Here is a 72,089-nt window from a genome sequence, read left to right on the forward strand (position 1 = left end):
GAGTGTTCCTGATTCCAAGCTCAATACTCTATCCATCTAATCCTTTTAATTATTTCCTGTTTATCCTGCACATAACTTGTTTCCCATCTATTTGTATGGTGTCTCCCTCCTTAGATTATAAATTCCTTGAGGACTGGGGTTATCTTTTGCTTCTATTTGTATCCTTATGTGGTACATAGCAGGTGCTTAATATATATTTATTGATTGATTGAAATGTGCAGAGGCAGGACATGGAATATTGCATTTCAGGAACAAAGCTGCCTAGTTTGACAAGAATTCAGATGGCATGAAGGGGAGTCAAGTGAAATAATGGTGAAAAGACAGGCTAAAGCTAGACACTGGAGGACGTTAAATGACAGGTTGAGAAATGTATATTTTATACTAGAGGCCACAAAAGAATTTCAAGGAAGGACAGATGTGTCTGGTCAATTCAGAAAATTATTTTGCAGCTGTGCAGAGGATGGGTTGAAGAGAAAATATACTGGGAAAAGAGATTCCAATTAGGAGATTCTCCCAGTAGCCTCAGTGGGGAAAGCCTAGACTATGCTTTTGTCCATGGAAGTGGAAAGAAGGGGTCAGTTCCTTTACTGGACCTGCATGAGCAGAATGGCCCAAGGGAGCTGTCATGAGCCTAATCAGAAGAGAAGGCAAATGACAAGTCAACAAGAATTTCCTAACTGTCTATACTGGGCCAAACTTTGGTTGAAGTGTAAGATGGGGAAGGGTGTTGGGAAAGCAGAAGTGATAAATATTGGCAATTGATTGATATAGGACAATGGGAATTGAGTGAAGGAGAGAGAAGAGTCAAGGATGGCTCTGAAGGGAAAAAGTTTGGGGAGTAGGGAGGAATGGAGTTAGGGAGAAAGATAATGAGTTCCATTTGGAAACAATGATTTTAAGATGTCTAGAGGACATGCAGAAGGGGACATCCAGCAGCACTTGGTGATACAAGATTTGAATTCAAAGAAGGAATTAGATAACAGAAAAAAAAAGATTTGCAATCGTCTGTACAGAAGTGATCTTTGGATCAGTGGGATCTGATGAGAAATAACAAGAGAAGGCTTAGGACTTAAGCCTGGGAGACCCAGCTAATCAGCTCTGCCTATACTGAGGAGAAAGTGGCATCCATGGATTCACTTAAATACTTTCCTTGAGTATCTTCCATACTTTAAAAAAATTTTGCAAGGCAATTAGATTAAGTGACTTGCCTAAGATCACACAGCTAGGTAATTATTAAGTGTCTGAGGCTAAATTTGAACTCATGTCCTTCTCACTTCAGGGCTGGTGTTCTACCCACTGTGCCACTTAGCTGCCCCTCTTCCACACTTTCTATAGTCACTTGTGGAAGTTCAAAAATTGAGTGAGTCCTCCATTTTGAGGCTTCTCTGGAGTGGTCTTTCAATCATCTTTAATTTCTTGCCTCTTTCTGGAGCAGATTCTACTGTTAGAACTAGAAGGGATACTGAAACGTAGGGTGTTAGGGCTGAAATATACTTCAAAGTTGGAGGTGACCCAGATCCTGAGGCCCACTCCAGCTCTGACATTCTTTGTTCTAAAGCCCCTTTCAGCTATGATAGTCTGTTTTCTTAGACACTATTTAGTTCAATTCCATTTTATTCATTCTGTGTTTGTGTTTGTGTTTGTGTGTGTGTGTATGTGTGTGTCTGTCTGTCTGTCTGCCTTCTGCTTTCCCATCTCTGTAGTTAGGAATTTGTATTTACTGAAAGGAACATCAGTCAAATGTGACTGCTGTTGAGAGGATGTTCAGTTTAGATAGCATTTTAAGATGCTTGAAATTCTTTTCTGTTGACTCACTGTAGTGTGTAGGTGATTCCCAAATTCACAAAAGTTTTGTCATTGGATTATATGCTTCTTCCTAAGTAGGAAGTATGGGCCATAGAGCTGTACCTGTCATTCAAGGAACACAGGTTAATGAAGTGTTCCGCTACACGAACACGTAAAGGCTATTTATTAAATAGTAGGAGTTTGAAATCTGCATTGGTGGGGGGAGTACCAATGAGAATAAAATCACAGGTCCTATTGAAGTTTGCAAAATAGGAAAAAAGACAAGAGGTGGTCCTGATCCCTATTCTGTAGTGAGCCATTTCCCATCTCTACAAATCACCTGTGAGGAAAAATTCATCTGTATTTCAAAGCTTGGGAGAGGGGTTCAGTGGCCACAGTACAACAGCCAAGTTTAGTAGGATGATATCTGGAGTTGTGTCTGATTTTGTCCTCTAATTTGAGAATAAGTCAACAGTTTTAAGAGCTAATGTGACCCAATGCTGCATTACATGGGCTATTATATAGGCATGATGCCACTTAAATAGAGGCAGAATATTCAAAACAATGGAGGCAACTGGCCCAATGTCCTTTCTTAGAGCACAACCAGTGTATTGGGAGGCATGATCGTGACAAATTAGAGCATATTCAGGGAAAAGGGATTAGATAGGTGAGGTGGTCAGGGGCCAAAAGTCAGTATTCAGGAAAGAAAATTTAAGCATATGTCTTAGGGAAAACTCAAGCTAGTTGTTTGCAAGTGATGAAGGATAAGAATCTAGTGTACTTGGATTTAGAGGGCAGAATTTAGGTAGGATTATAATGAAGTGGAAGTTGCAAGGGAAGATTTTATTCTGTAAAAGAAAAACTTCCTAAACCCTGGAGTTGTCCAAAAGTGGAATGGGTTGTTTTAGGGAGTAGTGAGATTTCCTTTTCTGGGGGTCTTTGACCAAAGGTCATCTGACCATTTTTCTGGGATTTTATAGTGGATATGGGGTTGGAATATGTGATCTATGAGATCTCTTCCAACTCTGAGATTAAGTGTGTTTGTGTGTGTGTGTGTGTGTGTGTGTGTGTGTGTGTGTGTGTGTGTGTGTGTTTTCTGAGATCCTTTGGGGCTTCATTGAAAGGAAATAACTAACTGGATAGTTCACACCCAGAGTCCAAAAATCAACAAGTTCACTTCTCTATGGGGATGGAAACCAGTCCAGATTGACCCAAAGAATATTATTCATTAATGAAGTTCCTGAGCATTTTAACTACTTCAAAGCCTCCAAAGTTTGAAGATAGTCATTGTGGTTAGCAGATTTAAGGAGCTGGATGTGATATGGGGGAAAGCCCTTCTTATATTGTTGGTTCAGAGGGAGTAAGGGTGATTTATGGAGATTTACTAGCAAAGCTTTATTGGAAGCAAAACAAATGCAGTTAGCTGGTTTTCTGTAGACATTTCTCCCAAAGTACTCCATGATACCGATCTCAGTTTTTGCTTTATTGGCATGGCAAACCTCATAGAAGTGAGTACTTTGCTCTCTCACATGGTATCTGTCATCAGGGAGATGATGGTTCCTTCATTATCAGAATGACCATGTTTTTCACATAATCCCAGGTAATAGTTGGAAGAGATCTTAAAGATTGTCTTGATCTGATCAACCACAGTTGGACACACTGTACCTTGATCCCCACATAGTGATGTCATTTTGGTCCTCTGTGAGCACCAAAGGACAAATATTAGTCCATCCCCTTCATTTTACAAAAGAAGAAATTGAGGCCCAGAGAAGTGACTTTTTCACATTCATAAGTTGTGAAGAGCAGAGGCAAAATTTGGGTCTAAATCCAGGTTTTTTTCTTTACTATATTCCACTGCTTCTCCGGAATTGTGGATAAATGTAGGATGAGGAGTATGATTATACTGTTATTTTTCTACAACTTCCAAATTCAAGTGAATTCAACAAGCCGTTTTGAGTATCTGTTATGTGCAAGATATTAAAAAGTGGCTATACCTCTTCTTATAGTTTCAGGTGACCCTGGAAATTCGGATCTTTCCCTGAAAGGGACTGGTTTCTGCCACCCAAATGAAAAGGATTTTATTGATCCCTTGTTTGAGAACTTGGTCTTCTGTGCCAATTGTGGTTGGAGTCTGACAACTATTGTCCTTCCCAGCCCCCAGTCATTGGTGACTTTAATATACTAAGTCCTGACTGGGCTCAGTGCCATAGAGCTCGGCTAACATTTTGAACCTAGGCCCCCAGTCATTCAAAAAGTCATAGTCAACATCTGAATCTGAGGAGTCTGTCACAAGACTGCTGAGTGACTCTGCAATGGACTCAGCTCCTTCGTAACCATAGATATGGAGGGTGTCATATGGGGGTCCACCATCATCGTGATCTGCCTCATCCTTCTTCACCTCAATCATGACAGCCATCTCTCCAGTGACAGCCTGGGGGTGCGTAGGCCTTGGGGGTTTCTGGATTTGAGCATAGGGAGAAGGATGTGTATCTAGGGCAGGCCTAGGTGGCTTCCCTCCTGGTGGCTTCCCACTGCCCTTACAGGCTGAGTGGAGCACAGATACATCATAGCTGTTGGTATCCATCTCTCCACCTCCTTCTTCATCATAGGTGACCAGCTGCTCATGAATTTCTGCTACATTCTTGCCTTGGACTCTGTCCTGCTTTCTCAACTGCCGGCGGAGGATGATTAGCACTGTGATCACTGTAAGTGAAACATATTTATGTCAAACCTTCCTGAGCATACAATCGGTCAGTTAATCAAGAAATATGTATAAAGTACCTACCAAATGCCAAGACATAAAAAAGTGCCTTCCTTCAAGGAGCTAACAATCTAATGCACATTCATACAGATCACACAATGTCAGAACAAAGAATATGTCAGCATTCTAAGACGTGTTTTAAGAGTCCTAGTTCTAACATCCTATGCCAGCTCTAATAATAATAATAATAATAATAACATTTATGTAGAACTTTAAGTTTTACAACAAATTCTAGAATTGGCAGCAACCTTAGTGATATTCTAGGTCAACCTCCTCATTTTACAGATGAGGAAACTGAGATCCAGAGAAATGACTTGTCAGAACTTTAATAATAAGTCAGTGGCAAAACTTGGCCTAGAACCAACATTTCATACTCTATCTCAACCTGATGTTCTTTCTATTATGCAATGACACCTGGCTCTGTTGGATTGCCTTGTCAGTCCTCTTAAAGAGAGAGCTAAGGATTAGTCAAAACACCACTGCACTGACTATCTCCCCTCAGACAGTAAGGAGACAAGTCAGCACCCAGGATGGAAGAGCTTTGGGAATAGCAATAATCCACAGTCCTCTGCCTACACTCTCTGCCATCATAGGCAACCTTTGGCAGCTGGTCCCACAGATGCTGCAACCATTGCTGCTGAAAACCCAGAAAAAGGTTCTTGTCATTAAAGTCGTTAATGGTGTCAAATGGAATAGAAAGAAAGACAAAAGGTGCCTCAAGGAGCTCACAGTCTGATGGGAAAGGTAATATGTAAACAACAATGTTCAAATAAGCTATATCTATATATCTATATATCTATATATATACACACACACACAAGATAAATAGGAAATAATTATCAAAGAGAAGACATCAGATTTAAGAGGAATTGGGAAAGGCTTTCTTTAGAAGGTGGAGTTTTTGTTGGAACTTGAAGGAAGACAAGAGGCAGAGATGAGGAGGGAGGGAGTTTTAAGAATGAAGGAAACCCAACAAAAGTCCCCAGAGCTGCCATTTTGAATTTTGTTTGTTACATTGACTGGCAGTTAGACAACCTAGTTTTCAATCCTTCCTCTGGCATTTGCAAGCTCTATGACTTCAGACAAATCACTTTAGGTCCCTAGTCCTTATTTCTCTCTTTTGGATAATGGACATAATAATCCCTGCTTCTTGGTGGTATATTGGAAAGAACACTGGACTAAGCCTGTCACACCACTGAGAATGAAGAATGTTAGATGTGGAATTGACTTTTGAGATCATGTAATTTGACTGTCTCATTTTAAAGATGAGAGAATTAAAGACCAGGGAGGGGAAATAAATAAATTATGAAAACTCAAGAAGTAAGTTAGTGGCAAAGTCAGGTCTCTTGATTCCCAAAATAAGACTTTAAAAATCATGTCATGTAGTTCTACTTGGTTTCTCAAAATCCTTCTCCTCCCCACCTTCTAACCCAAATAAAACCCTGCTCTACAAGGTCAATACTCTTATACTTACCAACAATGGTGAGGATGCACAGAAAGATGGCCACAAGGGCCTGGATGCTCACTCCAACCTGCTTGGCTGGCTCTTCACAGAATGTGGGCTCTCCATGATCATTACATTTGCAGACTGTGATGACAAGGGTGCTGGTGCCTGTAAGACTGGGTTTTCCATTGTCGGCAATGACCACAGGAAGGTAGTGAACCTTGGCTTTCTCCCGATCAAACTGACCATATTTCACTGTGATGTTGGCTGAATTGTCTGAAAAGGAAAGAACATCTGGGTAAGGTCACTGGACCAGACACATCTGCTGATATCTTGGGAATCTGTGGGCTCATCACATCATATACAGAGTTCTTAGAGAAGTTAGGGATTATCTTGTCCAACCCCTTATTTTTATAGAGGAGGAAATAGACCTAGAGAATCTCATTCACTTACCTAAAGTTATACAGGTAATAAATGGAAGAACTGGGAGATAATATTTGTAAAGTGCTAAGCATATAGTAGGTTCTTAATAAGTGCTTATTTTCTTCCCTTCCCTTTTCTTCCCTTCCTTTTCTCTCCTTCCCTTCCCTTCTTTTTCTTTTTCTTCCTGTTCATTCTCTTCCCTTCCCTTCTCTTCCCTATCCTTGCCTTCTCTAGGCTCCCCCCCCCTTTTTGTTTTTGTTTTTGTAAAGCAAGGAGAATCAAGTTACTTGCTCAAAGTCACATAGCTAGGTAATTATTAAGTGTATATGGTCACATTTGAACTCAGGTCCTGCTGACTCCAGGGTTGGTGCTCTAGCTACTGTGCCACCTAGTTATCTCTAGATTTCCCTTTCTTACCCTTTCCTATCATTTGTCTTTTCCTGACTTTCTCTATTTACCTAGTGTTCTCTTCTTTTTTCCATTCCTATCCTTCCTTTCCCTCCCCAAACCCAAATCTTTCTATTATAGATTCAGCATTCCTTCAATTATACTTTATGTACCTGGGTTATCATATCAGTTTTCTAACTATAGGTAATTGATTTTCCCCATTTTAAATGAGGGAAATGGACTAAATGATCTCTAAGTGTTCTGAAAAACCTGAGTTCAAATCCTATCTCAGACACTAGCTGTGTAACCCTGGATAAGTCACCTAGCCTCTCCTCATTTGTGATAGACAGAATCAATTAGAGATAATCAGCAGAAGGAATACATTGGCATGAAGAAGTAGCAGGAAGGGAGAACTCTAGTTGGGGCTGGAAGCCAAGGGAACTGAGAGGTGGAGATGAGGAGAAACAGACTTCCAGGCATGGGGGACAGGTGGTGAAAATACCCAGAACTAGCAGACGGGATGTGTTATGCAAGGACCGCCAAGGTGGTCAGTGTTACCATATGGAGAAGAGTAAGTTGAAAGAAGATGGGAGAGGTAGGAAGGGGTGGATTATGGAAGCCTTTAAATGACAGAGTATTTTATATTTGGTCTTAGAGATAATAGAGAGCCCTTGGAATGCTTTAAATAGGAAAGTGACATGATCCTACCGGTGTTTTGGGAAGATCAATTTGGTTGCTGAGTGGCGTAAGGACAGACTTTGAGGCAGCAAGATCAGCCAGAAAGAGAGTTGATGGAATTGTTGGAAGGGATGGGAAATTCTTCATAGATTTTAAGATACTGTAGAAGGGTGATATTATTATAAGCATTGTTAGAGGAAGAATTGCTGTAGAGATACAATACCTCGATTTTCCGTTAGGGTGAAATTGCTGTCCTCTTTATTTAGGTAGTATCTGAATTTCACATTCCGTGGTGTTATATCCTTGTCTGTGGCCAAGATCCTTGTGACTAACTGTAGTGATTGAAAAGAAGGAAATGGGGAGTAAGTCCTGCATCCAACAGGGCAGTGAACTGAGTGAAGAAACGTTGTTTCTCAGTAGTGGGCAATAATAATCCATGAACAACAAATTTAGTTATTGGAATAGGCTAGAATAGCCACATCCATATGATACCATGTGTCTCTCTGGGAACTCCTGTGCAAAGGAGTTTGCCCCCAGGCAAATTTTAGGATTTGTTGTTGTTTGGTCATGTCTATTTTTTGTGATCCTATTTGGAGGTTTCTTGGCAGAGATACTGAAGTGGTTGTCATTTTCTTCTCCAACTCATTTTACAAATGGGAAACTGAGGCAAACAGCATTAAATGACTTGCCCAGGGTCATACAATGAAAGTTTTGGGGGCCAAAACTGAACTCAGATCTTCCTGACTCCAGACCTGTTACTCTCTCCACTGGACCATTGCACTGCCCTAGATTTAGGATTATAAATTCCATTTGGAGGAAAGTGGCTTTCTTAAGGGAAGGACAGATAATAAAACAGTTCTAGTAGCTCTTCAAAGCACTGAGGGAGCCTCTATCCTGGAAATCCTATATTCAGAGAAAGTCTTCCATTTTACCCATAACCCCCCCTGCACATAAACAAATTTAAAGATTAGGTTATATGGCCAGAGCAGGCATTTCATGGGTCGGTGTGGCAAATTCTGAAGGAAGGAGGAAGTTCTTAATTGAGTTCCTTTAGGTATTCCCTTAAAGGCCTATAAACTTCTATACCTTGAGAGGAACTTTGAGACAAAACCAATCACCACACTCATTCAGAGTTGAACAATTTACAGTGAGAGAGAACAGTGGTGTTGCCTCTGGGCTTTTTTTTTTTCAGATTTCTTAGCTTTTTAATAAATGCCAATTTTGTACCTGAGCCTGGTGGCTACTTTAGTAATAGAAGTAATTCTGGATGCCCTGAAAATAAATATGTCACAAAAGCAAATAAAGGGTGAAAACAATCAGGAGCCATCTAGTCTTCTGAACTGTAGCCAAAAGTGCCATGTGTCTTGGTTAGGTAGACATGGGACTGTCCACTGTCCATTCACTTCAGTGCATGGGACTGGGAGAGGCCAGAATTCAGAGAGAGTTTAGAGAGGTTCCAATCAATTTGCTCTTGAATGAATAATAAGAATTTACTATGTATGGGCTTGGTACTGTGTGGAGTGCTGGGGACACAAATACAAAAGTAAGATAGTTGCTGCCCTGAAGGGGCTTACATTCTAATGGATGAAGACTACACATCAGAGTTTTGACTGGGGAAGAGCGTTATTATCTTTGAAATCACAAAGGACCAAGAAAACCGCCTCTTTCCAGAGACAATGATAATGGAGCTCTCTAACTGTACTCACAGAAAGAAGTAGAAAATGTGTGTGTGAGGTAGGGGATTTGAGTGGAAATGGGGAATAAAATGGGGGATAAAATGATCAGGGTAAAACGGAGGATTCAGGGGTCCCAGAGAGAATGTTCAGTTGAGTGACTGAGTTTTTCTTAGGTATGGTTTCTGGAAGGGATCTAGAATTTCGAGTCAGAAAGGACCTCAAAACTTAGAATGTTAAAACATACATGATAGAATATTAAAGTTGGAACCTTACTCTCAGAGCTGGAAAGGACTTTAAGGACATAGAATATTAGACCTGGAAAGGACTTCAGAGACCCTCTAGTCTAGCTTTCATTTTGTATGTAATATTGGGATGATTGAGATTGACAAACTGGAACAAGTATGGCATTCTAGCACATCCTCAAGGAATAAAGCTAGTGGCAGAAGAAGGGAAATAATAAGGAGTCTCTACAGACATGAAACTCAGAGAAACTCTGAGGAAGTTCCAATAAAAGACTTTATCTGTTCCCAACCTTTCTTATTTTTTATTTAAAGCGATGAGGTTAAGTGACTTGCCCAAGGTCACACAGCTAGGCAATTATTAAATGCCTGAGGCCAGATTTGAACTTGGGAACTCCTGGCTCCAGGGGAGGTGCTGTATCCACTATGCCACCTAGCTGCCTCCCCAATCCTTCTTTCTGGTGTAGATCTGATAATTAATATAACATTACATAATATAATTATAATACAATATAATGCAATATAATATAAAATAATGTAATATAATAATACAACACAACATAATGTAACATAATATACAATAAATATGACATGATGTGATTTGACAAGATACTATTTTTCAAGTTATGAATATGATTATGTTATGCTGTTGCTTTGTTGCATTACATTAATTGTAGATGTTATGTTATATTTTATTAATTATTATATTATATCTACTCTAATCTAATATTCCTACAATATAACCTCATGTTTCATTACTTAATTGTTTCTAGTAAATTGAAGTTTACCTTGACCACAAAAATTCCGGGGATTCAATAGACATAGATATAGATGTAAATGTAGGTAGAAAATCCAACTTCTTCCTAAATGCTAGGAATTTTCTTAAGTAGGATGATTGTAGTTGAACTCATAACATTTATCTAAAATAAAAATCTTAAAACTGAAGCGAAGGAACCTGTATGGACCTTATGTAATCCCCTAGGTAAAAAACAAGCTAATTATTCCAGCAGGGGTTAATATATGGATAAGAAAATGGAATCCTATAATCACAAAACACTGGATTGAAGTTGGGAAACCTGGATTTTGAGCCTCCTTCTGTTGCTAACTGTCTGTGTGGTCTGGGCCAAGTCTTTGACTTTCTCTGGGCATCAGTATGCTTATCTGTATATTGAAAGAATTAGAAGAGATAGACTCAGATATTCTTTTAAATTTGCATCTTGTGTGATGGGATCCTACATCCTGATTCTAGTGTAAACATTCTCAGTTGAGTGTCTCCCACCCACCAATCCTGTGGCTCCTTGGGATAACAATGGCCAAGAACACAGTGTTTTCAGGGTACTCACTGTTCCAGAGGCAGCATTCTCACACACTCTGGCATCATTGGGTTGTGCAATCTCTGGGGCATTGTCATTCTCATCCAAGATCTCGATGTGAACTTGTACAATGGACTCTTGGCCGGTAGGAACCCCTGGGGATGGGAAATGATGATATCATTCTTAATCACACCTCCTTCTTTGGTACTTGTGACTATATGACTCAAAGGAGTCAGTCCCAGGGAATGACAAAGTCCCTGAGAATATCATCCATCATAAAACTTCTAGCTTTGTAAGGATGGTTGGTGTCACAAAGATCTGAGATCCATTGGCAGAAGAGCCCATGACTCAACCCTTCTATCATCACCAGGGCAAAATAGGGTAGAATTGTGAAAGAGTCCTGGTCTGAGAAACCAGGAGACCTCCTTTCTAGCCCTAATTCTACCATTAACCAGCTTTGTGACCATTCACAAGTTAATTCCTCTTGTGAGGTCTCACTTGCCTCATTTGCAATTTCTCATTTGAAAGTAAGCTTAGAGAGATATAATTTCTTGTCCACTGTCATACAGTTAGTATGTACTGCATCTAGGTCTTAAACCCAGGTCTTGTGACACCATGTCTAAGATCATTCAATAAATACTTGGTTGTATATTGGTAGCGTCTTGTTTTTCTGTATTTTCCTCAACTTTGGTGGACTTCTCTCCTTACCCAAAAGACATATGAATGTTTTCTTAAGTCTTCCCTCCCAGCCTTTGTCAGAAAGAGGTAAACAGAAATAAGGGGGGTGCCCCAGAAGGGATAAAAGAGGGAGGCCCAGAGGGAATGTATCCCATTAGCAGCTTACCACGAAGATCCAGCTCTTTGGCCTCTATAGTCAGGTTATACCAAGGGTAGATTTCACGGTCCAGTTCCTTAGTATTGGAAATGGAGCCCGTAGAGGAGATTCTGAAAAATTGTCCTCTATCACTGGTCTTCCGGATGAAATATCTATATTATAGGAGAAGAAACATCTTCTGACATAACTTTCCCACACCTGTTCCATGTTTTCACTGGATTGGATGCTTTGTAGAGGAGGAAACTGAGGCTAAAATGAAGGTAAGTGACTTTTTCAAGATCACATAACTACTAATTAAGCAGGGATAAGTCAGGTTGACCTTGGATGCTAATGACATTCAAGATTATGAACTTGTGTAGGGTCTATAATTATTCTGATTATGAGGGGAAAATAGTATTAGAAAGAATTCTAGGCTGTGGTTTGCAAGATTTATTATAGTACTAACTCTCTGTGACTTTGGACACATCTTTCCTCCATTCTGGGTCTCAATTCTCTTTTTGTTTGAATAGTATGATTGTGATCAAACCCATATCTTTTCATCTAAAATAAATGTCTTAAAATTGAAGAGAAAGGAACTGTACGAGGTACAATTACTTCCAGAGATGAGCTTTCTTAGTCTCTGTTGATTACTCTGTAAAATAGGAATTATTAATACTTATAGTACCCAATTCCTAGGCTTTGCTTGAGAAAAACACTTTGTAAACCTTGTTGTTCAGAAATGTCTGGCTCTTTATGACCCCATTTGGATATTTTTGGTGGAGATATTGGACTGGGTTGCCATTTACTTCTCCAGCTCATTTTATAAATGAGGAAACTCAGAAGAGCAGTCTTCCTGATTCCAAGCCCAGCAGCACTATGAGTGTGATTAGGAGTGTTCTTATAAGTGTTTAATAAATATCCCCTTGGGAAAGAAGAATATGAACTATGCACCTTTATGTTTAATCTTGAGTCTAGGAAATCATATCAAGCACAATTTGTAGTTTTCTAATTACTGAAGTAAGCGCACTCACTGAAAATTTAACAATCCCCTTAAGAACTGGATCCAGCACACTCCTGAGTGTGAGTTATCACTATTATTTATTCTTGAAGGGTAGGGATATGGGGAGAAAGTGGCAGCACATGGTCTGTCTGTTGTGTGGAGAAAACAGTTAAGGGTTCTGAGACATGAGGAGGGAGCCTGAGGCCTCTAGGAGATGAAAGTTAGGATATCATAAGGTCAGAAAGAAAGGGAAAATGGATCAAAGGAGGGAACATTAGATTTGAAATCAGATCTAAGTTTGATTTCTAGCCCCACCACTGATGACTTAGGGAGCCTCAGTTTCCCCATCTGTAAAATGATTAGCTTGTATCAGATGGTCTCTAGGATCTTTCTTAGTTCCAACAGAACATGTTTTATTTTTCTGTTTTACCATCTGACTTCTAGCTTATCTTTCTGGGCTTATACAATATTGCCCCTCACATGCTTTAAGTTCCAGCCAATCTGGTCTTCTTACTGCTTTTTGGATGACATATTCAATTTTCTGCTTCCACTGCACAGTCTGTGTTCCATGCCCAGGAATGCTCCCCTTTCTCAATTCCACCTTCTGGGAACCTCTTGATCTTTGCAAGGCTCAGCAAAAGATTCATTTCCTTCAGGAGATCTTTCTTAATTTCTTAAGTTATTAGTGCCACTCTTCCACCTTTCCTTGTCACCATGTAGTTATTTTGACATCCTGAATTTGCTTCTTTGTGAACATATTTTACCTCTCTGGAGGAAGGTAAGCTTCTTGAAGGCAGGAACTATCTTATTTTAGTCTTTATATTTTCTAACACAATGTCTGGCAACAAGTTACTACTTAAGACATCTTTGGTGGATCTATTCATTGAACATCCCTTCCACCTTTAACATCCTGTGAGTCTGTTGGAAGGAGGCATGCAAGGGACTGGATGTGAGTATCTCACCCCCCAACCAAGCCATAGAAACTAATTTCCTCTTACCCAATAGCCCGTTGAGTTGCATCAGGATCCTTGGCAAACACTGTGCCAATTAAGGGTTTCTTTAGGTTTTCCATCAGTTCGAAGTGGTAGAAACGTTGGGAGAAGACTGGTGGCTCATCTACATCAGTGACATTAATGTGAACAAGGGCAAGGTTCTTTGAGGGAACATGATCCAAGTACCGGAGGTTAATTGTTGGGTCTGTTGCCTCAATGGTGAAGCTGTATTCTTTGATGTGCTCATAGTCCAGGGGCTAGGAAAGAGAAGGGAACATTTGAAATCAGCCATGAACTTAGATTTGGGGGAATCTGGATTGTAGCCAGGGGACTGGTTGTTTTTTTTTTTTTTAGGTTTTTGCAAGGCAAATGGGGTTAAGTGGCTTGCTCAAGACCACACAACTAGGTAATATTAAGTGTCTGAGGCTGGATTTGAACTCAGGTACTCCTGACTCCAGGGCTGGTGCTCTATCCACTGCACCACCTAGCCACTCCTGGACTGGTTGTTTTTAAAATTTTATAATCCCTCCTCTGCCTACCTCTGTAAGCAAAGAATCTACTAAGTGTTAGGAGACAATTATTGTTATGTATATGAAATTCATTCAAATGGATTTGAATTTTCATTGATCTGTAGTTAGGTCAATGCAGTCCGAAATGCTTGCATAAAACAGGAGGAGTCTCTTCCTTTCCCTCTCTTTTGGTCATATTTACTTATGCTCTATGAATCAACTCATTCCTCCAAACTTGTCCATATTCTGCCTCCTGCAGGAAACCTTCCTGGACTACTCAAGCTCAGACATCACTTTCCCAAAAAAGCAAGTTGCTATACCCCACATAAGCATTTGCCTCTACTGCTTTGTATTGTTAGTCAGGAAGGATAGGATCTATCCACACTTAGAAGGGGAATGAAGAGTATTCTTGGCATGCCTGTTCATCCTGTCTCTTTAACTAGCTTCTGTCCTTCCTGAGGTCTTTGAACAGGTCTTAGATTTTTCTATCATGACGTACGAGACTGGGTATTGATTGATGACTGGTGGATCGATGCACCTCTAGTACAATGGGTAGACTTATGGTATTTGAGGTCAGAATTACCAAAGGAAATAAATTGACCCCTTGTCCTTGTTTGCCTTGGATATTTAGTATTTTAATCTTGGTTGATGGAATTGGTGGGGTTATTATGAAAGCATTTCTAAATCCATCGGGGAAAAAACCACAGAATTTCAGATTTGGAAGAAATGTCATCCCTCTAATAGTAATAGTTTGAATTTACATAATGCTTTAAAGTTTGTAAAGCGCTTTACAAATATGATCTTATTTTATCCTCACAACAACCCTGGGAGGTAGGTTTTATTATTATTTTCTCATTTTACAAATGAGGAAACAGGGGTAAGGGTAAAATGTCCTTTCTTCTTCACCTCCATATGTTCCATGTACCTTCATGGGCTTGATGATGCCTTGGTTTCTGGAAGCATCGAGTTCAATGACAAAGGTGTCCCTGTATTCTCCCTGGACGATGCTGTACTTGGTCATTCGATTCTGGGGCTCATCAGGGTCTTCGACTGTCAGGGACCCCAGGGGGCTTCCCACTCTGATATCTTCAGGAACCACAAATTTGTAATTTGCTGCTCCACAAAAGAAACATTAGGGAAAGTTTGGTTAATGAGCTGTGCCTCTTAATTTACATTAATTAGATAGACCATTACTTTGCAGGGAATCTGGGTGAATTATGTCCCAGACAACAAAGTCATATAGCTTTAATGGTACAAGTAATCCCTGTTTACAGGTTCCCCAGCACTGTCTCCTTGCATCATAAAGTACTGGGCAAAATTTATGCGTAGCTCTTGTCCTAGCTTGTTTTCCTTATTAATAAAATCTGTCTGGACAATAGCACCAACATTCTAACTCATGTATTGTATCATCTTTGGTATTCCTCAGGTCTGACTAAGAAAAGAAGCACCTCAAGAACTGCGATGATTTAATTTTCAGCTTTGTATACTTAGAGTTTGCCACAGTGCCTAACAAATAGCAGCTTCTTAATGAATGCTTGTGGTTTGATTGATAGTGGGGGCTATGTATCAATTGAACTTCAAACATTTTTATTAAACTTCTACTCTCTTCTAAGCATTAGGGATACACATTCGTAAATTAAACAGTCCCTGGAAACACTAATCTATCCACACTCTCTTGTTCAGGTTTCAAGGGACCGAAAACATTCATTTAGAGAGTGTTGGGGTAGTCCAACATGATGATTTAGGATTAGGACTAGCCTTGGGTTTAGACTGTAGATTAGATTAGGATTTGGTTCAGGGCTGAAACAAAGAAAGTATCTGAGGTGGGATTTGAATTCAGGTCTTCATGACTCCAGGCCTGGTGCTCTATTCATCTAGTCACTGGCCTGGTCCCAGGCTAGGGTTAGAACTCATTCTAGGATTCTGTCAAGGGATGGGTTTAGGATCAAGTCTTCCAGAAGAGAAATGAAGTCTGGGATGGGAACTTGGAAATACACAAGACAACTGGTCTTCCCTCTGTGGTCAGGTGAGAACAAACACAACTTGAGGGGAAGATAGGAATTTTTTAACACTTAGAATGTGGATAATTTCTGAGAATTTAAAAAAAAACCCAGATTGGATAAAACCTCCTTAGCCCAGGCTGAAGCCTTAGCTCATCATATCCTATCTGAGTACAATATTCAATATATAGCTCATCCCCTTCCCATTCTCTTCCTTCCATCCTCTACCCTGTCTTATTTCTCCAAATATCAACTCACTTTCAGTAAAGATTGGGAAGTTGTCATTGATGTCACTCAAAGTGATGACCACTGTGGCTGTACTGGAATCCCCATGGAGCCCTGGACCATCTTTGGCTCCCACCACAATCTCATACTTTGACTGCTTTTCTCGGTCCAAGTTATTCACAGCTGTAAAGATGGTACCTGAATGGGGTGAGGAAGAGGGAGGGGAAAAAGGTACAGGAGAAATATGAGATAAGCAGTGACCTCCATTCCTTTTAATACCAAAATATGTCTTTAGGACATTGGTTAAATACTTCATTACCTACACTACCTTTCTCACACACGCCTCATCCCCTTTAGCTTCTTCACTTCTTTTTCTGTGTTTTCTTCTCCATTAGAATGTAAGTTCCTTGAAGGCAGGAACTGTTTTTCTTTATTTTTGTACTGTATCCCCAACACTTGGTACAAGGATTAGTCCATAAAAGAAGCTTACTTAATGCTTGTTGACTGACTTTACATGAGGCCTTGGGATTTCCCAAATTAGTATTTTCCAAGTTCTCTTTGCCTCTTTGTGCCAAAGCATTTCCTTCTGTAGGTATCACTTCCTTCCTCTATAAAGTGAGGGAAACAGACAAAAATCTCTAAAGTCTCCTAAATCCCTTTTATCTCAGATTTTTTTTGTCCCAAAGTTTCTTCCTATAGTAACACTGCATATTCTAGGTTCTTCCTTTCTGTAGACATTGCTTTTAGTTCCTGTATTCTATGTTCCTTTTTTTCAGTCTATCATTTCAAATTCCTTCCAGTTCTAGCATTCTATGACATGCTAGTCAGTCAGTCAATAAACATTTATTAAGTGCCTACTGTATATCAAACACAAGAGATATAAAAAGGCAAAAGATGGTGTCATTGTAACGATCCTTCTGTAAAGGCAACAGAGGTGACTTCAATAATGCGAATGGATTGTTTAACAAATTTACTCAACCATTCAAGCTTGTCTTGGAAACCATCCCCAGGAGATGCTTCCTTTAAGTCCTAAGAATGTTATCACTGCTCAAACCATGTACAGATTGCTCTTTGGAGCAATTTTGGCTTTTAATGTGGGTCTGAAATTTGATTCCACAGTTTTGGTCCAAGGTGTGTTCTTGCCATCTTAGCGTCATTCAAGTCAGTGGGGGTTATAGCTGCCACCTTGAACTTCCATACTCCATGGATCAGTAATGTTGTCTGTGTTTGGACAGTGCATTTCTAGGGACCCTTCTGGTTCTAATGTTCTGGAACTGTGAGCTCTTATTTTGCTGCCACAGATACCAGTCCCTCCATGTCTTAGTAGTTGATTCATTTAGTCTTTGGAGAGTCATCCAAGGACAAAGGACAACATCACCTCTGAGGAGATTCCAAAGAGTGTGTCTCAGCTCTGAGGGCCATTTCCACAGAGATTAGAACCTCAGATAGTGGCAGTACTGCAAGAATTAGCGTGTCATTTCCCAAGGAGACTTCTTTGAAGGGGCACCACATAGAAACTCCTTAATGGCAGGGTCTATTTGTTTTCCTTAATTCCCTAATTCCTATTACATGACTGGTATACAGTGGAAACTTAATATATTTTTATTGAAAATACATAACATTCTTTTGAACATTTGCTATTGAATGAATAGCCTCTTGCCTATTTGTAAAAAATCCTCAATAACCTCAAACAGTAAAAATACAATTATTTTCTGGTCACTTGGATATTCTAATTGGGGGCATGTTGTCTTCTTAGGCATGAGAATAATGGGAAGGGAAAGCAGTTAATTGTCATACAAACCAGTATTGTCGATGGTGAAATGTTCTCTGCCTTGAATTATATTGTAGGAAACCAAGGCATGGCCTAACACAGTGGGGTCATCTGCATCCACGGCTGTGACTCTGGTGACTTGGGTTCCTATAGGGAAAGTCAGTCAATAGATTAGAATATCTTTGGTCGGAGCCTTCTGCTAATAATTATTACAGAAACAGCTACAACAACAATGGTAGCTCTCATTCTTCTAGTATGCTTGCAAAGCATTCCATATATTTACTGTGTGATTGCAATGTTTCTAATAAGGCTCTGGGGAGCCACCTGCAAGGGAGTTTAGTCACCAAAGACCCTGGGAGTTTTTTTTTTTAAAACTTCTCTTAGTTTCTCAAAGGGATAGGTAGGAGAGAAAAGAAGGGACTATATCAGACTAACTAAACTATGTTTTATTCTTCATTCTCGAAGGACATAACATCATGGAAGGTGAATGCCATGACAAGCATTGAATTGGATTTGAGTGAAGGGGTGCTGTACTATACTTTCTCCTCCAGAGCTATCTGGTTCCTGTGGTCAGATATGAGTCTGGGTGACTGGAGATAGCCCTGGATGTGATGCAATCAGGATTAAGTGACTTGCCCAGGGTCACACAGCTAATAGGGGTCAGAGGCTGGATTCAAATTTCCATTCTCCTGACTCCAAGGCCAGTGTTCTAACTACTGTTTGCTCACTCAGGTATCAGGGTTAAAAACAGACTCAGAGGTCCTGTGGGAGAAGTTCTTCCTCAACATCCTTGTCCTTTCTTTAGAAGGGTGCATTTCCAGTTGTCTCCATTTCTTTTATCAAAGCCTGCATCTGACTCATTTAATCTTATTTCTCAAAAACGTGTGTGGTTGTTTTCAACTTCCATTTTCTCATACTCCTTTCTTAATGGTATGAGGGCACAGGGCAGTTCTGGGAGCCACTTAGTTTTTAGTATTTTGTAACTAATTTCAATGATAGGATTACTAGGGACTCAGGGCTTCCATGTCCAATTGTTTGGGTCACAAGCTTAAACCTGCTATGCCTCTTAGTAGTCATATACATGTTCTCATTTTATTTGGAGATAGTCCCTAGTCCTCGCTAGACCTCCTGGGGGACATGGCAGAGGATTATCATCCAGTTTTGCCCAGGATTAGGGTTCAGGCTGTGGCTATAGCTAGAGGTTTGTGACCATGTTAAGATTAAGGTTCAGTTAAGGGGTTTGTCTGTGGCAAGGATTAGGGTTTAGACTCTGGTCAGAGTTGGGTAGGTTGAGATGGAAAGGCATATGGGGTAGGGGACAAGCCACAACCTTGGTTCCATTCCTATTGTACTATCAATATCTCCAACTGAAGGGCCCAGATGGCTGATGATATCCAGGTTGGTCCTGGCAGGACATGGACTTGCAGAGCAAGAGTTGTCCCACATTTATTGCAATGAACGTACCAACTGCTGACATCTCTGGCACTGAGCCATTGAAGACTCTCTGTGCAAATTCTGGGGCGTTATCATTTACATCATGAACTTTGATCGTGAAGTTGGAGGGTGGCTCGAGGTTCATGTTGGTATCTTTGTCCACAATATATGCAGTGAGGTAATATTCTGATTTCTTCTCCCGGTCCAATCTCTCAAAAGCATACACATCTCCAGTCTGTTCATTGACTCTAAAGAGTTTGCCTTTGCCGGCTTCTGGTCCTTTGAGAACATACCTGGCACTTCTGCTGTTCACACTTGATGTGATCTAAGGGGAAAAAAAAATCATTTATAATTGATGGGGGTTGGAGGAGGCATCTTCTCTTCCTCTGTACAAAGTGAGCACATTCTGTGTTTTCTTATCAGTGAACCTTTGTTCATGGTGTCTTCTATATCTGAAAAATTTCCCCTCTTTTCTACCCTCACTCTCCTCAACTTGGATGAGTTAAAAGACATATTGGAGTCAGAAAACCCGAGTGTGAACTCTCACCTACTTAACTAGCTTTGACCTTGACCTAGTCACTTAGCTTTTCTGGGATTCAATTTCCTCATTTGTAAGATAAGGGGTTGATCTTTTACAGCTCTAAAACCCATGACATAATTACTTTTTGTCATTCGAAACCCAACTCATGTACCACCTGCTTTTCCTGATCTGATTCTGTACAGAGGAAAGTGATCTTTTCCCCTCTTCTCAATTCCCACAGCCAGGGAGATTCACATTCTTTTTTGGAACCTAATCACCTTCCCATTCCCATTCCTATCCTCCCAGGAAAGAATGGACAGATAAAATATGGACACATTCTTGAAAAAGAAAACGTGTCAGGTTGACTGATGGTTCTTATTAAATATGTAGAGTCAATAGAGCTTTTTAATTAGAATATGCAAATTGGCTTTGGAGTCATAAAATAAATAGCCACAATACCACTAATGAAGAGACATCTACACCAAAGGCTTGGGGAATGCATTCTCCTGGAACTTCATCTCTCACTCCACAAAGAGTGACCATTGTGAATCTGAGCAAACAATATTTGGTAAATTGACTTGACGAATTATTAAATAGGAGAAGAAATAGGCCTATTCTACGTGGCCCCAGGGTGTATAGTTTGGAGAATGACTGGAAATCTCAGGGAGATGAATTTCAATTTGATGCAAGGAAACAGTTCCAATCCATTAGAGCTATCAAAATTAGAATAAAATGACACAGTCCTTGCCCTAAGAAGCTTGAAATCCAATTGGAGGATATAATTTATACAGGAAAAAAATAATACAAAAGATGTGGGACTCTAGGTCCATCAGACCTCTATTTGAATTTCACCTTTGACAAGTACCAGTTGTGTGACCTTGGGCAAGTCATTTAACTGAATAGACTGGACTATATTTGTGTCCTGGATCCTTTTTACAGTCTGGTGAAGTCTATGGTCCCCTTTTCAGAATAATATTTTTAATTTCATAAAAATTTAACTTCACAAAAGACATAGAATTTAAAAGGAAACCAATTATAATGAAACACAGTTATCAGAATATTAAAAAGAAAAAGTTCATGGATGGCAGGTTAAGAAGCCTTGCCTCAGATGATATCTGAAGCCTTTTTTTTTGTTCTACATCTGTAAGCTATGATCCTATCATGGGGCAAAGGAAACAGCCATAGGAATACTGGGGATGGTGTGAGGTGGAAGGGACCCAAGGGAGCAGCTATTTCTTAAGCCAAGCACTGCACTAACCTCATTTTATGAATTTCAACTAGAGAAAATGGAGAAGACGTCATGAAGGTGATGGTGCCCCAGCTGGGCCGTGAAGGCTGGTGCATCCTATTTAAAAAATCCATCCCATGAGTTCCATATGAGGTAATGTTCAGTCATCTGCAGCTTTGTTGCTCTACTAGGCCCACCCCAGCTAGTTGAAGAAACAGATTAGAAAGCCCTTGCCCATATGGTGTCCCACTCATGATACTAATTGCATTCTACCTCATTCTGCTGTGCCCCCCCCCACCTCTTCCTTAGCTTTGGCATCAGTGTAGGAATGGAGACAAAGCTTTTAACACCAAGCCTTTTGTTGGACAGGAGCTGAGCTCTCCTGAGGAGGAGAAGGAGGTTATAGTAATAATAATGATCATCCATTAAATTAGTGTAAGTTTGATATGAGTAAACAGAGTGATGTTACCCACCTCCATGAACCTAGTGTTGAAAGTGTAGTGTCTAGGTTGAGGGAAGTGACAACTATGTGCATTTTGTCTCAGTCTGATCTCTTTTGAAATAATGTACTCTTCCAAATGCTTCAAAAAGATCAGCTAGGTGACCCAGTGGATAGAAGTCTGGATCTGAGTCAGGAAGACTTATCTTCCTGAGTTCAAATATGGCCTTAGACATTTATTAGTTGTGTGACTGAGCAAGTCACTGAACTGTTTGCCTCAGTTTCCTCATCCATAAAATGAGCTGGAGAAAAGAAATGGTAAACCACTCCAGTATCTTTCCTAAGAAAACTTCAAATAGGATCACAAAGAGTTGGTCAGGACTAAACAACAACAAAAGATGATACCTTATTTTAGGGAGGATATAGACAAACTAGACAAAAGCAAAAAAAAAGTATTGTGAGGGTACTAGAGCTGATACCAAAGGAGGATTAATTGAAAGAAATATTTCAGAAATTTATAGCCTGGAGAGAAGACCTAAGGGAGACATGATCTCTTTCTACAAATATTTGAAAGGCTCTCATACTGGACCCTATAGGATGGAATTAGAAGCAATAGATAGGAATTACAGATTGGCCAATTTTACCTCTGTGTAATCATAGTGTGCATTTTATCTTTGTCCCATCTAAGGATCCAGGGATCCTGTGTTTCAAAGATCAGCTCTGCCTATAAGCTTTGGCTGATATAAAAAGAATCTAAAAGGTTAGGAGGGGCAGAAATGACATGAGGATGGACCTTGAGACAAAAAAAGGAAGTGAGATGGTCCCTGAGATGCAGAAAGAACCTGCTTTAGCCCCGAGACTTTTTTGTTATGAAGTCTATTTCTTTGGGCAGAAGCAGGTTTATGAGACAGATAATAAGGCAGGAGAGGCTGGAATTGTTGCCAGAGTTGAGCAGCCAATAGAGTAGACAACATGAAAGAAGGTCTAGTCTTTGAATCCAGATTTCTGGATTTTATTTCTGGTTTTATTTAGGAGAGAACCAGAAGCAGCTGATGCTCCACTGATTCCCTCAACTGATCGTCATTGACTCTACTGGAAGCTGTGAATGGGACCACACTGGAGAATGTTTGTTCATTAATGTTGGGATTGACTGATGAGGAATTTATGAACCTGAACGGAATCTGGGAATTCTTGGACTTGCAGTGTGCCTACAGACTGGTAAAAACTTGGAAGAGAAATAGGCACATATCCAGTGGGGTCTTTGTTTTAATGAATGTTGATTATATTTCCTGTATTTCTTTGGTCATGAGTGATGAAAGAAAAGTCACATTTGTGTAGTTGATTCCTTTTTGCCATATTCACGTGATTAAGGTTCATTGAAATATAACTGACCAAGATGGAGGGCAGAGTTCTCCAAGTTCAGAGGGGCTTGAGTCAAGATTTTTAACTGGATATATCCACATGGCCCATATCCCTAGACTAAAGGTAGTAGCAATAATAATCAAGGGAAGCTGGGATTAGGGGAAGCCATTCTAAAATAGCCAGGTTTTGTTTTCCTTGGGTACCTCCTGCTTTTGAGAGGATGCTCAACTGCCCAGGTAAGTGAGGAGACTCAGGTATCTGGGATTTCCTCATTGAAAGGGGTCATTTAACTGTCCCACAGAGCCCCCTGGTGGTTCAATAAGGAAAAAACTTCCTAAGAATGAGGTGGATCCCAAGGAGTGTTGGGTGGTCTGAGGAGAAATGTGGGGAAATCTGCATCATGGAGGTGTTTAAGCCGAGGATGAACTTGAAAGGTATGTTGCAAATGGGATTCCTGTTCAGATATAGATTGAACTAGAGGGCCTCTGAAATCCCTTCCAATTCTGAAAGTCTGTATTTTATAGAATTGGCCCAAATAGAATAGCTTCTGGAGAGATTCTCCTCAGACTTAGGCCTGGAAAATACTTTATAAATGGCCAGTGTAACAAAATGTGAAGAGTATTAGATACCTCAGAAGATGTGGATTCAAATTTTACCATCTTTTTGAGTTTGGAACAATTATAGCTTCCTGGACCTTAGTTTCCTCATTTGCAAAATAAGTAGATATGTCTAGATAACTTCCTTGGTCCCTTGCAACTCTAGGTAAATGATTCCCTCATTTTACAGAATAGGAAACTGAGACCAAAAAAGGAAACGTAACTTACCCAAAGTCACCCAATACATACATAGTTTCCCCCAAATCCTTCTTCCTCCAAACTTGAGGAGAGAGTAGTTTTATTTTTATACAAGGTGCCCTTAATGTTTATTGGATTATGTTGAGGTATTGGTCAGGATTTGAACCCAGGTCCTTTAATTTTGAGTGGTGATCTTTCTGCCTTGTCTTCTTTACTTATTCAAGGTTTATTCATTTATTTCAAAGCTCACTTCCTCCAGGAAACCCTCCTAGACCAGTTCAGTCCATGCCTGCCTACAACTGTTGGAGACACATACAATGCTGTAGTCATGGTTCACATCCTAATGGTGTCATTCTTGCCTCCCTTGACTGCAAGCCCCTCAAGAGCAGGGAACTCTGCAACATTCAATTGGGTAAATGATTACTACCCTGAGAAACTTTGTATCTTTATTTGTGATATAAAAGGGGTGGAGTCAATGATCACTTCTACTCTCAAACTATAATTCTCAACTATTTTTTCTATTTTTCCCAGGGGTGCTGGAAAAATTGTTTGCCTTGCTACAAAAGGTCATAGGTAGGACAGTCAGCCTGTGGAGGGGGAGATCCTTTACCTTGCCCACATGGTGAGGGAGTTTGCTTGTCATTTCCTCCTGGATATGCATTTGGTTCCAAATCCAGTCTCTCTTAAAACGTGGACGTACATCCTGGGACCCTGATTGGGGGAGTGCCTCAGGGAAGACCTCTGCCTCTGCAGAAGCTCTTATCACACTTCTGAAGGCTGCAGCAGCCAGGAAAATGATGAAGATCAGCTTCTCCATCTTCCTGTAATCTGCTCAAGTCTATAGAAAAAGGGAAGGACAATTAAGAACAATAAGCATTTTTACATATAGGTTTTATAATACACTTTATGAATATTATTTCATTTGATATTTATAACAATTCTGAGAGGTAGGCTCTATTACAGATGGGGAAATGGAGGCAAGAGAAGATTAGTGACTTACCCAGGGTCACACAGCTACTAAATGTCTGAGTTTGGATTTGAACTAGTCTACCTGAATCTATGCTTAGAATCCTATCCACTGAACCAGCTTGCTTGCTTATACACCCACACTGAGTCAACCTGCCTAAAAATGCTTCATTATTAAATTAATGTTAAATTTAAATTTTAAAATTAGAATTTAAGTTACTATCATAGATGAGAAGCTTTGTACTTGGTCCCGAAGGGGGAAAAGCTTTTTATATTTGTTTTTTCTACTCCCCACACTAGACAGTAAGTTTCTTGCAAACAGGGCCTCTGCCATATCTATGTTAAAAGAATAAGACAAGTACCAAAGCAAGGCTCAGGCAAAGTGAAGTGAGAAATTTGAGCAAAGAGGGAATATTTTTGTCTGAATAGTTCAGAGAATATTGAAGGTAGAGATTGTTATGTTCTTGTTTTTTAAATATCTCCAGGCCTAGTAAAATATCTTGCATGAAGTAGGCACTTAAAACATTTTTATTTTTATTGTTGAAAGGGTCCTGCAGCAAGGAAGAGAACACAGCTGATGGAGATGATGGGGAAACCTGTGTCAAACAAGGAGAAAGGAATGAGCAAAGAAAGGGAGACAGGGGAAGTAAGGATGATAATGGTGGATGGAGAGTGGTCCAAGAGTCGATATGAAGGGTATTAGTATGAATTAAGATTGGGAAGTCAGATCACAAAATGTAGACATGTGGATCCTGAATTCCAATTATACTTTAATTGGTAGAAGCCACAACTTTTCTATAATTATATGATTGCATATTTATGCGTAATTGCAGAAGATTTTTGAATGAGGAATGACACAGAGGGAAACCTTGAGTTATTGAATGATGGATGGATTGGATAAGAATGAAACTAGGAGCAAGGAGACATTTGAAAGTTTATTATTAAATTCTAGGTGAAATGAGAAAAAAGGCCTGAATTAGGGCGATGTCAGTAGGAATCAATGGGAGGGGACAGATGTGGGAGATATATAAGTAGTTATCACAGAACTTGGGAAAAGATAGAATCAAAGATCATTCCAAGGTTATATAATGTGGAGGACAGAAATGCCAATAACAGAAAATAGAAGGAGGAGTGATAATGGGGAAAGTGATTTTTAGAGCTGTAGGGGACCATTGAACAAAATTTAGGCATGAGAGGTCTTATTGATTGTGTGAACTCAGCTGTTTGTTCCCTTTTCTGGGTCTCAGTTTTCTCTGTTGTAAATGAGGGGCTCAAATCACTTGTGTCTAAGATTACTCCCATTTCTAATATTCTATATTCTAAAGCCCCTTAACATCATTTGGCTTTCATTTTCTACCTGAATAATTTTATTTTCCTTATACTGTGAATTTCTACAAAATGTGGCCCACATTTTGTTTCTGTCCCTTCTTTTTCCTTAAACTTGTGCATTCAATTTCCCTTCCCTTTTCCTACCAGAATTCAGGAAGTTAAAAGGGCATTTATTTTCTATTAACTCCAATAAGAGGCTCTGTCTAGGGAAATGATCCTGTACTTCTTGAAGTATGGTCAACAAAGGCCTCTGACCCAGGGATATGGAGAAGAAAGTTGAGAGGTGGCTACTTTGCTGAGGGAATTCAGCCTTGGGGATTATCTAGTGAGTGAAAGGTGGTGGTTCTGAAGGCTTTCTGCTACATCATACATTCTTCCCTCCATGTGGTGATATGCCATATCCCCATACATAAGTGCTTTCAAAAAAGAATCTTTTCTCCTCCATACTAAAGTGTTCCCAGTAGAAATGTTGTAATACCTCTCAGAAGTGTTCAATTGGGGACATCATATTATTAGTAAAAGGAATGGTAGAATTTCTGATTATCTATAAAAGGTTGGCAGGAGAATTTTTGGTGGGGAGAAGGGTCTTCTCAGTGTCCCTTAAATTACTCAGTGAAGACATTGCCTGTGGGCCCTTGTGGGAATCTTAAATAAAGAACAATATAGTTCCTGTAGGCTGTGACATCACATAATCCAAATCACCCTTTAAGAAACAAATATAACCCACTTTGGAAACTGGACAGTTTCCTACTCCCAAATTCTTTTTTCTTTCTCAGGATCCATCATAAAAGGATGGGCAATGAGGTAGACACTGTCACTATCAATTGACCTTTGGGCATGTGGCAGCTCTGGCTTACATCTAAATTTTTTAAATTGAGAGTTAGTTCTCCAGGAAGGTCACAGGAATTTTTTTTAAAGATTATAGGATCAAAGGACTTAGATCTGGGAGAGACTTTAGACATTACCAAGTCTAACCACCTCATTTTTCCATATGAGATCACTTTCACACATATAGATGAAGTGATTTACAAAATGTCACGCAGAGAGAAAGTAAATGACAGATTTGGGATACTACATTCTGGCCTTCAGACCCTAAGTCCAACTCTCTTTTGGTTATGACAGAGAACAGAGAGAGACAAATTTTGCATTGTCTACAGAGAGGAAGAAATCGTTTTCCTTCTTATTTATTACCCAGAGCAGAGAAGAAAAGCAGCTTCCATAGCTCCTTCTCTTCTCAGTTCTGAGCATTTTCACTGGCCAGCTGCCATATGACTGGAAGGCTCTCCCTCCTCCACACTTGACTCCTACCCTCTCTGGACCTTTAAATCCCATCTAAAATCCTACCTTCTACAGAAACCTTCCCCCACTTCTCCTTAATTTCAGTTCCTTCCCTCTCTTAATTATGTCTAATTTATCATCTATATAGTAGTTGACCTGTTGTCTCCCCCTTTAGATCATGAAGATAGAGAGACAGTCTTTTACTTCTTTTTTGTATATCCATTGTTAAGCATAAAAAGCTAGAAAGGACCTTAGAGGCTCTCATTCAACCTCCTCCTCTATAAGATGGGGAAACTATGACCTAAGAGAGGTTTGATGACATGCCTAGGGTCACATAGTAAATATCAGTGATGGAGTTGAACCTATGTCTTTCTGACTCCAAATTCAGCACTCTATCATTCTTCAGTGTTTAGGGCTTGGGGTGGGGTATTCAGTTAATTTTGACTAAAATATAGGAAATTTGAGTTACTCAAGTGTAGGGATTATCTCGTGCCTATTTTTGTATCCTTAGCCTGGTACTTTCTCATTTGTTGTTGTTCAGCTGTTTCATTTGTGTCTGACTCTTTATGAACTTATTTTGATGTTCCCATGGCAAAGATACTGAAGTGGCTTGCCACTGATTTCTCCAGTTCATTTTACAGAGGAGAAAACTGAGACCAACAGGGTTAAGTGACTTGCCCAGATCATATGGTAAGTGTCTGAGGCTAGATTTGAACTCAGCATTTTATATACTGTATCACCTCATGGTCCATAGAAATCACTTAAGAAATGTATGTTAATTCATTAATATGCAAATCTCTAAAGGCCTACAGTGGGAAGGAGAGATTCAATTTATTCTGCTTGGTCCTAGAGGATAAAGCATACTTTGCAGAGAGGATTTTGATCTAATGTAAGCAAAAAGTTTCTAAATAACAAAATGCTATATCATTGCATTTGGGGGTATCAGAGTAGTCACAGCTGGATACACCGTAATTTGTTTCAAACATTGGGATGCCATTTTGGTCTTCTCAGGTAACAAAAGATAAGACTCAACCAGCTGAGTTCAAATCTCTGATCTTTTATTTAGTACTTGGATGAACTTGGACAAATGTTCCTCATAGTGAAACTCAGTTTCCTCCCCTATAAATCGGAGTGGGGGGGGGTTCACTTGGGTTTCAAAGTTGGCTTCTTAGCTCTAAATTTTAGTCTGGCATTTCTTTATCTAAAAGTTAGAAATCTACTCTCAAGGCTTTTGAAATGAATTTCCACCTATTGTGCTGAGCAGTGGGTTGTTTAGTCATTTTCATTCATGTCTGACTCTCTGTGACCTCATATGGGATTTTCTTGGCAGAGATATTGGAGAGGCTTGCCATTTCCTTCTCCAGTTCATTTTACAGATGAGGAAACTTAGTCAAACATGGCGAAGAAGCTTGCCCAGTAAGTATCTGAGGCCAGATATGAATTCAGGGTTCTATGCAATATAGTGCCACTTAGGGTTGGACTAGATGATCTTCAAGGTTCCTTCAGTCTCTTGAGATTCTATGAAAAAAGAGTGAGACTGATGGAAGTCATCTGGTCCATCCCTTTGCATTTCAATAATCTTTTCCCCAACACAACAACTACTGCTCAGAAAATGAGATTGTTGGCTTTGTACAGTACCCCTCATTTAAATTCAAATCACTTGCATGCCATGACATCCCTTCCCTGATGTCATGGTCTTCTTTGAGAATGAAGGACCAATAATAACAGCAGCAACAATTTCCCTCTATTATATGATTTTTTTTTAGGTTTTTTTGCAAGGTAATGGGGTTAAGTGGCTTGCCCAAGGCCACACAGCTAGGTAATTATTAAGTGTCTGAGGTCAGATTTGAACTCAGGTACTCCTGACTCCAGGGCTGGTGCTCTATCCACTGTGCCACCTAGCTGCCATAGACAGTTACTATTTAACCCTGGGGAAGACACTTTATTTCTCTGGAACCCAGTTTCCTCAGCTGTAAAATGACTGGGTGAGAATCTATGGACTCTGGGTTCCATTCCAAGCATAAATCTATAGTGTTGGTTTCTCCAACAGAATGTAAGCTTGATGACAAAGACTGTTTCACATTTCTCTTTGTATCCTCAGTGGTTAACACATGGTAGTCACTTAATAAATGATTGTTGATTGGTTAATATCGTGCTTATCAGATGTGTAAATGATGAAGAGTTGCCAGAGATAGATAAAGCTTTGAACAAAAGAGGCACTCTATCCACTGCGCCACCTAGCTGCATTCTTATTTCATTTGATTTTTTCATGGTATCCTAATAAAGTGGGATGGTTGGGATTTATTCTCTCATTTTAAAATAATATTTTATTTTTTCCCCAAATTATGTTAAAACAATTTTTAAAAACATTTAAAAATGTTTTGAGTTACAAATCTATCCCTCCTTCCCTCCCTCCTACTCCCTGAGATGGTAAGCAATCACATATAGTTTATAAACGTACAAACATGTAAAACATTTCCATATTAGTAATTTTGTACAGGAAGACTTGAATAAAAAAGAATGAAAGAAAGTAAAAAATAGCATGCTTCAGTTTGTATTCAGACAATATCAGTTCTTTATAATCATTCATTGGATTGCAGATATTCTCTCCATTTTACAAATAAAAGTTAACCTCTAATTTGCTTTGTAAACCCAAGTCTTTGTAGCTCTGTTCTCCTTAATTTGGTGACTGGTCAGATGCACATCGTTTCAGATTATCTGGACACCAGTGACAGAAGGGAATTTGGGACATTAAGCATCCTTTCCAGCAATAAGATTCTGTGTTCTAAGATTCTAACATGCATTCTATGTTCTAAGATTCTTTCTAGTTCTGAAATTCTGTATTTTAAGGCCCCTTTCTGCTTTGACATTTTCTGTTCTAAGTTCCTTCTAACTCTGACATTCTTTGTTCTAAGACCTCTTCTAGCTCTGTTCAAATATTGTATCCTCAAGACTCCTTCCTGCTCTGACATTCTATAGTCTAAGAGTCCATGTATGAAGGCCCCTCCAAGCTCTAATTTCCTAAGAACAGCTGGATTAATAAATCTTCTTAATGCACAGAATGATCACACTGGTAGCCTTGGCCTCCTTAGCTCAAGCACCCGCCCTTATCCTAAACAGCCTGGATGAATTCATTGACCCAGGGGATAGCCACTGAAGGTTCCTGAATTGTGTTGAAGGAAGAGTACTTGGGAAGTCTCTACCTCTGCCTATGGCTACCATTGTCAAAATCACTCAAAAGACAAGTCTTTCCTACCTTGGCCAGATGGTCTGTGTGAGGGGCAGCCAAGCACCAGCACTGTTCCAAAGAAAAGTGGCTTCATGTGGGAGGAAGTTCTGAGAAAGGGTAAAGAGCTGAAGTAGGAGATCTCAGACCTTCTGCTAACTGAGGAAATTCTGTGAACTCTAGTAATACTATTACATTTGAATGACTGGCACCAAACTGGCTGCAGGAAGAGCTGACCATGTCAATGGTTTTCTGAAGAAACATTGGCTCTTCTTCCCAGGGAGTGAACTGTGTTTTGGGTCTGGGTGACTAGAACAAGACCTCATTTGGGATCTTGGGCAAGTTCCTTTGCATTAAGGAATCTTCCTTTCCCTATCTGTAAGATGAGATAGTTGGACTAAAGCTCAAAGAACCTTCTTAGCCCTCAGTCCATTATCTAAATGGATAAAGCTCTGAGAGTAACAGTAATGACTTACATTTACATAAAACTTTTTGGTTAAAAAGTGCTTTGTACATAATGAATCATTTAATTCTCTCTACAATCCTCCAAGATGTAGGTACAACTGCAGAGAACCTGACTTTCAGGTAGTTTAAAACCCAGGTGCCCTGATTCCAGATGCAATGGTCTTGCCAATATATGTCAGTGATTAGAACACTGAACCTTGAGCCAGAAAGACCAGAGTTCAAATCATGTCTCACACACTTACTGCTTGTGTGACACTGGGCAGATCACTTACCTTCTGTCTGCCTCAGTTTCCTCATCTGTAAAATGGTGATAATAAACACACTGATCTGCCAAAGTTGTGAGGATCAAATGAGATAATTTAAAACACATTGTTCTATAAATGCTATTATTGTGGTTATATGGTTACATATGGCATGCAGCTACAAATGTGGTTATGATTATCATTAATCTGGCATGGCAGGGGATAATTAGGGGTAAGAGAAAATTTTAGGGGACAATAAGGAAGTGGAAGTCCCAGATCAGATACCCTCTCTGGGTCCAATGTTCTTTCTGCTATGGACGTAAAAATCCCAGAATTATGGAATTTGAAAGGTAAAGAGAAACTTAGTGGACGTTGAGTCCCACCCATATCCCAAAGGAATACTCAAAAAATCATTGTCTGACCTCTGCCTGAAAATCTCCAATGAGTGTGTGTTGGGGATTCTTTATTTATTCTTTGGGTTTGAGCTACTTTCTGTTAGGTGTGGGGTACTTGGAGGGATTGAGGAGAAAAATGAAAAAAAAACTAATGGAAATGAATCTGGAAAATGTCACATGAAAGATTCATGGCCCCAGTGAGGACTGCTTGCCCTTGGTATGTTTTGAAGACTTTCCCACTGTGAGATGGCCCTTTTCTTTTCCCTCTCTGGCACTCTTCCTTCCTCCCTCCCTCTGCAAGGGATTTTGGACTGTAGCACGAAAATACTCACATTTCAGTAATGTTTTAAGGTTTATGATTTACAAATCACTTTCTTCACAACTCTTTGAGGTATTCCTTAATTCTCCTGTGGGGCAACTAGGTGACTTGGGGAGAGTGTGCTAGACCTGGAGCCAGGAAGACCTGAGTTCAAATCCAGCCTCAGACATTTACTAGCTGTGTGACCCTGGGCAAGTCACTTAACTTCTGTTTTACTCAGTTTCCTCATTTGTAAAATGGAGATAAAAATAGCACCTAACCACCCCAGGAATGGTGTAAGGATCAATAAGAATATCATTATAAAGCATTATATAGTAAGCACTATATAAAATGTTAGCTATTATTATGGGATTTTAAGGGTTGCAAAGGACTTCTGAGGTGTCATAACTGTTGACATATTATAGATGAGGAAATTGAGGCAAACGGGGTTAGTGACTTGCCCAGGATCATGCAACTTCTGAATGTCTGAGGCAGGATTTGAATTGAGGTCTTCCTAATTCCAGTTTCAACATTCTAATCACACCCCCCCCTAGAAGCTGCATATCATAAATTGATCAAAATTCCTTCCATCTTGGTAAACTGAGCAAAGTAACCTCCATGTTGTGTCAAGCATTATTGTTGTTTGTCCTTCATTCTTGAAGAATATCATGATATCAGGGAGGTGATAGCTTGACATGAGCATGAATTGGTTTTGACTGAAAGGGTGCTGTGCTAAGTCACTGGCCTCAATTTCTCTTCAGGAACCATATGAGTCCAGTGGCCAGATTAAGGATCAAGAGATTGGGTATGAAGTAATCAGGGTTCAGTGACTTGCCCATGGTCATCCAGCTAGTAAATGTCAAGTATCTGAGGTCAAATTTGAACTCAAATCTTCCTGATTCCAGGGCTCGTGCTCTATCCATTACTCTACCTAGCTGCCCTAGGTTCAGTTAATGCTAAGCATTAGCTCACCAATTAAAGGACCTACCTGCCATGCTAACCACTCCAGTGACCCCACCACAAGAATATACTGTATGATAATGTTTGTTCAGGTAGACTTCAAAGATTCCCTAGTTTCAGTAATCCACTACCTTCACTAATCAGTCAGCTCTTGCAACATCCTCTCCCATCCCCCTTTGCCTGAAGTCTTCCCCTTCCTTTGTGATTGGTCCCTTTGTTCCTTCAGAGAATCTTTGCCCATGTGGATGGGGGTAGGGGAACTCCTTTTCTGGAGAACTCAACAAGCCCCAAGACAATTTTAATACCCTAGGGACTCTTCATTCCTGTGTCACCCATACAGCAAAATGAAAAAACTGAGGACAACAAAAGGAAGTGATTTCTCCAGGAAGTAGTAAGATAAGAATGTGAACTCAAGTCTTCTGACTTCAAGCCCAGAGATGCAGAGATAGGTTCTAGGGAATAATCAACTAAGATTAATAGAAAAGCAAATTTTTATTGTTGAGAGGGCATCTCTGCCCACCACTGGCTCAAATTTGGCATATCCAGACCTGAACTCATGCTTTTCCCCTAAACCAGCCCCCTTTACAGCCTCATTTTGTCCATCTGTTGATGACACCACCATCTTCCTAATCACTCAGACTCAGAAACCTCAAAATCAACTTTGACTGACCTACTTCCTCAAATTCCTTCCCATTTCTCCCTACCCTCAACAACATTGCCAAATCATGTCATTTTTTGTCTCCTTGACACATATCTGGGATCTATTTCTTCCTTTTGGCTCATGTGGCCACCACCGTAGGTCAGATTCTGGTGAAAAATAATTCATTTGGACCCCTGCTCTATTCTGCTCAGTATTAATAAATATGCTTTCATTACCTAGGGGTAATGATTACAATTTTTGTATATTAGACCCTAGAACTGGGGCTACATATTATAAATTCACTTGCTTAATCATAGGAAGATAACTACAGGTCCTCCACCCTTGTTTTTCTTTGTCATGTCGACCAAACCCAGTGTAACAGAGGTGACTCAATTACATGGAAAGTCCCCCAATTTATTTTTTGTACCTCTGGATCGCTCCTATTCAACATGAACAGGTGACTATCTTATGATTGCTTAGTCAGTGGAGAGGCTCCCTCCAACTTGAGACCCTCTGATGGAGGTACCATTTCTGATGCATTATTTTTGACTAGTGAAGCAAGGTCTATTAAACAATGGGACTGTGCTTTGTATAGCCCTTTTCGAATATTTGGGAATCAAATCTGGTTTAAAAACCTTATAAAAATAAGATCTGGAAGAAGGGGGTATCTCAGATCATGAGGAAGATCTGAGGTCCATATTATTAGAGGAGATCATGAACTCTTTAATAAAAAGTGTCGTTGGCTCAGAGCTCTGCCTTAGACTTTTAACATAGGTTAGACAATTTTAATTCCCACATCCTCATGGCTTTTGGTCATTGTAATATCTTCCTAATTAATTGGTCTCTCCCTGCCTTTCTCTTCTCCACATAACTGCCCCTGAGTCAATCTAAGATAGATCTGTGTCACTTTCTGTCTTAAGTGACTCCCTAGGACCTCTAAGGTTCTCTGTTCTACATTTTAAAGCCTTTCATATCTCTGGTCTTCATTGCCTTTTCCACCCTTATTACACATGCTATCTCTTCATTCATTGGGTTCTAGGTAAACTCTGTTCCTTTTTCTCAAGGCTCATGATTCTTTCTCTGGATCCTCCAAATTTCTGGTATCTTCCACCATTACTTGGTACAGATTTGGTATCCATTACTGTATGTACAGGCTGTCTCCCCCAGAGACAGTAAACTCCTTGAGGGCAAGGGTTGTATTTTCTTTTATCTCTGCATATAGATGTCTAATAAATGTATATTGATTGGATGATGGATTACCCTGGATGAAAGCTAAGGAAGGTTTCTTGAGAACAATTACTTAGTTTCTGAGTTCTATGGGAATGTTTATCTGGTCTTATGCATACTTAGAAATTACCTATGAATTGTAATTTTGAGAACAGGATGGACATGCCTTGTGATTCCATGTCTTTCTTTTTCCATCATATTTGTGCATAAAAGGAAAGTGCTCCCTCACTATTGTTGTCTTTATACATAGGGGACAGAGTGAGATGTTACATGCAAAGGGAAAGTGCTTTGAGGGATCTGATGTCCATCAACAAACAATGATAATGACAGTTTACATCTATTCTTTGGTATTTTTGAGGAAGTTAGTGATGGTTTTGTTATTTCTGTTTTATAGAAGAGAAAACAGATAAAGAGAAATGACAGAATCATAGCTGGTCTCATTGCTCATAAATGTTCTAATCCATTTTTTTTAATTATTTGTTTTTTGCAAGGTAATGGGGTTAAGTGATTTGCCCAAGGTCACACAGTAAGGTAATTATTAAGTGTCTGAAGTCAGATTTGAACTCATGTCCTCCTGACCCAGGGCCAGTGCTCTATCCACTGCACCACCTACCTGCTCCATAGGATATGGTTTTTAATCTCAGTTCAGATTTAAATCCAGAGTACTTTCCATTGTGAATCATTGCCTACCAATTACTGACACATTAAATTTCACCTCCGCTGATCCTTTTATTTTCAAGTGGTATGTTCCTTCATTATCAGCCTCATCAACACATCTAACCATCAACACATAACAGGAATACTGCTTGGCAAGAACAAATAACCAAGAGATTCAATCTGTAATTTCTGAGCATAATTTTCCCTTTGATAAACTCACAGATTTGATGTGTTAATGTTCCCCTGACTTGGGCAAGAGACAGCAGCTAGATCAGGATTATTGTTAGATCATTGATTATTGTTGAGCATTAACTGGCAAAAAGGATTTGGTTTTGACCAAATAGAGAAAATCCTTCACATGTTCATTGTGTCAATGCTTTTGTCCATTCAGTACTTTGTGTCTAAGACCAGGGACTAAAACAGAAGAGAATTTATTCTGAGATCCAACATCTTTGCCTGTTTTTGGCTTTTGTTTCACCATTAGCTCTGTTTGAGTCTCTTTGCATACACAGATCTCACCCATAATTTGTTCCCCATATTAGTGATTTTAGGAAAGGAGAGTCAGTCAATATTTATTGGATCAGGCAATGTACTAGCTGTTGGAAATACAAAAAGAGATAAAAGACAGTCTCTGCCATCAAGCGTCTTACAATACATTAAGTGAATATCCTACTGGAATCTCTCTTTGGATTTTGTCTCCCCTGATCCTTAACTATGAAAGGCAGTTTGAAGAGAGATGCCATTTAGGGAAGAGTATGTGGGTCTTTAGTGAAAGGGAAACATGACCTCTGCTTAGGCTTGGAGCTTTGGCATTAAGATAAATAATTTTTCTGGAGGAAGGACAACCAACCTGATGGGAAATTCACTGTCCTTTATGTTTTCCCCTTCCCCTTTCCTTATGTTTCCATGACCAATCATGTTGTTCCCATCTGTGTGAATGCTACTCCTTCTTCCTCTCTGGTTCTTTACTTTCTACTATTCAGTCTCACTGCCTCCAAGAAGTTCACCCTGACCATCCTAGCCCACAATGATCTCCTAGGATCATTGATGTGCAGATGTCAGAGCTGAAAGGCATCTTAGAACAGAGGATGTTAGAATAGAGAATAGAGAATGTTAAGGCTGGGAGGGAACTTAGAACATAAGATGATAGACTAGAGAATGAAGAATATTTGAACTGGGAGGGGTCTTAGAACATAGAATATTAAAATAGAGATTGTAGAATGTTAGAGCTGAGAGGAAACCTAGACCATAAGATGGTAGAGAATCAAGAATGCTAGAGCTTGGAGGAGACTTAGCACATCGAATGCCAAAATAGAGAGTTTAGAATGTTAGAGCTGGGAAGGAACCTAACAGAGGCTGTTAGAATCTTGCTCCCTCTGTCTCTCTCTTTCTCTGCCCCTGTTTCTTTCACTGTTTCTCTGTCTCCCTCTGTCTCTGTTTCTCTCTGTTTCTCTGTCTCTCTTTCTCTCTGTCTCTGTCTCTTTGTCTCTGTCTCTGTCTCTCTCTGTCTCTCTGTCTTCTCTCTCTCTCTGTCTCTCTCTCTCTCTCTCTCTCTCTCTCTCTCTCTCTCTCTCTCTCTCCTTCCTTTCCTCTGTTTTTCTCCCCAAATTGCCTTCTATTATAAGTTTCTCATCAATTATTTTATCCCCTCCTAGGGATGTGGCTATTAAAAGTTTTGTTTTCTTATTGCAGAGTCTTGTGGATAGTAGGTGTTTAATTGAAGTGAAATGAATATATGTTATTCTAGGGTAAGAAGCTTCTAGTGTTTAGAATTGGAAGAGACTTCAGCCATTTTCTTTTACAGATTAGGGAACTGCTGCACCCATAAGTGATCATACTTGCCTAAACTCAGATTGGTTGTAATGACAGAGCTGGCCTTCCTGCCCCAGTTCTTTCACTCCTAATGCTCTGACACCTATTGCCTCCTCAACTCAAGAATCCTCAAATCTCAACTTGCGGGACCTTTAGAGGTCAGCTATCCCTCCCCTTCTTGATGCAAGAATTCCTTTAACAGTATCCCCAACACATGCTCATTTAGCCCCTGCTTGGATCCCTTCAGTGAAGAGGTATTAACTGCTCCATGAAGTAGCCCACTATATCTTCTAAAAATTCTATTCACTCTCAGATTCTTGCTTGCCTTGGTCTGGAATCTCCATCCCCATAACTTTCACCCATTCAGTCTCATTTTCCTAGTACCCCCCTTCTTTCCTTTACAGCACATTGCTTCCATGCTCCCACAAAGACAAAAGCAAACAAATACACACCGATTGTGAATGCACACTGTCTTCTCTACAGCAGTCAAGCGACAGCAAAGTTCTAATCAACTCAGCGGCTGCCCCTTCCATCTTAATTAAAGGCAAGAAGCAGATTGTTGAAGTTGATGGTTGAAACTAAAGTATGAAGACAGATGCTTCCCAGGGAGAAGGGTCAGTACTCAGATGGAGGGGAGGTTATTAATTTTGGCAGAACCAAAGGAATGATCTCACATGGGAGTACACACCCCGCTATCTTCCCCAGACCTCCAAGACCAGCTGTGGTCTTCTCTCTTCCCATTTCTCATTGGACTCTGGACTCTCCCCATGGAGATCCCCTCCAAGAACCCCACTGTACTGGGATTTCCAGGTTTAGGAGTTAGGAGGCCACGAGAAGAGATAACAGAATTGTGTTTCTTTTGTGGACTGGGGTGGTGAGAGGTGAGGGACCTCAACCACTCCCCACTGCCCACTTCCTCTAGTCTCTGATGAGTAGTTACACTTGCAATCACTCCCATTCCCAACAACACTTGGAGGCCAACAAAGCACAGTGCTTGCAAGAAGCCTGTGAAGTGCATGGTGCAGTTTTAGGAGCCTTGTTGGATAAGGAACTTCTGACCCAGGAAAGGAATCTTGCCAAGTCACATAGTTGGTGAATGGCAGAGTCAGAAATGGATCCTCCACCTTTAAGGATCCCCTGTCTCTAAAGGATTCTTCTGATGGTACCATGTGGGCAGAGAAGAGAGATGTTTTTGAGGAGGCTGTATTTTAGGCATTTTGTAAACTTTAAAGCTTCACATAAATGGGAGTTTGCTATCATTATTATGAATATTCCTCCTTACTATGGGTGGGCGCTGAGCCCTAGGGGCTGTATTAATAGATTACTTTTCCAGGTCCATTAAGGTCAGATTTCTCATTTTCCTTCCTTCATCTTCCTTTTTCATAGACAGAATCCTAGAATTAGTCTAACTTATAATTGAGTTACTTAAACATCCCTACCAAATGGTCATCTAGCCTATTCTTAACAATATCCAATGATGGGGATTTTTTTATCTTCTGAAGGTGTTCTAATTTGGGGTCACTCTGATAATGGCCTGATTGGGTCAGAGCTATAACTAGAGGTAGATAAGTGATACTACCCTAGAGCACCAAAATCTAGAGGGTACTAACAGTATTTGCATTTCCTTCAGCATCATAGAGAAAACCCATTTTATTATCTAATTGTAAAAATAATTAGTTTTATAAATTCGTTTTTTGCTTGTTCTCTCTCTTTCCTCCCCTTTGTGGTAGTGGTGGTAGGGGATACAACCTAAGAGGTAGTGGTTTCCCCAGAAGCAACATTGGGCAATTCTTTTGCAAGGTCTTTTGCCTTTGGAGGTCATTGCCCCAGGGTATTTGTTTCCTTGCTTTGGGCTGGTATACTGGGGTCTCTCTTCTTATCAGGTTTTATGACATTAGATCTCTTATTTAGTCTCTCATAAAAAGTAGATTTGCAAGTATGCATCTGGCTCCTTGCCACTTGCCCTTAATGTGTTCAGTGTTCAGTTGCTGACCCCAGAGTCAGGAAGACATGGGTTAAGACTGGTCTCAGAAATTTATTAACTGTGTATTCTTGGGCAAGTCATTTAATTTCTGCCTACCTCAGTTTCCTCAAATGTAAAATGTAACTTGAAGCACTGTTGTGAAGATCAAATCAGATAATATATATAAAAGGTGCTTAGCACAGTATTTGACCCATAGGTACCATCTTTAACTATATCTACACACACATATGATATATATTTATATACAATTTGTATTTGTATATGGATATGTCATATATCTATATGTATATATAAAATATAGTAGGTGCTATATTTAGTAGGTGATATATATATATATATAGATATATATATATATAGTAGGTTATATAATCATATATGTATGTGTGTATACATAGACCTGCACACACACACAGACACACAGACACAGACACACAGACACACACAGACACACACAGACACACAGACACACACACACACACACACACACACGTAATGCCTTTTTCCTGGATGCCAAAATTTTTAGCTATACCTCTGGACCTAATTTTTAGAACATTTCTTCTTATGCCAAATCAAAATTTGCTTTCTCATAGCTGTACTCTACCCTTAATAAATATGTTATCCTCTTAGACAACTCTCTGAGATGGTAATTTGTAGGAAAACTCCCTATCTGTATTGGTAAGAGGGAGCTTCCTTATGGGGATTTTCTTACGTTAAAGAATACAGGTTTAGACCAAGTTGAAGGTCATTACTATTATTTTTTTTCTGGGCCTAATCAAAACAAGTTTAATCTTTCCTCCCTGAAAGTCCCTCAGATACTTGAAGATGTCTCTTATGGTCCCCTAGAGCATCTCTTCTTCCTTCTGCTATTTAATGACATAATCCTAGAACTCTCCTCTAATCATTCTCTAGCTTGTGAATGTCTGTTCCTAAATGTGGCAGAAGTGAACACAGGTCCTTTTTGATTTGCCCTGGGTAGGGGTATCTGGAGAATTAATGCTATTCTATAACTTTCAATTATCCATTTTGCAGCCTTAGTCTACCTGTTAGCTTTCCTTTTGACTCACATGATTTCTTTCCTTCACTCTGTTGACAAGATTAAACTACATAATTGAAGTTTTTGTTTCCCTCTCTCTTTCTCTTTCTTTTTCTATTTTTCATTCTCTCTCTGTCTCTGTCTCTGTCTCTCTCTCTGTCTCTGTCTCTGTCTCTCTCTCTCTCTCTCCTTCTCTCTGTTTCTTTGTCTCTTGGGAGTCTGTTTTGACCAGTCAATCAGAAATAGAACAATTGGTATGTTTGGTCCTCCTCCTTTGGCAGCTGGGAAGGAGTCCACCCAATCTAATTTTGGTTTCTCATGCTAGGCTGTTCAGTCATACAAGGGCAGGAGAGTCAGGAAAGGTATGCAAAGGAAGAAGGAATCCTTTCACTATCCATTTCCATCACCATTCAGGATTATATTCTACAATGTTTGTCCATTTGTTCATTCCAGGACTATATTCAACAATGGAATGCATTGGATCTGAAGCCCAGAGAGCTGTGTTTCAATTCTGTCACTTAACTTCTGAAACAAGTGAACCATGTATCTCCTTGAGCTGAGTGCTGTCTCCCTTGCCCAGAATGCTCTTTCTTTATTTCTGCCTCTTATTATTTCTGATTCCTTCAAATCTCAACTTAAGCACTACTCCTTCTAGAGCAAGGCTTCTTAACTTTTTTGTAGTCTCCTTTGGAGATCTAGTAAAGCCTATGGATGCCCCCTTTCAGAATGACGGCTTTAAACTCATAAAATAAATTATATAGGATTACAAAGGAAATTAATTATATGGGGAATTAGAGATGTAATTTTTTTTCCCATTCAAGATGATGGTTCTCAGATTAAGAACTACTGATTCCCTGATTCCTTTCCTCCATGTCTCAACTACTCAAACTCCCTTAATTTACTGAGTATTTTACTTTGTTCATATTGTGCTTCTACTTAGACAAGAAGATGTTTATCTTGATAGAATGGAAGTTCCTTGAGGGCAAATGCTATTTCATTTTTGTTTATCTCTCAGGTGCCTAGCAAAATGTAGGCACATGGTAAACACAATGAATACTTGCTGATTGACTGATTCATTGATATAAAATGGGAGAATGCCAACACATGCTTTGCTTCCTTCACAAAGATGTCAAAAATTTTTTGTAAACCTTAAAGTACTGCAGACTTGTTTCTATGAATAATAATAACCCAGGCTTAGCTCAAAGATTAGCTTGACTCCAGGAAGCCTTCTCTGACACTCTAGGCTCCCATCACCTCCCTCTTTGCTCAATTTCTAGAGAACTGAGATTATATGGACTGATGATAAATAATCATGAGGGTTCATTTATTTATGACACTTTACAATTTACAAAATGCTTTCCTTACTAACAGCTCATGAAAGATTTAGGAGCTTACATTGTAGCAGGAAAACCAAGACACTGAATAATTAAAGAATCTTTTCAGTGACTTGCTATTGTCTTGGGGATAAAATACAGACTCCTCAACTTGGCATTTAAAGTCCTCCCCAGTTGGGTTCCCTCTGCCTTTTTAGATTTATTTCATGTTGTTCCATCTTTGTGCATTCTTGTTTCTGTCAAAGTGTAAGTTTCTGAAGTCACTATTCCATCATTAACCACCATACTTTTGCAAATACTATTCCTCATGCTTGGAATGCACTCTCTTCACTTTCATCCCTCAGTGTCCTTAGAATTATAAGCAGCTAGGTGATGAAGTGGATAGAGCATCAGCCCTGGACCTGACGACCTGAGTTCAAATATAAGCTCATAATTTAACATTTGGCTGTTTGACCTTGGGTGAGTCACTTACTCCCCGGCTGCCTCACATCCAGGGCCATCTCCAATTTTAACGATTCATATCTAGCCAATGGATTGGGAGGAGAAAGTGAGGCTAGTGATTTAGCACATCACTCTCTCTCACTAAAATCCAATTCACTTGCTTGCCATGGCATCACCTTGCTAATGTCATGGTCTTCTTTGAGGACAAAGGACAAACATCATCATAATCAGCATCTTTTAGAACCAATTCGTTCTCTCTCCTCCTTTCTTTCCTTCTTTTGTTTCTTCACTCCTTGGTTCTTTCATGCTTCATTTGTTTGTTTGCTTGTTCATTCATTTATTTGGTCATTCCTTCCTTCCTCCCTATCTTCCTGATTCTAAGTGTAGTGGTACATTTAACCTTGCCTATTTCTTTTCTAACCCTGCCTCCCATTTGTTAGTATTCTTTCTCTACTCAAATTGCTTTGTATTTGCATAAATTGTGGAAGCACTGTACCCCTCAGTGGAATATAAACTCTCTGAAGGCAGGGGCTATTTTTTTCATTTACTCAATGCCTTAGACATTACTTAGACATAGTAAGCATTTAACAAATTTTTTTTTTTTTTGGAATGAACTGAACTGAACTGATGCAAGATAACATATACTTAAAAGCAAGGTCCTAAAGATTATGTCCTAAAGAAATAAAGATTCATAGAAATGGACTCAGTGATCTAGCCCAAGTCTAACTTCAAGCTCAATGGATTTATGATGTTATTGATGTGGAGTTCTCTTGGATGGAGGCCAACGCCTGACCCTGACCCTGTCTGTCTATCTTGTGCATCTCTTGTCTGTGCCCTCTAGTAAATCCACTACAGTGGGAATGCTCAGTATCCTGGAGGCTTTCCTAGCGTTTCCTTGACATTAAATAGATGCCAGTCTAAACTTAAATCCTTTTTTACATATCTAACAAATAGCCATCTAGTCTAGTCTAGAAAAATCTTTATCTCTCTATGGAGTCAATTACACTTTTGGACAGCTCTAATTTTTTAAATCTAACAATACTCTAATGTATCCTTGATCTCTATCATGTGAACACTCCTTCTAAGGACATATTGTTTAATATGGTAGATACAGCTTTAGACTTGGAGTCAGGAAGATCTGAGTTCCAAATTCATCTAAGACCTTTGCCAGCTCTATTGTTATTCAGTCATGTCTGTGTCTACAGGATCCTTTGGGCCATTTTGTTTGTGGGGTTTTCTTGGCAAAGATACTAGAGTGGTTTGCTCTTTCCTTTTCCAATGGATTAAGACAAACAGAGGTTCAGTGATTTGCTTAGGATCATCCAGTTAGGAAGCATATGAAGCTGGATTTGAACTCAGATATTCATGATTTCAGAGCCAATAGTCTATCCACTGAGCAAGCAACTGCCTCTTATGAACTTACTTATCCTCTTTGTGATTTTTTTCTTATCTGTAAAATGAAGGAACCAGACTCAATAGCCTCTAAAGTCTCTTTCAGATTTAAATCTATGACTATCATTCTATATCAATTTCCGTATGTACATATGAACCCATCCTGTGTAACTTAGATGCACAAGTTCCTATAAATTTCACCCAGGAAATATGCTAGAGCCCTTTCTCTAGTTCTCCCAATACTATGAACTCTCCATTGATCAGTCTCAGATTTGTTATGGGACTGTTCTGTATTTATCCAGTTATATACTTCCCTGCTGACCTTCTTTGACCTGCCTTTCTTGTTCAAGTCCACTGTGTCCACCCATGATGACTTTTGTTTGATCCTCACTTTCCATTTTTCAGAGAATCTAGTTTACCCTATCATAGATCAACACTGCAAATGGACAAAGAACTGTGTCCCAGACAGAACTGGAAACCTTCTATTCTAAATAGTTGCCATTGGTAGTCACAGTAAAATGTCTAATGAATTAGTGAGATAGGGTTGTGTTGCCTCTGGGAAATTATGGAGTGTTTTTTTAATGACCTCAAGATTCTCCCTGAGACAAGGGTCTACTTTTCTAAAGTACCAATTGTTTTCTCATGATGAGAATCACCACAGTTTCCTTAAATTGTGACCAATTTGGACTTTCTTCACTCTATATAATTACTCAAAATAGTGCAAATCTAAGCCTTCTTTCTCATGTATAGTTATTATAAGGATCATATGATATGGTATATAAAGTGATAGATGAACATTTTACAATCATGATTACACTCTTCTGGATGTATTCTAGCATGTCAGTGTCTTCCTAAAATGTCATCTCAATTTTTATAGATGGAAAGAGAGGAACTTCTTCTAATCTGGTCATCTAGGTTTGCAATCTGGACATTACCCTGAATTTCTCACTCTTTCTCACTCTCCATTTCCAATCAGTCATCATCTTGTTGATTCTACTTCTATAATATCTTTCACATTCATCCTCTTGTCTCCATTACTATGGACACTACCCCAGTTTAATCCCTATCACTTCTCACCTGGACAATCTTGATAGCCTCTTTTTTTTTTTTTTTGCAAGGCAGAGGGGTTAAGTGGCTTGTCCAAGGCCACACAGCTAGGTAATTATTAAATGACTGAGGCCAGATTTGAACTCAGGTACTCCTGACTCCAGGGCTGGTGCTCTATCCACTGCACCACCTAGCCACACCTCGATAGCCTCTTAACAGATCTCCCTACCTCGACACTCTTTCTTCTGTGATTCCTTCTGCATACATCTGTATAAGTGATTTTCCTAAAGCACCAGTCTGACCATGTCACTATCTCACTTAATAAACTCCAATGACTGATTAAACATGGCAGCTGAAAGAAAGAAGCAAGCATTTATTAGGTAACAGATACTGTGCTATATAGTTTACAAATATTATCTCATTTGATCCTCATGATAGCCCTGGGAGTAGAAATTGAGGCAAACAGATTAGAAACTTGCCTTAGACTGAGTCCAAATTTGAACTCATCTTTCTGACTCCAGGCTGAGTACTCTATCTACTGTACTGGCTTCATGACCTGGCTTCAGTTTCTCTTTCCAGCCAAATTAAACATTCCTTCTCTTTCAACATCCTAAAATCTAGTACAATTGCTGTGAGTGATATTTCCTTACTCATTACATTCCATTTCCCAACCATTTTGCTTTGTGTGGGCTTTCCCCTTATGCCTAATCTTTACCTCCACTTCTTAGAATCCATAGCTTGTCTCAAATGCTACTTTCTACATTAGATCTCTCCTGATTCTCCCAGTTGGTTGTATCGCCCTTCTAAAATTATCATGGATTTATTCCATATTTATGTCATTTTGTATATTGTCTCCCCTAATAGAGTTGCAAGCTCCTTCAGGCCAAGGCATATCTCTAGCTTTTTATAACCAGTGTCTAACAATCAGTGTCTAATAAATGTTTGTTGATTGCATATTGATTGGTTAGCTTGATATTGATTCCTGGAAAAATTCTACACTTACTGTTAAAGGACTGTTTATAAGTACTTGATAAAACTTGAAGTGATTAATTTGGGTTCAATAAGAATGTATCATTTCAGCTCTACTGTATTTCCTTTTTTTTGATAATACTGGATTGTTAAGTTTAGGGAATATTATAGACATTGAATACATAGAATTTCCAAGACATTTGACAGTCTTTCATGATATATTTGCTCCCCTGATGGAGAGATATTGGCTCCATCAGAGCACAATGGGCTGATTTGGAACTGGTTGATTGACTAGACCCAAGGAGTGGTGATTAATAGCAGGATATCAACCTCCTTCTGTTTTCCTGTTTTTATATCCTGCTTTTGTTTCCAGGTTGGTCCTGCCTGGCTCTTCTAAACTTAACCCTCTCAGGGAAACTCCCTGTCGGCCCAAACAAAGCAACCGAGAAACCAGATGGTGTCTTGTGGGTAGGTAATTGTGACTAGCAATCTTAACAAAAGAGTCCTCTGTTCTTGTTCGAAGGGATAGTTAATTCAGAGCATAGCAACTTAAGCAGTCCTGCATATACTCTGGAGAACCCAAAGTAGACAGAAGGTTTCTAGTTAGAATATACAGAAAAAGTGGGAAGGAAGGTAAAAAGGGGAAAAATCAGGGAATCCATATAATGGAGAGGAGAAAATGGAGAAGAGGAAGAAGGGAAAGAGGTGACAGAAGAAATCTCAGTAACAATTCTTTAATTATTTTTTATACTTTTCCATTTTGTTTAATTCAGCATTATTCCAAGTGAATCTTCAGATAGAGTATTTGACTTGATCTGAGTTCAAATTTGACCTCAGACACTTTCTAGTTATGTGATCCAGACCCAATCATTTAATATCTTTTAGCTTCTGTTTCCTGATCCAGATGGAGTCATGAAAAATCAGACGTGACTGAAATGACTAAACTTCAAGACCTCTATTTATTTCCTCCTCTATAAAATAGAAATAATAATGGTATTTATATTATGGGGGTGTGGTGAGGAATCAGATGGTACATATAAAGCCTATTGCAAATAAAATACGAATTGATTCCATTTCTTATAAAATAATAAAGAGCAGTTAGATGACTCAGTGACTGGATCTGGAGAAAGGAAGACCTGAGTTCAAATTTGACCTTGAATATTTATTGGCTGTGTGACCCTGGCTAATTCATTTAGCCTCAGTTTGCTTCATGCATTGAAAATGGTATAATACCTTAGTATCTTCACCAAGAAAACCCTATGGACAGTCCAGTCCATAGTGTCACCAAAAGTCAGAATGAATGAGCAACAACAGATTATAGTTATGTTATTGTTGTCTGTCCTTCATATTTGGAAGAGAGCATAATTTCAGGGAGATGATGCCTGCACATGAATTGAATTTGAATGGGGGGGGTGCTGTGCAAAGTCACCAGTCAAAATCACTATTACTTTCTCCTTCAGAGCTATATGGGGCCAGTGGCCAGATATGGATCATGACTACTGGAGATGGCCCTGAATATAATGGGTCTTGGTCTTTTAAAGCTACGTTTTTCCCAGGTCACAGTCTGATTGAGGCACAACCCATTCAGTGATTAAGTCTAGGTAAGAGAGTTGAGGCAAAAAGGCCAAAAAGATCATTTTACTTAGTTCCTCCACTGCCTCCAAAAAATTTAAACTGAGAATGCAAAACCCTTAGCATTTCTCAGTGATTCAGTAAGTAAAAAAGAAATGAAGCAAAGAATAACTTCTTTTGTATAGTCAAAACCTGAAAATAATGGAAAAGGAAAGAAAACAAAAGAAAAGTAAAAGAAAAGCAAAGAGTCATGTAGCTCAATTTGCCTGCAGTGAGACCTTTCCTGTTATGCACTAGGGAAATAATAATGCTGGCTATTGTTTATGTAGTTTGTGCTATATGACTGACACTATTAAGTACTCTATATTTATTATCTCATTTGATTTTCACAATAATCCTGAGAGGAAGGTATTATCATTATTGTCTTCATTTTATAATTGAGGGAACCAAGGTAAACAGAAATTTTTTAAGGTCATCTGGGTAGTAAATATCTGAGACTGAATTTGAATTCGAGCCTTCCTGACTCTAGGTCAGACATCTTATCTATGTACCTACTATCATCATACCATCTTCTGGTTTGTGTGTCTAGGGAATAGAGTATTGGGTTTGGACTCAGGAGACCTCTATTTGATTGCCCACTGAGATACTTAATAGCTGAGTGATCATGGGCAGGATGCTTAAACTCTCAAAGACTATTTTCTCATCTGTAAAATGGCAACAGTAATACTGTATCTTATTGGCTCACTTTAGGGAAGGGACTTTATAAAATTTAAAGCTCTACATTTCAGTTATTATTATTATTATTATTATTGTTACATTTCATTTCATTCTAATCTAACCCATTCCATCTTACTTGCTCCTATCCTGTCCCATCCACCCCAATTCTATCTCATTCTTTCTCATGGGACTAGAGGATTAAAAATTGAATGAACCCATAAGTTCATTTTAGGAAGTTATTTTTCTTATTTTGCAAAAAAAGACAATAGGAACCTAGGAGGTGACTTGCTTTTAATTATATATAGATAAAAAAATTAGGATTTGTCTCTAAGTGTTTTGATTCCAAATGAAGTGTTGTTATCACAATGACAACCGACTCTACTCCAGCTCATACATTTGCATTTATTATGCACCACTGTATACCAAGCAGGTTGCCCATCATTGGCTTAAACTTTGTGTTCATATTCACTATTTCAGCTTTCAGTCAGAGCTCTTAGAAGCAAAATGAATCTCATACTGTGTATCTTTGGAAACTTTCCCTATCTTTGCATCTTGTGGCCATTTCTCTCCTTCTGGTCCCTTCACTACTGTCCAGGATCCAGGACATTTTTTTTCCCATGGTGCTATGAGTTCCACATCCCCCCCCCCCCCACCCCGATTCCCACCCACCAGAGTCCTACTCTTGGCAACCTTTCATTTATATAGGATTTTAGGACTTCATGGGGCCTGGCATCTCGTCTGTCTAACAATATTACTAATCGGGCTTTCATTTTTATTTCACTTTAGGGCTTATAAAGCACATTGCTTCTGATACTTCTGTGAGATAGACAGAGAAAGTGTTATTTTACAGATAGGGGAAGAGATGATGATGGACTGGTCATATGATATGAACATGGAAAGCCTGATACACTCCCACTGTCAGGAGAGAATGAGGAAGGGTTCCAGTATTGTGGGTGGAATCCCCATGGGGAACTTTTAGGAGGTGGGGGCAAGAGTCACACAGGATGAGGAAGCATAGTATCATGGGGAGGGGAGAAGGGAGAGGGGGGAACTCTCAAATAAAAGAGTTCACAGATCCATTTGAGAGAACAGAGAAATTGTAGATCTGAGGCTCTCATTCACAATAAAGCTCAGTTCCTGAGATCTTAATACCCATTCCCTCCATTGAGAATTTTAAAAGAGAGTGCTATATATATAAAACCTATATTAAATTGCTTGCCTTTTCAATAAGGAAAGGAGAGGATGGGGAGAGGGAAAGAACTTCAAATACAAAAATGAAAAAAATAAATGTTAAAAATTGCTTTTACATATAATTGGGGAAAATAAAATATTATTTTTTTTTAAAAAAGAGGATGCTCAGGGAGGTAATGATTATGATAGCTTACCTTTTTCATAGAGTTCTATAACCTACAGAATACTTTTTTTCTAAACAACCTTGGGAGCTAGTGATTTAGAATTATTATTCCCATTTCTATAGATGAGGAAGCCAAGGCTCTGAGAAATCGTAGTCACATAAGTAATGAATAAGAAAACTCAGGCTTCTTGAAAACAAATCAATTATTTTTTATACTACTTCATGCCTCTTTAGTCCTATAGACAGAATCTCTACTGATAGAATTTCAGGGATGTTTGTAATAGCTAATAATAAATTACTAACATATTACTATGTTATTATCTATATTACTAACATTTACTATTTGCTAAACCGTTTGTATTAATTATCTCATTTGATCCTCATAACAACCTTGAAAGGTAGTTGCTATCCTTTTTTTGTTTGTTTTGGTTTTTTTTTGCAAGGCAGTGGGGTTAAGTGACTTGTCCTAGGTCAAGCTAGGTAATTATCAAGTGTCTGAGGGCATGTTTAGACACAGGTCCTCCTGAGTCCTGGGCCAGTGCTCTATCCACCGTGCTACCTAGTTGCCTCTTGTAGGTTTTATTTTTAAACCCATCTTAAATTGAAGAAACTGTAGTATACAGGTGAAGTGACTTGTCCAGGGTCACAAAGCTGGACAATGCCTGAAGCTAGATTTGAACTCTGCTTTTTCTGACTGCAGGGGGACTCTCAATCCACTGTACCATTTAACATTAGTAGGTAGGTAGGAGATAATGTTTTTCTGGGTAGAGAGTGGTTGTAGAATGACCTTTTCACCTGTTACCCACACTTTAACCCATCCACTTCACTGCATGTATATATTCTTGGTCCTAAAATAACATCAGCTTTTTTTTCCCTTTTTTAAAATTTTTATTTAATTTTTTTCAATTTATTTATTTTTTATTTTGCAATTACATGTAAAGATAGTTTTCAACATTCATTTTTGTAAATTTTTCTCCCTACCACCTTTTCCTCCCCCCCACCTAAGATAGCAAATAATTTGATATAGATTATACTGCATTAAAATTCTTTAGCTTTCTAAAGGACTTAGGGTTGTTGTAGCTAATAATAAAATACTAATATTTATATTACTATATTATTACATATATATTTCTAATATTTACTATGTGCTAATAAGTCCTTTGTAGTAATTATGTCATTTGATCCTCAAAAAAAACCTTCTCACACAATCTCAATACAATCTCCATATTTGGAGGCAAAGGAACCTCAGAATCCTTGTTGGGCAATCCACTAATGGGGTCCTTAAATGAGGGAAATTGAAGTCCAGAGCAAGAAATTCACACAGGTAGTAAGAATCAAAGAATTTGAACCCAAGTCTCCTGATCCCAGAGCTAGTGCTGTTTGTCCTACATTATATAGTCTCTTCTCATATGACAGATGAGCAAACGGAAGCTAAGTAAGGGTAAATAATTTGACCAAGGTCATTCGATGACTGTGAAAGATCTGGGACCCAAATTCAGGATATCTGGCTCTTGGGCCACAATCTTCCACCATTCCACAAGACCTTAAGAGCTCCTCAGAAAATTTTAGTTTTTCCTTGATTTTGTAAATTCTTTTACTTTTAAACACATAAACATTCACATATAGCTATACACACAATCACACACACACACACACACACTACACATGACACATGTAATACAGATCATAGAAATAAGTCCAAAGTGGTGATAACTACCCATTCATGCTCTTGAGATTTTTCATTGCTTGCATATGACAGGTTGTTTTATTTCCGAGTTTTGGGTCATAAAAGTCATAGATTCATGGATTGTAGAGTTGGAAGAAACTAAAGAGAACACAATTCATTTTTTTTCCCTTTATTTTACTGATCAAGGGAATGACTTTGCCAAGGCCACACAGTGAGTTATTGGTAGGGTTGGGGTTCTAATTTAGATCCTTCAGGCACTGGCCCATGGCTCTTGATTTTATATCATGTTTTCTCTCCACTGAACTTGGTGAAATTGGTTGTAAAGCAGTGCCAGAGGAGAGGGGATGGGGCTGAAGGTTTCACTGTAAGACAAACATTTGAGACATTTGTGCCCAAATCTCATGTGGGAGTCTTGAAAGGCAGGCAGTGGGGACGACTGGTCCTCAGCTGTCCAGGATGAGCTGGCCACAGTCCTGGGGTTAGCCTACTTGACAGGTCTGGGATGTTTTTATTATTATTTCTCCCTTGATTCCTTAAAGCATCTATCATCTATCATGGATCCTTTTGACTTCAGGGATGGAGAAAATGACAAAGGAAAAACCTACAGAACTGTTACTCTCATGACTTCAGAAATGGACAGCAGTCAGGGAGAATTTCCTGGAAGAGACTGTTTTTGAGATGTTTTGCAGGGGTTGTTCTCCTGTCTTGCCATGTATTCTTTTACTTCATCCTTCTAATTTAGTCTCTCCGTCATTAAGTGGATAAACCGGACAGGGTGGGGAGAGACTCAAAACACTCTAGGCTAGAAGAGGTAAAGAGACAGGATGCTACTTCTTGGAAGTAGTCCCATGATGTGCAAAAGAAATTGGGCTGGGCATCGGTCTTGGGTTAAAGTTCTCTGTCTTCTGGGTGACCTCTTATAAAATGTGGGAAGTGGACAAGATGGTTTCTCTTTTTAAAATAGTTTATTTATTTTTCCAATTATATACAAGGATAGTGTTCCACAATCATTTTTTTGGCAAAGTTTTGAGTTTCACATTTTCTCCCTCCCCTCCTCCCCTGACAGAAAGCAGTTTAATATGGCTTATAGTTGTATAACTATGTTAAACTTATATCCATATAAATCATGTTTTGAAAGAATACATAAATCAAAGAGAGGGAAAAACATATAGCATATAAAACAAATTAATACAGTTTCCAAGAGCTCTTCCTGACCTCTAAGGCTCCCTCTTCACTCAGATATTCTTTCTTCCAAAGTCAAGGAAGCATAGATTTATATTTAGAAATGGACTTAGAGGTTACTTAGCCCAAGCCCTCTCTTTTAAAGGGAAGGAAACTGAGACTCAGAGCATCTAAATGAGTTACCCAAGGACACACAGCTACAGCAAGTAACAGAGCTAAAATAATAATCCAGATTTTTCCAATCCCTGCCTCCCCGCCTGCTCCAATCCAGGGCTCTTTTTCTATTGTACTCTTCTTGTGATCTTTCCATTTCTGAATTTTTAAAGTTTGTCATAAGAAACAGACAATGGGGTTCACACTGGACAAGTTAAGGGTCAAAAGACTATATGATGTATTTATATAAATATATATATATATACATGTATGAATATACCTATATATACCTACATAATTGTATAGATATATCTAGATATAGATATGTATCTCTACATATACATGTACACACGTATTTTTGTTCCAAATCTGTTATTTCATCTATGTTGAGGACTCTTGGAACAGAAATCCTACAAGGATTGAGGGAGGCTGGGGCCCTGAGAGGGTATGATAATCGTCTGTGGACACACAGCCAGGACCATCAATAGATACCAAGGCAGCCATTGGTCTTATTTCTTCCTGACTTCTGAGGGTAAGCCTCTGTCTTTATGCCAAGTTTCTCAAACATGCATACATGTATGTTTGTATGTATACATTTTACTTTTCTTACTGACCTAAATCTTCCAATAACGTCTACCTCAAATTTTCATCTTTCTCTTTCGCCCCATCAGGATATAGGAAATTAAGAAAATTGTTTTTTCCCCTAAGGGAGTTGTGGTCTCTTACCTTAGCTTTGGCCCCAGAGGTGGGACTGAGTGTCCCTGGGTCCTTTGCCTTCTGCCCAGCCTAGAAGAAAGGTAGAGGGGAGGACACACAGCTGTTTCGGTGTCCCTGTCCCGAGTGGGTATTGGGTGTGTGTGGCCTCTGCTTCCCTCCGGCTTTTCCAGCTCAGCTTCCCACCCGGCATGATTTCCTGTTATTGTTCCTGAGGGTCAGGCCTGTATCTACATGGAGGCTGCATTGTGAGGGGCAGAGCTGCCCTGGACCTGCCTGAGAAGTACCATTGGGATATTGTAAATCTGGAGGCCTCTGTTGATTTTATGCCTGTCCTGTTAATTTTATATGAATAAACAGCTTTGGGGCTGGGTCCAAGGGGGGAATTCTGGGATTCTATTTAGAACTCCCCAGGCAGTCAACTGGCATTCTGAAGGCAGAGGGTCCCAACTACTATAGAACAAGGCTAGGGTTTATTCAAAGTCTCTAGAATAGGAGTGAGCAAAGAGTAAGAGGGTCCTGGGTTATAGAAGAATTGTGGGAAGCTGAGATCTTAGAAGGTATGTAGGTGAAGTGACTGGCTTGGTACAAGTGGCAAACAGGACTTGAATCTAGGTCTCAACTCTGAATTCCAATACCTTTCCAGCATATCAATCAAATTCCATTTTTGAAATTGACTTATTTGTGTGCTCTGTTCTAGATTCCTAATAAGAGGCAATAGGGTAGATTTGGAGTTTATAAGACTTGGAATCAAGAGTCAACAGCTCAGCTTTCAATTGACTCATGCCATTAGTGAAATCATTTCCCTTCTCTGGGCTTAATTTCCTACATCTGTACAATGAACTAGAAGCACAATGGGGGAGTGGATAGAGCAGTAGCACACACAAAGTGGGGTGTAGAGTGTGTTCAAGGAAGACTAGTGTGAGGGCTACTGAGCCCTTTTCACCTTTAGTGTCCACCCAATCCACCTAACTCTTGCCTGTGGTTCTAAGAAGTTCTCGATTGTATAATGGTCACATTCTAGTAAACTGTTTTGGCAGACAGACTAAACCAGATTGAGGGTAACCAAGGAGTATCAAATGCTTTGGTCAGTTGTAGGGGGTGTCTACCCCAAGTATGTGAAGTCTTATCCCTGGTGGAATGGGCAGATGAGCACAATTGTTCCAGTGGCCACAAAGGAAATGAAGCAGGTATTGTAGAGCACTTAGATTTTGGATAGACCTTTGAAGACAACAAGCATCTCAACCTATCACCAGTTGTCTTTGCTTTGTCTTGCCGCTGTACTGTGATGACTTCCTGCAACTCTGTTTCACTTGAATCTAATTAGTGAACACTCATTACATTTTACCATTTTTACCTATCTCAAAGTCCCGAGGCTCTAGGCAAGTAATGATGAAGAAGCAGGTGAGGATATACTAAAGCTGTAGTCACAATCCTACACACAGGCAGTGCAGTCCATAGGGTCTTTTTCTCACTGGAAGTAGTGAGATTTGGCAGATCCTTGGGTGTTTGAGCAGTCTTTTAAGAATTGCACTGCTTGAATCAGAAAAACATTGTATACCCTAACAGCAACATGGGGGTGATGATCAACCTTGATGGACTTGCTCATCCCTTCAGTGCAACAACTAGGGACAATTTTGGGCTATCTGCAATGGAGAATACCATCTGTATCCAGAGAAATAATTATGGACTTTGAACAAAGAGACCAAAGACTGTTACCATCAAATTAGGGAAAAAAACCCCCATTATTTGTAATTTTACTATCTCATACTTTATTTTTCTTCCTTAAGGATATGAGTTCTCTGTCATCACATTCAACTGAGATCAATATATAACATGGAATCAATGTAAAGACTAACAGACTGTCTTCTATGGGGATGGGGGGAGGGAAGCAAGAATGGGGGAAAATTGTAAAACTCAAAATAAATAAAATCTTTCTAAAATAAAAAAAGACTTGCACTGCTCATCACTGGGTGTGATAGGAGGCTAAGATCTTAGAATGTATTGTCTGCTTACCTAACCCTTGTCTGATTATCAGGCCAGATGGGGATCCCACCCTGTGGTAGAAACAAAAAAAATGTTCAAAAACTTCTTCAAAGAAGATTCCACTCACTACTAATGAGTGGAATTTGCACATACTCATAGACATTACATGATCCAATAGACCTGAGACATAAACAGCTCTTGTTGGGAGAGAACTCAGCAGGTACCACATCCAAATCACAGCCCTGAGTGAAACAAGCCTGGCAAATGAAGGTCAGCTTACTGAAGTTTGAGCTGGATACACATTTTTCTGGAGTGGGTACAGCAAAGGGGAGCACCATGAGTTGGGGTAGGTTTTGCAACCAAAACTAATCTAGTCAACAAGCTTAAATGCTTGCCAAAAGATTTAATGACAAGCTCATTACAATGAGATTGCCTCTTTCAGGAAAATGCCTCATCACCATCATCATCAGTGCCTATTCTCCCTCCATGATGAACCCTGATGAAGTCAAAGATCAATTTTATGAAAATCTGGAAACTCTCATTATTAGAGTGCCAAAAGAGGTCAAGCTTAGAATTTTGGGTGACTATAATGCTAGTGTGGGCTTAGACTACTCAGAGACATGACAAGGAGTCATTGGGAGGAATGGAGTTGGAAACAACAGTAGTCACTGACTACTGAAGACTTGTATGTCTCATGACCTTTATCATCAACATTGTCTTTTACTTAGCTACATGTCTTAAAACTTCATAGATTCATCCTCACAGCAAACGTTAGCATCTAATAGAAGATAGGATTGTAAAGAGGAGAGACAGAAAGGATGAGAATGACAAAGGCAATCTGTGGTACAGAGTAATGGACTAATCATAGACATCATCTCTAAGCTAAATATTTGCATTCAATGAAAGCAATGGGACCTAAGACAAAATGACTACTCAAAGAATTAATGTCAAGAGTTTACAATGCTTCTCTGAGCAGGAAGCAAAGTTGGTAACAATGGAGCAGAAAAAGAATGGGCAGCTTTGGGAGATCTGGTTCATAGCCCTGCATTTGCTCATTTGTGTCAGACACTCACAATCATCAAGACTGGTTTAGGGGTGGCTAGGTGGCATAGTGGATAAAGCACTGGCCTTGGAGTCAGGAGTACCTAGGTTCAAATCCTGTCTCAGACACTTAATAATTACCTAGCTGTGTGGCCTTGGGCAAGCCACTTAACCCCATTTGCCTTGCAAAAAAACTAAAAAAAAAGACTGGTTTATTGAAAATGATGGAGAAATACAGAAGTTGTTAAATGAAAAATGAGAACTCCACAGGGTTTATAAGCAGGATAGTTCATCCATTTCTAAGAAGGCAGCATCTAATTCCATCAAAAGTAAAGTGCAAGCAAAGCTTAGAGAGATGCAGGATCTTTGGCTTAGTAGGAAGGCAGACAAAATTCAATTTTGTTATGATAATAATAATTCAAAGTGCTTAGATTATATCTTGAATACTATTTATGGGCCAAAGATCTATGGTGCATCTCAACTACACCTCAACTACTTAGTTCAATGGAGCCACATTTGATTAGTGATAGGGATGTGATCCTAGAGAGATGGGCTCAACACTTCCATAGTGTTTTTAACAGACCATCATCAATCAATGCAGAAGCCATTGACTTTTTCCCTCAAGTTGAAGTCAGTCTATCCCTAGGTGAAATTCCAACTGAGGAAGAGGTTTTGAATGCCATTACGCATCTTTCATGTGGCAAAGCACCTGTACTGATTCTATTCCAGCTGAGACTTATAAGGTGTGTGTATGTGGTGGGGGGGAAGGCATGATCATGCAAAAGCTGACTGAAATTTTCTTAGTTATATGTATGGTGTAACCTTGTCCTCCAAGAGTTTGAGGATGTTGCCATTGTCCATTTCTATAAAGGTAAAAAGAATAGATAGTAAGACATGATTGAACAATGACTGAACAACAATAACAAAATGTTATTATATATTAGATACTGTGCAAAGTGAGAGTGATACAAAGATATAGACAGAGTAGATTCTGCCCTTATGGAGCTCCCATTTCATTGGATAATCACATTGGATTTATGTAACATAGATGTTGTCCCCATTTAGCAGAGGGATAAACTGAGGCTCTGAAATATCTGCCCTTCTTTCCTCGCCTCAGATGACTCTGGAAGAGAAAGTGAGGTGACTTAGTACAGCAACCCCTCACTCAGATCTAATTGATGTGCATGTTATGCATCACCTCCCTGTGTCAGGGCCCTCTTTAAGAAGGAAGGACAAACAAACGATAAGTCCTTCAATTAATTGTAGATATCAGTGGTGATCTGATCAGCTCATAATGATCGCCTCTGTGCAGGGGATTCTAAGTTCTCTCTATATAACCTTTATCTCTCCTAAACTCCAAGTCTGTGTAAAAAAAACTTAATTTAGAAAAAAAGATAAAGTAGCTCTGTGATTATATTCCTTCCAAGCTTGTTTCTTCAAATGTAATATGGGTATAATGCTACTTTTACTACTTATGTCACAGGTTATTGTGAGGAAGCTTTAAAATGCCATTCAAATAAGATTTGCATTTCTTCTTTTGGAGGTAAGTATGATGTATGAGAAACATCATCGAATCCAGAGTCAGCACATCTGATTTCCAGAACCAATACAAGGGTGGTACGATAGGGCTTTGTTCCAGGGTGCTGACATTTAGAGGGAACTTATAATACTTGAACTACTTCAGCAGCTAGAAACAACTGAATTTAGCACCAAGTTAGCAAGAGAAATTAGTTAAAACAGGAAATTTCCTACCCTCGCCTGCCACACCCATCTCAGTTCTAACTCCTCCAAGTCGGAAAATGAACAGCCAAGGGGCAATGAAGTCCAGAGCTATGTTGATGAGGAATAAATGACCTTTCCTGCTTTAATGAGATGAATGAATTGTGCAGCCCTTTTTTGGTGGGGAGGAAGTCTGACTAACATGTCCTGAGTTCTTTTTCTGTTTTGGGTTAAGGGGAGCTTGAACTGAAGGGCTAATCTAGAATGACCAAAGAAACTCCTTGAGAAGATGACGTTCACTGTAGAGTAGGGAATTGTTTGATTCTTTTCTTTTCCTTTTGGAAGGGAAAACTTAGGAAGGAGAAATAGATCAACTCTTGGGAAGGATGGCATCCCACTGGAGAGGCAAGAGATGGTATATTTCTTTTTAGGTTTTTGTAAGGCAAATGGGGTTAAGTGGCTTGCCCAAGGTCCCACAGTTAGATAATTATTAAGTGTCTGAAGCTGGATTTGAACTCAGGTACTCCTGACTCCAGGGCTGGTGCTCTATCCACTGCACCACCTAGCTGCCCCCCAAGAGATGGTATATTGACTATTTATGGATTAGAGTATGTCTTCACATTTTTAGATTACTTTGTTCAATATTAGATATCTTATGCCAGGGAGTTTAAAACCTCTTTTCATTTTTTATTGAGACCTACATAGGAGTCAGAGTCTGATGTACTCTTGGGATGTCCTGGGCAGGAGAAAAACAGTCAAATTCCAATTTTTCTCAGAGGAAATCTGAGTATCAACATGAGCTAACAAGATTGGCATAGGATACCTCTCAAGAGTGAAACCTGCTGGGCTTGGGCACAGAGTTTCAGTTCAGAACCAAGAATTGCATATGAATAATAAGGATTGAAGCTCTCCAGGGATATGAGCAGAGCTGCTCTCCCTGCTTCTGGCTAACATGGAAACAGGCCCGGATTCAGGCCTAGACATATACATGGTACTAACCAGTCATTGCAATGGGTTTTCAGGTATCATAGGTCCTTTGATTCCCTTTGTCAACGAAGGTTGCTTTCTGTATTGTAGCATTTTGAGAAAGATAATGCTAAAAGTTGGGATTGATATGATTGGGAAAGCACTTTATATATGGTTTATTATTAATTATCATTTTGTGTGTCAGTTCATTGTGCCAGCTCTTTTGATCTTTATAAACACTTTGGGAGGGAGGTACTATTTACCATCCACGTCTTCTGTCTGTCTGTCTCTGTCTATCTCTGTCTCTGTCTCTGTCTCTGTCTCTGTCTCTCTCTCTCTCTCTGTCTCTCTCTCTCTCTCTCTCTCTGTGTCTCTCTCTCTCTCTCTCTCTCTCACACACACACACACACGCACACAGACACACAAACATTCATCTGGGAGCTCAGGAAGTTGCAGTCCACAGTCACTGAGGAAGCTATGAAGGGGGGTGGGCAGCAGAGACTGGAACAACCCAGTCCTCTCACATCTTTTGGGTTTGCTCAGGATCACATGGCTAGTAAGTGTTTGAGGGAGGATTCGACATTTTTTGGATGCCCAACTTATGATTTGACTCTACAGTGGTGGTTCACTCACTGGAGTCTTTGGGATATTGTGTGACTTAAAGCAAAACAAAACAGACATCATCCCCATTGACTACTATATTGTAGATACCAGTTGGCACAATGGTTAGAGTTCTGGACAGGGTCTCAGGAAAACGAGTTCTAACCTCTGACACCTACTAACTGGGTGACTTTGGGCAAGTCATTAAGCCTATATCTGCCTCCATTTTTTCACCTGTAAAATGGGGACAATAATATAGCAACTACCTCCCTGGTTTATTGTAAGGATCAAATGACAATAACTGTAAAATACCTGGCAGAGAAAGTACTATAGAAATGTTCATGTGCATCCAGGTCCTAAGTCCCCTTTATGGATTCTGGAGCTGGAGGAGAGCTCAGCACATAATACTAGGGGAAAAAGCTTAGAAATTATAGAGTCCATCTCAACCCCATTTTATGGATAGGAAAATTGACTGAACTGGTTTTCTTTTCCAGGACAGGCTCTCTCTAGTTGGCCTGTCCTAAGCTTCTTTTGTCAGTGAGACCTGGAAGGAAAAAAAGTCGCAAGAAGCCAAGTCTCCTCCCCCATCCCTGGCATTCTTTGAGCCTCCTTTCTGGGTCAGTGAGCAGGACTGTTGTTCCAGCCTCTGCTGCCCACCCCCCTTCATAGCTTCCTCAGTGATTGCGGACTGCAATTTCCTGAGCACCCAGCCGAGAGTGTGTGTGTGTGTGTGTGTGTGTGTGTGTGTGTGTGTGTGTGTGTGTGAGAGAGAGAGAGAGAGAGAGAGAGAGAGAGAGAGAGAGAGAGATTAGACAAACAAGAAAGTAATAATTATCATGAAATATCATGAAAGCATTTGATCCTCACAACATTCCTGGGAGGTAGGTACTATTTTTATTCTCATTTTTATAAGACAAAGAGGCTGAGTCTAAGTAACTTGCCCCAATCACATAGGTAGTAAGTGTCTGAGGTAGTTGAACTCAGATTTTTCTGACTAAAGGCCCATCACTTTATCCCCTTTGTGCCACTCTCCCCCTCCCAGCTGCTCCTAAATGAGGAAGAAGTTTGATTTGGCAGAAAAAGTACTGGAGACTCGAGTCAGAAGATCCTGGTTCAAATCCTGATTCACTTAGTAGAGTGTCACCTTCGGCAAGCTTCTCTTTGCCTTAATTTCCTCCTTTGTAAAATGAACTGGAGAAGGAAATGGCAAGCGACTCCAGAATCTCTGCCAAACAGGGTCATGTAGTATTAGAGATGACTGAAAACACTGAACAGTAGACACAGAACAATGGGTTTAAAACTGGCAAAGGAACTTAAGTGACTATAGTACTCTACATAATGGTACAACTCCCTTTCTCCTTCCCTATAAATACATCTTAGGCCATCATTGGGTGTTTCAGCTTGAAAAATATCCCAGTGGCTACAAGCCTCTAGCATTTAAATTGGCAATACTGCCAGACCATTCTTGACACAGTTTAAAAAAAGACATTTCTAAGAAGAAATTGGATTTACATAATAATATTAACAACGATCCTTTCAGGTCCCAGGGACTTCCTTGCAGACTTCCTCTAGAAGCATAAAGCATCTTTGCAGATGCCAACTCACTTGATATTTTGGAAAGCAGGAATTCCATCATGGATCTTCCTCTTCCCCCAATCGGTTTTACTCATGCTTCAGTAAAAGTGCACAAGTGAAGTAATCACTAAAGAATGTCAGAGATGGAAGGGCCCATAGACATGATCAGTCCAGTCCTTTCATTTTACAAGAGAAAGATAAAAAGTCCTAGAGAGGGAAAGGTGGCACACATCACACTTGGGAGTTCTGGGACATCTGGTCTCCTAACCCTTTATGGAGGACATATTCCATTCCATGGTCAGGCTAGTCTTGGTGGCTTGTCCTGAAAGGACATCTTGTTTAGTTAATGCTAGCAGTAAAGGAACCTTGCTGGGGACTTCCTGTCCCTCAAGGCTCCACATTCCTTAAGGCCTTGGCCTGAGGGTCTCAGGGAGAACAATAGAACTGGAGCTCTTAGGCAGGAAGGCAGGTCATTGATAGTGTTCCTGCCTAATAATTGGACAAACAGACATTTCTTCAGCCTGGGGTTCTGGGCTGGATTTGGTTCCTTGCTCTCCTGCCTTCCTGTGTCTGCCATTTTATGGGGAGTCAAAGGTAATCTCTAAGAATCCTCCCAGAGTCAAATCCTATGACCTTGAGATACAGTACTCTCTGTAAAACATGATTTTCTTATACTCTTGTCATTTCTTCTGCAGTCCCATGGGATAGTTTGCTGATAGTAGTAGTACTAGTGGTGGTGGTGGTGGTGGTGGTGGTGAGTGGCAGTAGTGTTGGTGGTGATGGTGGTAGTAGTAGTGGTAGTACAGGTAGTAGTGATAGTAGTGGTAATAATAGTAGTAGCAGTAGTAGTGGTGGTGGTGGTGGTGGTGGTGGAGGAGGTAGTGGTGATGGTAAAGATGAGTGGTAGTGGTAGAGGTAGTGGTGGTAGCAGTGATGAGTGGTAGTAGTAGTAGTCATGGTGATGGCAGTAGTATTAGTGGTAGTAGAAGTAGTAGTATTAGTGGTAGTAGTAGTAATAGTAGTAGTGGTGGTGGTGGTGGTAGCAGTAATAGTAGTGGTAATAGGGGTGGTAGTGGTAATGATAGTAGTAGTAGTAGTAGTAGTAGTAATATTAGTTGTAATAATAACAGTAATAGTAATAATAATATGAAATTACCAGCAGCAGCAGCAGTAAGATTTATAAAGTACTTACTATGTCCTAGCTATAGGGATAAACAATGGGAATATAAAGGTAGACATCAGTATGGTCCTTCCATGGAACAAATCCTCCACTGGAGTCCTCTTCCAAGTGTCTCATTGTGACCATGATCCTGAGTTCTCAAAGGCTTTGTAAGGCAAGGGAACATAAATTCTGTCTTGTCTTATTGAGCTGAAGAAGATTTTCTTCAACATCAACTAATGTTGGTCCCAATCTGACTGCTCCTTATTATTCTTTTATTCCACTTAATATTCTTTTATTATGATTAAAGTTAAATTTTATAAAGCATTATAATACAAAGAATTGGTAACACACTAAGAGGCAAAAGTGGGTACTTGCCCTCAAGGAGCTTGGCAGTTGAATGGAGGAGAAAAAAATGCAAATATAATATATATATATATATATATGTATATATATATGAATAGACTAAATTTGGAGGTGCTCAGTATTTGCCTGTGATGGACTTGGTTTTTTTCTTTCATGGCAACTCATTGACAAGCTTATGGTTGGGCTCTGACTTGTGTCATTTGAGTAAGTATCTATTCCCCCCCAAATCATGAGTTCAAATCCAAGCTCTTTTGTATATGTGATTTGGGATAAGTCACTCCCATCCATGACCATAACTGATCTTAGCTATCACTTTGGAAGATAAATTGGACCTCAGGAATGGAGACCACCTGGCAGTCCTTGGTTTGAACGTTCTCCCTATTTCCCCAAGTCAGAAAACAGGCTTAGAAGTGAAAGGGCCAAATGCCACACGGATAGTAAAATGAACTTAAAAGTCAGTTTTCTGGTTCTAGGTCTGGAATGCTTTTCCTTACATCACGTTTTCTTCTTGGTTACCATGCCCCATTTCCCCTCTCCCAGGTTCATGTACTCTGTATTTAGTTAGTGATAGCAGTGATGGACAAAGCAAAACCAGCAACAGATAAGAAAGAGGTTGCTGGTTTTGCTTTGCCCATCACTGCTATCCCTAACTAAATACATGTTCCGTTTGTTTTTTTAGTCATGGGGAACCGGAGCACAGATGGGGTAAAAATAACAACTCTGGGGAAAGCCGGAATGCAATCAGGGTTTGACCTTGAGTCCACTGAGCTTTCTGACTCTGCTGGCTTAGCTTTGTTCTTGTTTTTAAAGAGTGAGAGTTCCCCTGTACCTTCCATTTATTTTTTGGCCCTGGTCTCCTTTAAGTCTACTTCTATTTTTTTTTTCAGCATCTAGACCATTGGTTTACAAACTTTTAAAATTGTTTGTTGTAAAGGTAAAGAAGTTTTGAGCACTGGTCCTAATATATGTACATTTATTTATAAATGAAAACTTGATGAGATTCTTAGTCTAAGGTCATTGCCACAGCAAACAGAGCCAAATCTTCTTGGTGAGCCTGCCACAGACAAGAGGTAATGATGGGAAGGAGAGAGTATATCAAGGATGGGAGGAAAGAATTTTCCCTTTGTTATCTTCTGAGCTACTGCTGTTGGTCAGTCAATAAACATGTACCAGAATTAGAGATACAAAAAAGAGGTAAAAGAGTCCCTTTTTCAAGGAGATCCCTATCTAATTGGAAGAGGGGCTGGGTAGAAATTGAATTGTAAGTCTCCAACAGCTGGGGTAAAAGATGGGAGGTTGGGAGCTTCCACAACAGTGGGAATAGGGAATATTGGAAGGTAATAATAGGTGAAGGTTGGAGATTAGTTCCATTGTTGACTATTGCATAGAGGATGATATTTTATCCATTTTACTCACTTGCTGATGAATTGATCACTATGAATTGAAGACCTTGTGTGTTAGAATTGAAAGGGCCTTAACAAATGAGATCTGAGCAGAATCGTAGAGCTGATCTATTCCAATATGTTTATTTGATAGCTGAGGAAACTGAAGTCCAAGGAGAGAAAGTCAGCAATGATAAAGTGGAAGAAAAGTGGTTTGGCAATCAGGAAACCTGGGTTCTAGTTCCAGGTCTTTCTCAGTTATGCTTCTGACTTTCCAAATTTCTTAACCATGTCTCTTGTCTCAGTCTTGCCCTTTGGAACTCCTCAGCACCTGAGATCTCCTCTTTCTTCAGTATCCATCCATTTATCAAACATTTTCACACATTGGCGAGTTTCTCCTGTGATTTCATTTTGGAGAAGATCTCAAACTGGCCAACCTTCATTCTCCTCCTGGGTGTGTTTCTGCGGCAGCTGGTGGTTCAGTGGATAGATGGCTGGTCCAGGAGTCAGGAAGACCTGAGTTTAAATCCAGACTTAGATTCTTGCTAGCTATGTGATCCTGAGCAAATCACTTAACTTCTACCTGCCTTAATTTTTTCATCTGTAAAATGGGGATAAGAGTATTTTATTTATTATATCCATTATATTTGTACTATTTTAGTATATTAATTTATTATACATAGTAATAGCATACAACTTTCTTTGCTTGTTGTGAGAATCCAATGAGATAATACTTATAAAGTACTTAGTAATGATGTTGTTTGTCCTTCATTTTTAAAGAACATGACATCAGAGAGGTGATGCCATGACAAGCACATGCATTGTATTTGAGTGGGGAGGGATGGGGCTGTGTTAAGTCACCAGCTTACTTTCTCCTCCAAAGTCATCTAGGTCCAGTGACCAGATATCTGGACAATTTGAGATGACCCCAGATGTGAGGCAATCAGGGGTAAGTGACTTGTCCAAGGTCACACAGCTAGTAAGTGTCTGAGGCCAGATTTGAACTCATCCTCCTGACTTCAGGGCTGGAGCTCTTCTCACTTTGCCATCTAGCTGCCTCTCTGCTACGTATTATACTATATAATATGTACTATATAAATGCTTACTTTGTAGGTATAATATAAATACTTATTCTCTTTCCTTTTCTTCCTACTTTTCTTCCCCCTTGCTCAACCTCAGATAATCAGCTTTTTTGTGTGTTGTCTTCTTCCATTAGACTGCAAACTCCTTGAGAGTAAGGATTGTTTATTTTGTTCAGATTTGTATTTCCATTGCTTAGCAAACTGACTGACATACTAAATGCTTAGCAAATACGTGTTCCCTTATATACCTACCTACTAATTCTACTACTGCCTTTTTAAGTGACGCTGGCCAAATTATTGGATTTGTTCGTCAGTCAAATGGAGAAGATTGGACTATATAATCTTGTAGGTCCTCCTTGATTCTTGCTCAATGGCAGAAATGCTTTAAGAAGATGGTTGCTGGGGACTTATTGTTTTCTCCTACTTTCCCCACAGACTCTTTTCCTTCTGTTTATTATTCTAGCAGCTTTTCCCACCTGCCTATATCCCATAGGATGGTCTTTAGTGGAATGCATTTCCCCCTCTTTCTTCTCCTCTCCTTATTCCCACCCTGCTCCCCATCCCCCAATCCAGGAAAGAAGGAAGTAAGAATTTTTTTCCAGTACAGTAGGATACTGTGGACTACAGAAAAGAAGAGATAAAGGGTCACTCAGAGGATTTAGAATTGGAAGTGACCTTGGAAACTATCTAGTTCTATCTCCTCATTTCTCAGATGGGAAAACTGAGGCTAAAGCTGGGAAGGGACTTGATGTAGCTGTATGGATAATAAATGGCAGAGTGACTCCAACCCAGTCCTAAGATCCAAATTTTCTTCATCCTCTTTCTTGAGCAGGACAATGACCCCTGTTTTAACTGCCCTGTTTTTTGTTTCTTGCCAAAGGATTTCCTCCCGTGAAACAAATCCCAGGACTTGGGTCTCAATGACAGGAAACACATTGTGGAACCTAAAGATTGGGACGTGTGTGTAGGAGCCCTCCAATGCTTCATGGCACAGCTTCCTCTCCTTGGGGCTCTTGTTTTTGATTGGGGGTGGGGAGAAGATCATAGAATGCTCTAGAAATGTCTGAAGTACTCTAGCAGGGAGGAGAAATGAGAGTCCCTGTTATCCCCAATACTCTCCCTGATTCTCACATTTGGAGTCAATCCTTCCTTCCCTCCCTCCCAGATATGATAAATATCTGAAAGCTCTTTTAGGGAGATAGGTCAGAATTCAGTGAAATGGTCAAGGAAGCCTTCCTGGAGGGGATGATTCTTGGATCGGGCTTTGATGGATGGCTAAAACACATACAGTCCATGAAGAGAAGAGGAAGGCAGAGTGTTTACTCTAGCAAACAGCATGGCAGATGAGGACTGCCATGGGCTTTGAGTTTGAATACCATCTATTGCCTACATGATCTTGGGCAATCAGATTAAATGTCATTTTCTTCTTCCCCAAAATGAAGAGCTGAATTTGTTTGTCCCCCAAGTCCTTTTGGTGGGTGGGTAGTATAGTAGTTAGAATGCTAGGTCTGGAATCAGGAAGACCCAAATTCAAATCCAACTTCAGACAAGTTCTAGCTGTGTGACCCTGGGCAAGTCACTTCACCCTGTTTGTCTTAGTTTTCTCATCTATAAAATGAGTTGGAGAAGAAAATGGCAAATGACTCCGGTATCTGTGCCAAGAAAACCCCAAGTCAGGTCACAAAATGTCAAATGTAATTGAACAACAAATTCTTTTGAGGTCTAGGTCTATTAGAATGTTGGGGGTGGAAATGTGAATAAACATGATGATATTTGTCATTTGTTCTTAGAGAAAACCATTATGATGCCATGACTTGAATCTGAATAAGGGGGTGCTGTGTTAAGTTACCAGACTCACTTTTCCTGCAGAATCATTTGGGTCCAATGGCCAGATATCAATCAGAATGACAAAGTGGCCCTGGAAGTGAGGCAATCAGGGTGAAGTGACTTGCCCAAGGTCACACAACTAGTAAGTTTCAAGTATCTGAGGTCAGATTTGAACTCAGGTCCTCCTGATTCCAGGGCTGGTACTCTCTCCATTGTACCACATAGCTGCCTTATGAGAACATGTGTATTGAAAAGAACACTTCCCAGAAGAAGTGGGAACAAACCCTTGGTATTCTACTTAATCACAATAGCTAACTCACATTCATAAAGTGTTTTAAAGTTTGAAAAGCTTTCATCCTTGGTCTTCATATCTACCGAGAAGTAGGTCCCATTATCACCTTCATTTTACAGATGAAGAAACAGAAGCCAAAAAGGCTGAAGGGACTTGCCTACTAGGTTCACACCTAAGCAGAGTCTGCAGCAAGATTCAAACTCAGGTCTTCCTGACTCTAAGCCTAGTCACTATTTTTCTAGCTAGCCTACTATCTGGGTGAGCCAGGACATATTTAATCTCTAGAAGATTCAGTTTTCTCATCTGTAAAATAGGAGGTTGGATTAGTTGATTCCTTAAAAAACTCTTCTAGAGATTCTATGAAAGCCCAAGATGTAACCTGTGGACAATGAGGATACTGATGTTGTTGCGGATGAGAATTTGACTATAGAAAGTGCAAGAGTTTCTTCTAATTGCTTCAGTCCTTTTTTTCAAAGTCAGATACTGTCTAAATGATAAAACTACCCATGATTAGAGTTTACAAAGCCTTTTGGGAGTAGGTAGAATGAATACTAGTTATTCCATTTTGCACATGTGAACACTGAGGTTCAAAGATGCTAAACAATTTGCCTAAGGGCTAGTAGCTGGTAAGTGGTAGAACTGGGGCTCCTGGTCCCTTCCTTGTATGATGCAGCTTTCCTACAAGTCATCAAATCTTTTTCTTACAAGAAAAATTTTGAGCCCCCAAATACTGTGAAATGTGTTCAATCGAATGTTTGGTGTGAAAAAATGCCAAGACCATATACCAGCCAATGATTGCTGAAAGGCAAATATCCTGGGTTCATCCATGTCTTTATATTTTTACTCATACTTTAATTCTCAGAGGTAATGGCATTTATCAATATACAAGGAGATTCACAAAATATTATTCAGAATAGCCACAGAAGTTGTCTTATCATAGAATGATAGACCTGAAACTAGAAGGAACCTCAAAAGCTCCCTAATCCAAATTATTTTACAGATGAGGAAAAAGAGATCCATGAAGACTAGGTTGCCTAAGGTCTCACAGATAGTAAACATCAGAGGTAAGATTTGAATCAAGATTCTCTCATTCTAGAACCTTGTAACAGGAAGCATAATATAGGGAAAAGAGGACTGGATATGGGCTTTTAGGACATGGGTTCAGGTACCTGCATTAAGGTATGGCTCTGTACCTGTCTACCTGGGTGACTTTGGGTAGATCTTTAAAGCATATATATATATATATATATATATATATATATATATATATATATATATATGTGTATATATATATATATATATATATATATATATATATATATATATATATATAAATGTATATACTACTTTCTGTAAAATAATGCTCCCCTTGGGTCTAAACTCTATGAATCTTGAGAGCTACAGACTTATCCAAGGTCACCCAGAGCTGGAGGATTTGGAATCATGGTTCCCATCTGCTCCCAAAAGGACAGTAAAGCAACCTGTCCTTGGGCTATAGTGATGCTATTAGGAGGCTCCTAGGAAGTTGTCTGTCTTAAGCTTCTGAAAAGTAATGTCTCTAAAAGGCCCTGCCATCCCTGTTCCCTTAGGAAATGTATCACTGCTGATGAATGCTCCCTGCCTGGTCTTTGTTATGTCTCTCTGCCCAAATATGAACGTTTTCAGCAGCCTTTCTTTAGCAAACATTATGATTTAGGGCAAGAGAGCTGAATTATTCTAGTTTCCCCTTAAATAAAGGAAATCAATCTGTTCAGCCTGCGTTTTTGCTTCTGACATCGATCCGGCATAAATTCAGAGGAGTCTCAGATCATAAATACATTTATTGCCAATAAGAGTTAGTGTAAATTACTGGGAGGCTGATGGCAGGTGTCATCAATTTCTCTTTAGTGCAATTTCCTCTGCTTCCACTCAGGATCTTCTTTGATGGACTTTTCAATTATTATTATTATTATTAATTATTGTTATTATAATTAAACCACTCCAATTTCTACTACACTGCAGCACTTTCCTTACAACACCCATGTCAGACATGATGTGTGAATGTTATCGTCCCCATTTTTGCTGTTGTTCAGTCATGCCTAACTCTTCCTGATCCAATTTAGGGTTTTCTTGCAAAGATACTGGAGCAGTTTGCCATTTCCTTATCCAACTCATTTTACAGATGAGGAAACTGAGGCAAACAGCATGAAGTAAGTTGCCCAGGATCACAGAGACGGGAAGTGGACAAGATGAATCTTCCTGACTCTAGTCCTGGTGGAGGAAATTGAAACCCAGAGAGGAGATTCCATTTACCCAGGGGCTCCCAGATCATTGGCATCATAGCTGGGATTTGAACCCAGGTCTTTTGACTCCAAGACAAGTCAATACAGCTTCCTTTAGTCTCAAGTGATGGTGGTAATGGGCCAAGACAAATAGCTCCCATTTATTCCAGTTCTTTATATCTAATGATTCATTGAGATCTCCTGGCATCTCTGTGGGATAAGTCAAAATGATGATGATTATTATATCTATTTTATGAGATGTTATGACTAGAGTGCTGGGTTTGGACTCAGGAAGTTCTGCATTTGAAACCTGTACCTGACATTGGTTTTATGGCCCTGAACAAATCAATTAACTTCTGTCAGCCTCAGTTTCCTCATCTGTAAAAGGGAGATAATAAAACAACTGTTTCACAGGGATGTCATAAGGATTGCAAATTTTAAAGCATTATCAAAATACAATCCATTATTAGTAGTAGTGTATACACAGGAAGTTTTTTTTTTATTGAAGTCTTATGTTTTTGCATTGTGATCATTTCTGGATGTAGGTCCCTCTATGTCTGAGTCATTCCTTGGGACAAAGAAAAGCAATTAATACAGAGCAAATTATACTGTGACCTCTGTGTGCTACTATGATCACTATAGCCAGACTTGCTATGGGAAGTGCAAATAGAAAATTCTGAATTTCTCTGCTTGCTTTTCTTTCTCTTAGGATTCATAGAATATCTGAGTAGCAATGGGGCCTTGGGCATTACTCATTTAAGCCCCTGACTTTGTAAGCAAGGACCTAGAGAAGAAAAGCAAATCGTTAAAGGCAATGATGGGAAGAGACATCAGGCTTCAAATCTAGGTGCCCTCTGCAGCCCATCATACCTCTCGCCATCCCACCTTCCCCTTTCCCCAGTTTCATTTTGCCCAATTTTCCCTTCCCTTTATCCTTACTGCACTTCTGTCTTCTTTCAGAAACAATAGAATTTCAGAAGCACCCTCAGTAGTCATTTTGTCCAAGCAATTTTTTAAACAAAATTCACTATGACATAACTGACAAGTGGCCATCCAACCTTTGTTTAGAGGCCTCCAATGAGGCAATCCATTCTGCTTTGGGATAGATCTGATGATTCCAACCTTCTTCCTGACATTGAAGTAGGAGTTTAGCTTTGTGCATCATCTAGATCTGATTGTCTTCTAAGGACAAGAAATCTCTCTTGAATGTGAGAGATCCTTTAATTATTTGAAGATGACTAGTATGTCCCCTTTCAGGTTTCTCTTCTCTAGATTGTCTCTATCTTGGTTGTCTTCTGGATATGATTCCTCTTTTACCTCTCTTCCTTTTCCTCCTTCATTTCCCAGTCTAACCTTACTCATTAAGAATAATGAGATTATGGAGATGGTCTAATATTATAATATAATTATAGTATATGTATGATGCATAGTGCTTCCTGTCACAATGGGACTGGTCACAGTGACCCTCTTTTACCTCAGACTTTCATAACTTACAGTAAAAAATGTCATCCTGTTAGAATAGAGAGTATCATACATCCTTAATTTCCTTACAGTCATATCATTTTAAAGTTAATACAATATCTAGTACATAGTACAATTAATAAATGCTTGTTGACTTAACTTGACTGAGTTTTAAGTTCCTTCTAGTTCTGACATTCCATGTTCTAATACTTTATCTTCTTTGTTCTAACATCCCTTTCCTTTATAATTGCCTATTTTTCTCAGGTCTTTTCCAACTCTAATGTTCTATGTTCCAAATTTCTTTCAGTTTTAATATTCTATGTTCTCTAGGCAGTGGTGTCAAACTCATAGAAATTTCCTTATGGTCCTTATATAATTTAAAATGCAACACAACTTAGAAAACCACAAATTAACGTTATTTATGTTATGTTTTATTTTAAAATTTATTTTGTTACTCATTTCTTAATTATGTTTTAATCTAATGCAGGAGTTTTGCTGAGTTTGATATTTCTATTCTAAGATTCCACCTGAATCTAATAGCCACTTTTTATGTTTTTTTTTTTTTTTAGGTTTTTGCAAGGCAAATGGAGTTAAGTGGCTTGCCCAAGCCACACAGCTAGGTAATTATTAAGTGACTGAGACTAGATTTGAACTCCAGTACTCCTGACTCCAGGGCCAGTGCTTTATCCACTGTGCCACCTAGCTGTCCCCATTTTTTATGTTCTAAGGTCCCTTCTAGCTCTTTCTCTGTTCTAAGGTCTTATCTAGATCTAACAGTTTATTTTCTTTATTCTAAGGTCCTTTCCAGTTCTAACATTCTATGTTCTAGCTCCAATGTTTTAATGTTCTAAGGTCTAATTAAGATCTAATAGCCTACATTTTAGTTTTCAGGGCTCTACCAGATCTAACTTTCTATGTCTTAAGGTCTCATCTAGATCTAACAGTCTATTTTCCTTGTCTCCTTTTGTTCTAAAATTCTATATTCTTAGCTCTGATGTTCTAGCGCTAATGTTCTAAAATCCTTTCCAGCTCTAATTTTTTAATATTAAAAGTTTCTATATGGATCCAAAAGCCTATATTTTTTTGTTCTAAGGCACCTTTCATCTCTAAGATTTATTTTCTAGCTTGAGCTTCCTGTGTTGTAAGCTCAATATTAATCTAACATTCTATGGTCTATGTTCTAAGATCTTGTTTAATTCTCAGTCAATGATTCTATAAGTCTACAGGGAAAAACCCCCAGTGAGCTAAAATATAAGATTTCATACTATAAGAACTGAGGACAGAAACAATGCATACACAGCAAACCAATTTTTCATCCTGTTAGCTACTTAATTATCAATTAATAGGAATACACATAAATAATAGTTCTCTGCATCTGCTCACTGATAGGTGATGAAAAGAAACCAAATATTCATTTGAAAAGCAATGTATTTTCTACCAAAGCTATTTTTTCCCAGGCCATAAATGTCATAGACAAATGAATATATTGTACTAAGAGATCAAC

At 39.3% G+C, this 72,089-nt stretch overlaps 1 protein-coding gene across 2 annotated transcripts; it reads right to left on the reverse strand.

The window, feature by feature from the left end:
- Nucleotides 1-2,820: 2,820 nt before the first annotated feature.
- Nucleotides 2,821-53,025, reverse strand: CDH5 (cadherin 5). 2 transcript variants are annotated; one of them, XM_074203193.1, is made up of 12 exons: nt 52,881-53,025; nt 24,405-24,632; nt 19,482-19,776; nt 18,048-18,164; nt 16,280-16,444; nt 14,947-15,134; nt 13,519-13,769; nt 11,551-11,693; nt 10,737-10,861; nt 7,702-7,810; nt 6,021-6,266; nt 2,821-4,488 (listed from the first exon to the last, which is right to left on the reverse strand). In XM_074203193.1, exons 2-12 carry the CDS (start codon nt 24,609-24,611, stop codon nt 3,959-3,961), a joined length of 2,376 nt encoding a protein of 791 aa, XP_074059294.1. In that variant the 5' UTR covers nt 24,612-24,632; nt 52,881-53,025; the 3' UTR covers nt 2,821-3,958. The 2 variants fall into 2 exon arrangements, with proteins under 2 accessions (XP_074059294.1, XP_074059297.1); XM_074203196.1 differs by lacking the exon at nt 52,881-53,025 and adding an exon at nt 30,624-31,071.
- Between the last annotated feature and the right edge of the window lie 19,064 nt (nt 53,026-72,089).

The sequence above is a fragment of the Macrotis lagotis genome, chromosome 1 (genome assembly GCF_037893015.1).
Source record: "Macrotis lagotis isolate mMagLag1 chromosome 1, bilby.v1.9.chrom.fasta, whole genome shotgun sequence".
NCBI classification, from domain to species: domain Eukaryota; kingdom Metazoa; phylum Chordata; class Mammalia; order Peramelemorphia; family Peramelidae; genus Macrotis; species Macrotis lagotis.

Bases quoted from the DNA above. Each gene is read 5' to 3' on its own strand.
- CDH5 (XM_074203193.1), bottom strand. From the start codon at position 24,611: ATGGAGAAGCTGATCTTCATCATTTTCCTGGCTGCTGCAGCCTTCAGA. The intron at 11,694-13,518 runs GTAAGAGGAAAT...CCTATAATATAG, and splicing joins GCAACTCAACGGGCTATTGG to ATATTTCATCCGGAAGACCA. The intron at 6,267-7,701 runs GTATTGTATCTC...TTTCCTTTTCAG, and splicing joins CACCCTAACGGAAAATCGAG to ACAATTCAGCCAACATCACA.